Source organism: Saccostrea cucullata, unplaced genomic scaffold, assembly GCF_032062105.1.
Source record: "Saccostrea cucullata isolate Sc308-1 unplaced genomic scaffold, CSIRO_AGI_Scuc_v1 ctg232, whole genome shotgun sequence".
NCBI classification, from domain to species: Eukaryota; Metazoa; Mollusca; class Bivalvia; order Ostreida; family Ostreidae; genus Saccostrea; species Saccostrea cuccullata.
Genome location: NW_026929738.1, coordinates 377 through 70,791, shown reverse-complemented (window position 1 = coordinate 70,791; position 70,415 = coordinate 377). Strand labels below are relative to the sequence as shown.

The 70,415-nt window shown below is 34.9% G+C and overlaps 10 protein-coding genes across 11 annotated transcripts in view; 8 read left to right on the top strand and 2 right to left on the bottom strand.

Moving 5' to 3' along the window:
• Positions 1–3,667, top strand: part of LOC134282061 (uncharacterized) — a 6,749-nt gene extending 3,082 nt beyond the window's left edge. The window contains exons 9-17 of the mRNA XM_062764496.1: positions 7–173; positions 282–320; positions 452–638; positions 871–997; positions 1,138–1,624; positions 1,743–1,794; positions 2,039–2,250; positions 2,344–2,389; positions 3,306–3,667. Of these exons, the coding sequence (XP_062620480.1) occupies positions 7–173; positions 282–320; positions 452–638; positions 871–997; positions 1,138–1,624; positions 1,743–1,794; positions 2,039–2,250; positions 2,344–2,389; positions 3,306–3,664 (1,676 nt within the window). The 3' untranslated portion in view covers positions 3,665–3,667. The remainder of the gene's footprint in view (positions 1–6; positions 174–281; positions 321–451; positions 639–870; positions 998–1,137; positions 1,625–1,742; positions 1,795–2,038; positions 2,251–2,343; positions 2,390–3,305) is intronic.
• Positions 3,668–8,354: 4,687 nt separating this feature from the next.
• Positions 8,355–12,437, top strand: LOC134282060 (cytochrome P450 1A1-like). Its single transcript, XM_062764494.1, has 2 exons — positions 8,355–9,839; positions 12,357–12,437. Exons 1-2 carry the CDS (start codon positions 8,355–8,357, stop codon positions 12,435–12,437), a joined length of 1,566 nt encoding a protein of 521 aa, XP_062620478.1.
• LOC134282075 (CD109 antigen-like) lies at positions 11,755–29,153 on the top strand. Of its 2 annotated transcripts, none has more exons than XM_062764515.1 (36): positions 11,755–11,792; positions 12,526–12,655; positions 12,948–13,134; positions 13,398–13,560; positions 13,703–13,773; positions 13,881–13,935; positions 14,117–14,190; positions 14,293–14,332; positions 14,503–14,587; positions 14,778–14,928; positions 15,202–15,447; positions 15,647–15,835; positions 16,110–16,283; positions 16,642–16,833; positions 17,109–17,258; positions 17,526–17,660; positions 17,812–17,866; positions 18,262–18,390; positions 18,669–18,783; positions 20,074–20,191; positions 20,388–20,507; positions 20,933–21,049; positions 21,333–21,464; positions 22,057–22,228; positions 22,587–22,775; positions 22,912–22,990; positions 23,154–23,331; positions 23,466–23,570; positions 23,739–23,910; positions 24,393–24,661; positions 25,064–25,225; positions 25,361–25,423; positions 25,664–25,803; positions 27,092–27,269; positions 27,475–27,580; positions 27,750–29,153. In XM_062764515.1, the coding sequence occupies exons 2-36, from the start codon at positions 12,549–12,551 to the stop codon at positions 27,935–27,937; spliced, it is 4,806 nt and encodes a 1,601-aa protein (XP_062620499.1). In that variant the 5' UTR covers positions 11,755–11,792; positions 12,526–12,548; the 3' UTR covers positions 27,938–29,153. The 2 variants fall into 2 exon arrangements, with proteins under 2 accessions (XP_062620499.1, XP_062620497.1); XM_062764513.1 differs by lacking the exon at positions 11,755–11,792 and adding an exon at positions 11,874–12,000.
• A 3,367-nt stretch (positions 29,154–32,520) lies between these two features.
• On the top strand, positions 32,521–39,890 carry LOC134282066 (uncharacterized). Its single transcript, XM_062764501.1, has 3 exons — positions 32,521–32,954; positions 38,730–39,089; positions 39,337–39,890. The coding sequence occupies exons 1-3, from the start codon at positions 32,891–32,893 to the stop codon at positions 39,888–39,890; spliced, it is 978 nt and encodes a 325-aa protein (XP_062620485.1). The 5' UTR covers positions 32,521–32,890.
• Positions 39,891–43,723: 3,833 nt separating this feature from the next.
• Positions 43,724–47,075, bottom strand: LOC134282059 (uncharacterized). Its single transcript, XM_062764493.1, has 3 exons — positions 46,852–47,075; positions 46,277–46,438; positions 43,724–43,802 (listed from the first exon to the last, which is right to left on the bottom strand). The coding sequence occupies exons 1-3, from the start codon at positions 46,992–46,994 to the stop codon at positions 43,724–43,726; spliced, it is 384 nt and encodes a 127-aa protein (XP_062620477.1). The 5' UTR covers positions 46,995–47,075.
• Positions 47,076–62,020: 14,945 nt separating this feature from the next.
• LOC134282074 (histone H1-delta-like) lies at positions 62,021–62,687 on the top strand. Its single transcript, XM_062764512.1, has one exon. The coding sequence runs from the start codon at positions 62,024–62,026 to the stop codon at positions 62,624–62,626; it is 603 nt and encodes a 200-aa protein (XP_062620496.1). The 5' UTR covers positions 62,021–62,023; the 3' UTR covers positions 62,627–62,687.
• Positions 62,688–63,831: 1,144 nt separating this feature from the next.
• Positions 63,832–64,583, top strand: LOC134282073 (histone H3). Its single transcript, XM_062764511.1, has one exon. It carries the CDS (start codon positions 64,048–64,050, stop codon positions 64,456–64,458), a length of 411 nt encoding a protein of 136 aa, XP_062620495.1. The 5' UTR covers positions 63,832–64,047; the 3' UTR covers positions 64,459–64,583.
• A 1,582-nt stretch (positions 64,584–66,165) lies between these two features.
• Positions 66,166–66,625, top strand: LOC134282065 (histone H4). The gene has a single exon (XM_062764500.1). It carries the CDS (start codon positions 66,204–66,206, stop codon positions 66,513–66,515), a length of 312 nt encoding a protein of 103 aa, XP_062620484.1. The 5' UTR covers positions 66,166–66,203; the 3' UTR covers positions 66,516–66,625.
• Positions 66,626–67,706: 1,081 nt separating this feature from the next.
• LOC134282064 (histone H2B-like) lies at positions 67,707–68,238 on the bottom strand. Its single transcript, XM_062764499.1, has one exon. It carries the CDS (start codon positions 68,135–68,137, stop codon positions 67,766–67,768), a length of 372 nt encoding a protein of 123 aa, XP_062620483.1. The 5' UTR covers positions 68,138–68,238; the 3' UTR covers positions 67,707–67,765.
• Positions 68,230–68,923, top strand: LOC134282063 (histone H2A). The gene has a single exon (XM_062764498.1). It carries the CDS (start codon positions 68,420–68,422, stop codon positions 68,798–68,800), a length of 381 nt encoding a protein of 126 aa, XP_062620482.1. The 5' UTR covers positions 68,230–68,419; the 3' UTR covers positions 68,801–68,923.
• The last annotated feature ends 1,492 nt before the right edge of the window (positions 68,924–70,415 follow it).

Below are 70,415 nucleotides of genomic sequence, written 5' to 3'. Positions count from 1 at the left end.
GGATAGAAAATGAAGCATCTGGAGATGAGGAATCTGATAATCTGCCATATTGTCAAAAGGAGGCTCTTAGCAGGTGCTGGAGACAGCTGGTGAATGAACTCACAATAGAGGAACTGGTTGAAAGGATGGAAGAGTGGGGAATACGAACTAAAGTACAGCTTGGTGGAGAGCAGGTTATGATAACTGAGTAGAGCAAATGTTAAAAATTATGAAAATTGCAAAATTATAAAATTGGCGAGAGCCTTGCAAAAATTCATTCAACTACATCCCTTTATTTTCAGTCCATAGGTGTCCAGTTTTCAATCAGTCAGAAAATTGAGGTAAAGAATGTTGTGCTTTAATTCGAATTCTTTATATCTTGCTTCAAATTATTGATTAGTTCATATAAAGACAAACAAAACAACATTACCTTTTTTGATGATGAAAGCCACTTGCTAAAATCATCCTTCAGAATGAAGAAACATTGGGTGACAAGGCTCGTCTGATTCTGAAAGAGATCGAGAAGTGTACGTTAGAAGATTTTAACAGTTTTATTATTTGCCTTCGCGAGTCCAATCAACCACATCTCGCTAAACTCCTCACGGATACGGTGGAGAGAATCAGGAAAGAGCCTAAAACTGCTAGTGCTGTTAGACGAGGTAAAAATCGCCAAGAAATTGTAATAATAAGAGTTCTCATGCATGAACGTGAATTGTATTAAAAGCAAAAATCGCAGTAGAGTTTTAGAAGAAAAAACTACTAGTATTACATGTAATTAAATAAGTAAATTATGCTGGTTGAGGGAGTGAATACTTGTCTTATTTGCTCCTTCTTAATTTCAATTTACCAATAATATTTTACCATTTTATTTATTTCGCTCAATCTCTCTAGGCAAAACTAACATGAAGATTCTTGTACGTCGAGATAACGGTCCATGGGTACCCTCTAGTCCTGTGGTTATCCCCGAAAGGCCAGATGATCTCGTGGTCGTTCTACCCCCAGAAGGATGTGAATTCCAGTAAGTAGCATGAAAAAAAACAACAAGAGTTTTCGATTTATTTATTAATATAATTTAGCTTCACGTTATATCCTTTATCACTTTTTATCACATTATAAGATTAACATTTTATGACTAAAATCTATTTTTATTTGATGTAGAATAGTGGTTGTGAATCTGTCAGGTCAAATCATGAAGCGAGATCTATGCAATTTCGCCGACGACATCATTAGTAATGCTAGTGAGAGTAGTACGTCGTTGATCTGCAGACAACATTCAACTCGTCCAGAGAAAATTTCTATCCAGTGTGTTCGTGAGGAAGAGGTTGACTCCAGAATAAGACACTTAAAGGACCATGGGTACACACAGGGAATGCAGGAAGACATTCGATTTGGAATGTGTGATGGTGAAACTTTGGAAATTACCTTTGATCTCAACATAGGTCTAGTGGACATTGGTGAGGATGGGATTTTAAGACTCCACTACTTCGCTTACCTCGACACTGCTAAAATGATTGGAGATTTGTTCCTAGTGGACGAGCGGGCCCAGTCTCAGGAACCGTTGTTCTCTGGAGATCTTCATTACAATGTTGGTTCTATCAAACAACGGCCCCCAAGAACAGGGTGTGTTAGGATCACTCTTCCTAAGGTAAAGTCTTATTTTTCTTTTAAAAAAACTATCATATATTAAGTTTTGCATTTTTATAATCATCACAAAAAGCAATGTAGTAATAGGTTCTGTATAAGAAAATCTTTTTCTGTTGTAGTCAGCAGCACCATATATTGACAGAACACCTTTCCGGATGCTTCATGTTCAGGGTAATGCATAACGTACTATGTACTAGACATTTTTAAATTAACCTGACGATCGATAATCGAAAGGGTAAAACTTGAGTCTTTAAAATAAGTTATGACTTTAACAGTGCAAAACATAAAAAATTTTAATTGGTTCCACCATCCAGCTGTAGCTGATGTCCCAAATGTCGCAGACATACAAAAAATACATTACCCTCGTAAGAGGAAAACATTCATTTGTTCTATAGATGTTTATCCTCTTTTGTAGTTATCGCCCTTGCTAAATATATCGGTTTCCGGATCGGTGCTCTTGGCAGAGATAGTGTCCTCCGCTTTGTTGAATCATTGGTTCATGACGTAGATCTGCGCAGGCGCCTGTACGTTAAAGTACGTCGAGTTTGTAGAGGAAAAGACGACAGAGCACGATGTGAGATGTTTATCATCAACTGGGCTCGGCAACGCCTAAAATTCGAAGATAAAGTAAGAAATAAAGATACTTTTACATAATGATTGCTAAATATATTACAAATCATAATATATTGATATTTTTTGAATGTCATGATATATTTGAAGGTTTTTAAACCAGACATACAGTGCTCTTGTATACTGGTACGTACAGGTAGGTATTTATATTTTAAGGTTGTGTTGCTGCTTTTCATTTTCCCTTTGCCACAAAGTATCCTTGAAGGGGATTCCAGAAGGGCCACGCCCTTACTCGGGGAGATAATTGGGAATTAATGAAAATTTGGTGGCAGATTTTAAAAATCTTCTTCTCAAGGACTGTGCCAGGAAAGATGAAACTTTGCATCTTGTTTTCATTTGTTCCAAAATCAGGTAATTATATAGGAAAATTCTTTAAAAATCTTCTTCTCAAGAATGAAATTTCATAAAAATATTATTTGTATATAGTTCTTTTAAAATCTTCTTCTCAAGAACGACTCTGCCATATTCAGATGATACTTATATATGGAAGCATGCTCAGGTAGTGTAGTTTCAAGTTTGTTCAAATCATGACCCCCGGGGATAGGGCGGGGCCAAAATGGCCGACCAAAGTTTTACATAGAAATATATATGAAAATTCTTTAAAAATCTTCTTCTCAAGAATGACAAAGCCATAATTCATCATATTTATATGGAAGCATGCTCAGGTAGTGAATTCAAGTTTGTTCAAATCATGACCCCCGGGGGTAGGGCGGGGCCAAAATGGCCGAAAAGTTTTACATAGAAATATATAGGAAAATTCTTTAAACATCTTCTTCTCAAGAATGACAAAGCCATAATTTTTTTATATTTGTTACAAATTTGTTCAGCTATGCCCCCAGGTTGTTTTTTAAAGATATATATAGGAAAATTCTTTAAAAATCTTTTGTTCCATGTGTGTGTTTAAACTTTACACCATTTTCTAATTAGTGCTCATTTGGCACCTCTTGTTACATTTATGTCTTGCTTTGTAGCATCTTTTGTTTGTGTGTGTCAACAAATTGTATTTCACCGCGTTTTATTCAATCTGATATAATATTGTTTAATTGTTTTAGGCATCCTCTGTGACCATTATTTGCAAAAAATGTCGGAATTCATAGGAGAGGAATGGATAACTTTGGGAAGAAAACTCTGTATCCCTGATCGGGACCTAAATCTTCTTAGAATAGACTATAAAGACAAGGCATTGAGAAATTTCAAACTCTTGGACACTTTCAGATTTTCTCGAATCGCCATCGAACAAGGAACCAGCGTGATCCGGTTTTTGCTGCGGGCCAGTAAGAGTGCCGGGTGCAGCGCTGGCTTGATCACTTTTATTCGGTACATCGCGGGAATTTTCAGAGAACTCACCTTCATGAGGCCTCAGAGCTGGATGAGCATGAGTTCCGCTATGCCATCGGTAGAAATCACGTAAAAATAGGAGCTCTGTTCGTTCATCTTCACTAAGTTTTAATGATTAAATTGATATTTAATCCGGACAGGTTAATATAAAAGTTAAAATACAATAGGTATTATCCAACTGCCGTTAACAGTGTAAATCTCTGGGGGAATGTATGGTAGCAACTGATAGTTATGGCACGCCAAATTCACAAAAATGAGCTAAACATAGTTTTACAGTTGATAAACTAGGTTTATCGACTGTAAACTATAGTTTACAAACCGTTAACTATAGTTAACAATTCGTGAACTTTAGTTTTCATATGTAAAACTATATTTAACGATATTTAATGCTAATCTAAGTTTATCTGTCTGTAATAAAGCGTTAACAATATAAAACATAGTTCAAAACTATAATTTACAATCGTAAACTATAGTTAAGAGTTGTTGATTATCCAACTGCTATATTTATCAGTTAACAGTTAACTATAGTTAAGAGTTGTAAACTATAGTTTACAAAACGTGAAACTGTATTTATCAGATAATCTATGTTTTGCAATCGCAAATGATTGTTTTCGGTGTTAAGTATAGTTTACGGTTGTGAAACATAGATTATCGCGTTAACTATGTTTACAGATGTAAAATATAGATTAACTTAACTATAGTTTACAACCGATAAACCTGGTTTATTGATTGTGAAACTATGATTATCTCATTTTTGTGAATTTGGCGTGCCATAGATAGTAGTATCTGTTTAAAGCTTGTAACATGTAGGTTTTTTGCTCTTTGAGGCTTGATTTTCACAAGGGACAATGGAAACGTGAAATTAAGTTAATATTTGAAACGTTTCGTTGTAATGAAAATCCTTCATTTCAAGCTCATCCTACCTTTATTTCATCCGGTTTCGTGAAGAATACATCGATTAACGAAAATTAATCCATACGTTAACTGGGGTAGCGTGTCAGTAGAGCATTCCAGTACAGTTGTATAGAAAACATCAGATTACTTCTCTGTCAATGTCTCCGTACGAATGTTTAGTACAGCACACCTTTTCAACAAATTTCAAATTTACTAGACATCTAGGGCATTTTGGGATTGTTTGATGTTCACATTTGATATATGAACCTGAAATATCAGCTAGAAATATCGCCCATGTGCTCTCCAAGCAAAGAAAGCACAAGGAGGAAAGTTACAGGTCTTCGAAAGAACTTTCAGGACCCATTGAAATATCATGAAACAGACTTTATTTCAATCATCCATAACTCTAACGTGGAGAAAATAGCAATGTACTCCTAGAATATATGTATTTCACAGCTTGAAAATCAGGGGATGTTGATATTCGTACGTCTTATGTCTGGGGGAACTAATCTCTTATCCGCAACTCTAGATCTTCCTACCGTATATACCACTGCCTTTCACTAATTAACAATTCTCAATTCTCAATCAGTAGTCATCTACTCATTGACAATTGAAAATTGTTAATTAGAGAAAGACACCATTGAAAAAAATCATTATTTTGAGACTTTTAAAGAATCTTGAATTAATTGGGCAACTTCTATTTTATATTTTTAGAAGACACATATTTGGGGTTTCTCAAAGCAAAATATGAACAATACCATTCTTTCTATAATGTCGGGGTATCTGTGCCGTCACGGGGTACAGTATCTTTTTCTTGTCCACAACTATTCTCTCATCGATTAGAATTATTATTACGCAGTGCCATTTTATACCTAGATCCTATAAAATATTTTGATAGGACACATATTTTTGCTGTTCAGCAGCAAAACATAACATTTTTCAGGGGTACTGTATCATTTTTTGAGCTCATTGCTCACATTATACCTCGTTTATTATGCCCTCCTTTGAAGAAGGGAGGGCATATTGCTTTGCTGCTGTCGGTCCACCAAGTTTCCGTTAATTTTCTGCGCAGCGGTTGCACATAGTGAAATGAATTGTTATACAGATTTGTCATGAGAATATTTAGGTCAAATTCTGTTTTGGGTACGATCGCGCCATTTTTTGACAGAGTTATGCCCCTTGGTAAATTGCTAATCTCTAAACGTAAAAAAAAAGTACACTCTACTTGCACAAAAAAGTATGGCTGTCGTTTACAGGGAATTCACATATTTTGAAAGAATTTATAGGTTTTTTTTTTCTTTTTTTATTATAAGGGGTGGGGTATCAACACTTCAGGTGCCTGTCTATTTAAAAAAATAATAAAACATATTTTCAAGCAAAACTATAATCAATATTAATTATCATTTAAATGTAGATAGAAAGATTTTAAAAGTGTTAGAGTATTGAGAGTTCAGAAATCTATTTCCCCCCTCTCTCTCTCTTCCAGAAAAGAAGAATACATTAAAAGATCAATGACAGTAACTGGGCTAGTGTGTCAGTAGGGCATAAAAGTGGGGGAAACCTTGTCATTGATCTTTTAATGTATTTTTTTTCAGTTTCTAGTGTTACAGTGAAACGTACAAATTTTTAATTACGGGTATATGGTTCCCTTCGAGAAGGTTTTTCCTTTTTCATTTTTAGTGGTTATAGAAGACACTCTTAGAATCGATTAAAAGTTAGGAGGAAAAAATGGAGGGTTGTATTTTGTAGATAGTATTTATTCTTTAATAAATATTCAATTTTGAAAGTCCAACTTATGATGATAGGCAACAAAATTGTCCGTATTCCATATCTTATAAATACTCAAGAGTAAGACTGAACAAAAGATTATTTTAATTCCAATATCCCCTTATAAAGTCTAAACTCTGTGCCCTTTTTCTTTGCAACTTTCTTTACAACTTATTTATAATTTAATTCAAAAAGTCTTTAAATGAAGCTTGAAAATTAAATCTTTTCATGTAAAAATTTTCATTATATGCCTCTCAATGTGCTTCAAGGTTCTTTAAACTTCTCAGAAAGGTCTAATTAAAAGTAGAAATTTTTATCCCGAAAAAGCAATTTAGATACCAATGTTTATTAACATGATAAAAATTTTATGGAGCTTTGCAAAGAACTTGAAACACAAAAAAAATTGTTGCAAAAATATGAAATTCAAGCAATTAAATTATAAATTAAAGAGTTGCCCTTGCTGGCTGAGGGTCAGAGTCCCTTAATTAGACATTGTCTTCATATGTATTATAAATACGTTTTTTACATTTACACACACACACACACACTCTCTCTCTCTCTCTCTCTCTCTCTCTCTCTCTCTCTCTCTCTCTCTCTCTCTCTCTCTCTCTCTCTCTCTCTCTCGTGGATTTATCGGGAAGCATACTTCGTTATTATTTTTTCAAAATAATTGACAAAGTAATTTAAAGATGGTCTGGAAAGGCATTCCAAGCAAAAGAACACCAAATACATAGCCAAAAATGTAAAAAGAAGTTTATACGTGAGTGGGTGGGGGCAACATACCTAACCGTATTGTCCTTCTACCAATGAAAATTTCAATACATTTTATAATACATAGTCAAATATTATGCAGTACCCCTAAGTAAATTAAAATAGAACATTTTACTTATATTGTCAATTCATCTGCAGAAGAACATTGCACTTTTTTATGATAGTAAATTTTTTTTTATATGTACACATATCGGTAAAGAATGATTAACATAAATATTTTCTTTTTTCCCAAGCTTTTGTTTTTTTTTTTTTTGTCTTTTCTTTTCGTGGACATTTTGAGGCATTGAGCGCGAGTTTATTTTTATAATATTTGTATTTTTGTGTGCGATTCACTTTTTTAAATACTTACATTACTATTTGACCCTGTTTGTATAAAATACTCTATGTACGGAAATATCAAATTGTTATTTTTAATAACATTTAATAGATATCAAACTTATTTTTTATACTGTATTTGTGGAAATAGCAATTTTTAATGTTTAATAATACATATGAAATTAACATTCAATTAATTCTTCAATTAATTCAGCAAACTTTTTTTTCTAGATGAAATATATAATTTTTTTTTAAAAAATACCGTTTTTTAACTGCCAAATAAAAATTCAGAAACAGCTTGATAATTTCTCTCCTCGGCGAAAAACCAAACAGGTATGCATGAACTCAGATTTATGAAGCACCTGAGCAGGTGTAAGAAGATTAATACAAGTTGTGCGTTCAGGGTTAACTCTTGACAGGGGGTTGAATTTCAGTCACTCGCCGGTCATTGTGCCAAGCTGAAGTAAAAAGCAAACAAATCTTTATGTTTTGAAGATGCATAGTTTTTCAACAGAAGTTCACATGTATCAATTTTTCTGCACGTGAATCTGGTTTCGCAATTAATAGTTTATAGTAATATCCCGGTTTACTCTATTAATTAAGAGACTGGTCAGCAAAATGCCCTGTATATTTAATTTATTTATAACTGACCAAACCAAACTGGCAGCTGCCTAAACAAAATAATGATTAGCCGGAGAAAACGAATAAATATTTAGCATTTTTGGACTCTCCGCTCCTATCGCTGTTGAAGATTGGAGGCTAGCTTGGCTGTCATTCAAAATGGGTGGAAGTGCTTAAGTGTCTATAAAGAACGCCTTGACACTGTGTATCCTTTTATTCATCTGTTCTCTTCATGCGTGTAGGACATCTTCATTCCACTGTCGCCGGTGGTCATTGGACAACAACAAAATACGTTGCGCAACTGTCGGACGGCTCGACTGCGGTAACAATTTTAGCTGTCTACAAGGTGTCGCTGAGACATTGTCTTTAAAATATCTCCTTAAAACGGGAAAAAAATGTTGGGAATCACTTCTGTGCTCCCCGTTCCTTTAACAATTATTCTGGTAATAATTCTTGTTGTGTGTGCCTTTGTTCTGTTTCTTCAACATCGGGAAATAACAACCACCGCTCCGGGACCATTTGCCTGGCCCGTTTTTGGAAATTTACTTAGTCTAGGAAAAAAACCACACGAATATTTGACATCCCTACGCTCTGTTTATGGGGATGTATTCCAGATCAAAATGGGGAGCCACACGACGGTGGTGATCAATGGACTTAAGGCCATGAAACAGGCATGTATAAAACAAGCGGAGGACTTTGCAGGTAGACCGGATTTTTATTCCTTCCATTACATTGCTAACGGCAAAAGTATGGGTTTCAGTGACTATGGACCAAGATGGAAGCTTCATAGGCGTATCGCGCAAAATGCCTTGGCCAATTTCACAAATAAAAGGCATAATCCCATAGAAGAAGACATCACCCAAGAGGCCGAATTTTTGACAGCAAACTTTCTCAGTACTCCGGGTAAACCTGTGAATCCTCACAATGAGATTTATCTGTCTATTGGAAACATCATCTGTGCACTGTGTTTTGGAAAGAGATATCAGCGAGATGATCCCGACTTCATGCAGTTGGTGAAAAATAACGACGAATTCATGGCCTTCGCTGGTGCCGGAAATCCAGTGGACATTATGCCATGGATGAGACATTTTACCAAACGATCCTTCAACAAGTTTGTAAGCATCTTGGAGACCATGAATAAATTCAGTCTCAAAAAGCGCCAAGAACATCTTGACACGTATAATCCAATGCATTTGCGTGATGTCACTGACGCCCTGATTAAAATGACGGAAGACATCAGCGAAGAGGAAAAAAGTTCTGTGGGACTTACAGACGAACATATCTTAACCACCGTCCAGGAACTTATAGGGGCTGGGTTTGACACCATCGCAAGCACTTTACAATGGAGCGTATTATTCATGGCAACAAATCCGGAGTATCAGGAAATGGTACATGCTGAGATTCGGAAAGTGGTCGGAATGGATTGTTTCCCATCCATGGACGACTATCCATCACTTCCCTTCACAGAAGCGTGCATTATGGAAACCATGCGCCATTCATGTATATTCCCCTTTGCACTTCCTCACAGCACAACAAAAGACACTGAACTGGATGGCGTCTTCATCAAGGCTAAAACCCTGGTTTTCTTAAATCTTTGGTCCATTAATTACGATGAAGAAATCTTCCCTGAGCCGACAGTTTTTAATCCTTATCGGTTTTTGGACTCTGACGGTAATGTCAATCGTTCTGCCGTCGATCTGTTCATGCCGTTCGGCGCCGGAAAACGACGCTGCCCTGGAGAACAACTCGGTCGCATGGAAATTTTTTTGTTCTTCACTATCATGATGCAGAGATGCAAGTTTAGTGTCATTCGAGGGAAAGTTCCCGTTGTGGACAGTAAATATGGGTTGACTTTAAAACCGAAGGATTTTGAAGTGTATGTGTCAGCAAGAACATAAAAATAAACATTCAATGCATGTAGAACTGAAAATAATAATTATTCTTAACGTTGATATAGTCTTTCTTTCGTATTAACAGTATGGTATGTTGTGACAGGCTATTTGATAATAAATATATTCTGATTTAAATTCACAGTGTTGTCCTTTCATAATAAAAAAAAATTAATTTGAAGTTTTTTACTATTTGTAAGATCTTTATGATTGATGGTTGCAATTTCGTTCGTCACTGAATTAAAAATAAAGTTGAATTTGGAAGTTTCTGAAAAATGATATTTCCATTTCACAAAAAAGACCATAAAATTAATAAATCCAAAAAATACCATTTTTAAGCTCTGTCCAAAACCTTCGAAATATAGTTTTTCTTAAAAAGTCGAGAGAATAATAGTTATTTTAGTAGAGATCTATCAAAGTTGTTAGAATCTATTTACATTTTAAAGATTTCAATAGTAACAGCAAATCAGAAGACTGATGTAATCAAAATATGTTGTAATCCATCTTAGAAAAAATTTCTTCAATTATACATATACACATCTTGAATACAAACATCGTCGCAATTAAACCATGGCCAAAATGTTCGATCCTCTCCCATTAGGAGAGAGCTATATGCGGACTCCGGGCCGTGGATTGAGACGATGAAATACACAATGTGCAGATTTTGCTTGTGTAAAAATACTTTTAAAATATCTATATTTTAGTCCGTTTAATTTATCTAAAGTTGACGTTTGTGAAAAATTATGATACAATTTACCTTAATATTTTTTTTAATGCATGAAAATGTGACTTTGCATATCCGCACATATGATTTCAAGTGCTTCATGAGAAATAATAGACAATTAGTCATATCTCCCTTTAATTTTGTTAAAATAATTATTTATTTGATTGAGTAATTATTAATTCATAATAATGTAAATACTAGTAATAACCTTTTCAAATGTATAATACCTAAGGTACTGTATTAGCGATTGGAAACTAAACCTCGCAAGTAAGCTTTTATACTGAAAAAGAATAAAATTAAATAGCAGTAGTTAAATTATGCCGAAATAAGGGATTGACACTATTTCCTTTTAATCGTTATCTATCTTAGAGCAGAGACCTAAAGCTTCTGTTTTATGTCTATGCTTAGAGTCAAAGCATCTTTTCAAGTGAAATGAGTTTGCTTCTTAGTTGTTGTTGTTGTTTTTAATTTTAATTTAATCCAAGATAAACGAGGACCTATCATCATTCTTCGAAAAAAAAATTGTCAAGAAAATAAAAAAGGAAATTGTCAAACTCTCTCTATCATTGGTCTTCGTGTCTATGTTTACCATGCAGAGGTTGGGATCCTTGGGATTTGCTCCTGACAAGAAGATTTATTTTCTTGCCAGTTCAGCTCAGTAATACGTCTCTCCTGTGTATATGGAGCACTCGAAAAGATAGTGTAAAAAGAGAATCAACATAAAAGAATAAAGGGATGTAAAACAGTTAAAGTAAAACCTGATCTACAGTGTACTACTGTGCAATGAAAAATAAACTCATTATTATCAGAATTTATAAAGAAACTCAACTTTAAAATAAAAAGAGCAATTACAGATTGTACATCAGCATGCGTTATAAATATGATTCTTTCGATATTAAGATAGGGCTACATCAAAAGTTACTTATTTAAGATTTTGGAGATGTAAGACTGAAGGGGGGGTTAATTCAGTAGCGAATACCATGTTTAGGGTCAAGCTTATCCCTGGAATTTCAAATAAGATTACACATGTATTCATTTCCAACATCTGCCACCTTCTTGCTTCAGAATCAAATGGTCGCACTTTTTATATTAGTACTGTCTGTCTCTATCGACTATCGCACGAAAGTCTATCAATGAATTATAATCGGGTTCGGAAAACCAACAATTGATAAACATAGGAAGTAAGTGACCCTGACCTTCGTTATCGAGTCATATCTCAGGTATGTTGATATTTATAATATTACGATGTTAAAGTTGTTAACGTAATAAGTGTGGATCGCAGTGTTTAGTTTGACTCTTAGAAAAATATTTTAAGTTATATTTGTTTTTAAATTGACACCATTTAGGAGTTTAGCGTACATTGATCATTATAACACACCTTGTATTCAAATTTAAGGCCGCCATTTTTTTTTTTTTACCTGCGTAAAGGTAAGTTCAAATTTTAAAGATTTTCTGTATTGGATTTTTGTTAAGAGATTTTTATTGCATACAAAAGGTTTGGATTGCACATGTAAATTATGTATGAGATTTGTATACAATGTGCTAGCGTGGTCAGAAAAAATTGTTGAAAAAGAGTAGATGATTCACTGTACACTTCCGCTTTTTTGTTTACACTGAAAAAGTTGGAAATAATATTATTTTATTGTCAACTCTGGAATAAGTTTCGTTTACAACTAATATTATAAGCATCGACATTAAAAAAAAAAGATTTGTTTGAGGTAATGATGATATTTTTCTCCGTTTTGAGGAGAATAGTTTTGGTAGTGTTCAGTTTTGCAATTTAGGTAAAAATTGTCAAAGAGAAAGGGTCCGAAGAAAAAATGCTTTTTTTAAAGGAAGGTTATATATATTATCAACTCAGCTGATATTTTGTTTGAATTATAAAATAAGGTTAGCTATTACTTCTAAGCAATAAACGATGATTCAATCTGTAAATTATTATTTTGATTTTAGGCCACACAGATGCAGGTGTAAACATGTGGCTGTTAGCAATCACCCTTGCTGTCCTGTGGACATCTGTAGACACACAGGACAGAAAAGCTATCATAGACAACACCAGTGGTTACAAAATGGAGAGGGCACCGTATGTAGATTAATTTAATTTAGTTAGTTGTCATGAAAAGTGGATTAGATTCTTAGAAATAGATCAACAGCTGCTTGCATCCAAGATAAATCTGTTAATTTAATGGGTTGTTTTGTTTTTTTTAGTAAATATTCCCAAACTTTCACAATTTTTATTTTTGGAACACAAGTGAAAATTTTAAGAAAAAAATGACACTTACTTTTTTAAGCTTACTAAAATGTATGTAATAGCTTTTATGTCTAGAGGCATTAAGTTAACATACACTCAAAATTTTATGCAACTTCTTTTTCAGAATTTATATGGTCATCACACCAAATGTTGTAAGACCTAATGAAGTTGTTCAAATTTTTGGAACAATTCTAAGAATGAATGATTATCCATACATTGATTTAAAAGTCTCCATAGTACAAGATAAAGTAGCTTATGCAGAAATTGCCACAAAGTTTGAACGGCCTGGCAGCAGGCTTATGCAAATGAAGGTAGGTATACTGCAGTTTTGTACTTTTTTTAAACCTTTACAAGCAATAATAAATTGATAATGTATACATGTGTAATAGATAATGGAACCCTTTCCAGTTAAGAGTTATTACCAGTCATACACTGTTAGTATTATTAAACAGAATTATTAAGGAAATGCAATGGTTATGTTTGACATCTAAATGCATGAGTTTTAAGTTTTTCATAGAAAATAAAAGAAACAAAACTAAATCAGTAATAATTGATTAATAATGTTCCTTACCAGATGCCTTCAAATTCCTTGAGAGGCCATTATCGACTGAGAGTGGAGGGGAAAGCGGGAGACTCAGGAAATGTTTTCTTCAATGAAACTGACATTGGCTTTGATCCCAAACAGGCCTCTGTGTTCATACAACTGAGTAAACCCATCTACAGGCAGGGACAAAATGGTAGGTACCCAAAGCGGCAAATATTCTTTTTATTGATGAAATTAAGTGGAAACTAAATTGAAACAAAACCCTGGATTTATGGGGTTTTTTTTATGAATAAATGAATACACGACTAATGTTTTACATGTAATTTTTTTCCTAGTGTCATTTCGAGTTCTTCCCATTAAGCAGAATATGATGCCTAGATATGGAAGTATGACTATATATGTTAAGGTAGGTGTATTTTAACCTTATTAATAAAATCCTCTGTCTAATGTGTACCTTAATCATTTTAGGAAAGAGGTATATACACAAATATCCCCTTTCCTTTATTTTAATAGGACCCCACTGGATACCCCGTCAGAAGGTGGCTGGCTGTACAAACAAATGCCGGAGGTAAATATTGTGCCTGACACTTTGCTGTATATTCTATAAATAACTATTTTTCTTTATATGTACATGTTTTGCTGTTCTTTACATTGAGATTTCTGATTTACATAAAATATTGTTGAATATTATAATATCAGTACAATGAGTTACTTTTTGTCTATCTTTCAATTAAGTTTTATATTTTCAGGTATTGTCAGCCAAAGTTTCATGCTCTCAGATCAGCCAAACTATGGAAACTGGACCATTCAAGTCGACGGATATGTATGTACAAACTGTTATCTGACTGTATACAAAAAGATATCATATTTGTAAATGGTGACAGAGAGGAAGTTGCATTTCATTTATTGATTTTGTTCATTACAGGGGTTTACATATTACAAGAATTTCTTGGTAGAGGAATACTGTAAGTGTTATTTTACAAAAAGTTTTTTTTTTTGATCTGTCTAAATTTTAATTACTGAAAACTTGAAAATATTTTATGATTAAAATTTAATCTGATTCAAATTAATATTTTATTATTCAGTTCAACTTATTAACATCAACAGAAACTGAATGATTGCATAAATATTATAGGGGACCCCAGATTTGATGTCAATGTAACAGTGAAGTCATATATAATGGACAATGTGAAGACAGTGGGAGGAATCATTATGGCTAAGTATGGGAGAAATATAAATGAAATAATACTCAGATTTTTCTTTCTCATCTGTGTACAGTAATTTTTTTTTACACGAAAGAAATTAAAAATTCCACTGGAATTAGTTAACAAATTGCTTTCGTATGGATATGTTATATCTTCCTTTTTTTGCATATATTTAATAAATTTTTTTAATTTCATTTCATTTCAGCATGACAACTGGTAAACCCATAGAAGGAAATGCCTCTGTTTTATTAACAGTCAAAGAGCCTCCCCCAAAACAGGACTCGTTTGGTAACAACAACGGATTTATCAATAACTTCATCCCAAGATCCTTTACCATCCAAAGATCACTTGGATATGTAAGTGATTTCTTTTTTGTAAGAAATTTGTTTACAGTCAAAATTCAAAGTTTTTCTTTGGTTTATTGGAAGTTAAGTAATTGTGTTTTGAAGTTACAGAGCTACAAAAATATTGAAAAGATAAATAATTCCATCCCCTATTTACATACCTGGACATTTTTGTTTGTGATGGAAGTTTTTTTAAACAGATGAACACAAATATAGTATTCAGTTTGTCATTATTTCTATCAGGATTTTTGGTGTTAATGTTCTTCCACATTATTTTGATTTTAGGTTAAAGGTCCTATTAACTTTGAATTCAATATGGATGAGATCAGAACACGAGTTAGGAATGAGTTTGGATTGTACAATGGTTATGATGGAGTAGAACTACACTTCAATGCCACGGTGTATGACTGGTTCTTCAGAATGACCAGGGCAGGCTATGCCAGTACTGTGTTATATAGGTCAGGGGTCAAACTCCAGTGGGTCGGAGATAGGGTCAGGACCTTTAAACCTGAAAGTGTTTTGACTGTCCAGGTAAACTAGACTTATTCACTCATGGTTCACTGCTTAGAATTCATTTTAAAACACAGAGTTCAAAATCAAGATCAAAACAGTATAATAAGGAAGGTTTTCTTAAAGTATGACATGTTGCAAAGTGAGAATGTTAAAATACACAAGTACTCTGTGCTGAAAGATACAGACTAGATGAAAAGTGAATATATGTATGTATTAGGTTGCTGTGATGAAATATGATGGCACCCCCGTGGCCAGTAGCAGCAAGGTCAGGCTCTCTCTGAGCCCCACCTATGTCAGTGGTATGTCTGGTTCTATTCCTTATATGGCGTCGGCCAAAGCGCCCAGCGGAGGAATCGCTGAATTTAAAATCACCATGGACAATGCTCTGAGGAGTCTATTAATACAGGTAACCTTACTGTCCAACACAATCATTAAAATTTACAATGAAGCCATTTTTAAAGCTTTGTTATTTTTCCTTTTTGAAAGATTAGGTCTGCAAAGTGTTTCTATACTTTTATGACTACTGAAGTTTTTTTTAAGTCATAAGTTTGATTCAAAGTCATTACAGTGTTCCTTGTATTTTAAAGAATTTAAATACTACTGCTTAAAGACAGTTGATTAATGTAACAAAATTGAAAACATATTGATAAATGTATCTTGACTGAATTCTTACTTTCCAGGCCACTTGGGAGGGAGATACAACCACCCCCATGATAGATATGATGGCCTATCGGTTCTACTCCCCGAGTAAGAGATACATCACCTTGTCAACCTCCACCAGTAGTCCTAAAGTCAACACTTACATGTTATTCCACGTCAAGACCAGCATGTATGTTCCACGGATTTACTACCAGGTCAGGACATTTATAAATAAAGGATTTTATTTTTACTTGTTTAGTCAAGTTTAATTTAGTCCAATGTACACAAAGTTGTACACAGGCTGTGTGCAATGGTTGATAAAAATAGAAGAATCTCTCGGTTTAAAATTCTTTAAGATTGCTTCTCCTATTAAGGTTTTGATTTTATTTCAATTTTGATACAAGCTAAGAACATATCAGATTATAATTATTCCAGGAATGCTTTTTTTGTAAAATGCCAGGCAGATTGCAGCTTTCTCTATTTCCATTAAATACAATGGACTTTTAAAGCTGCAGTTAATCAGAATTCCAGTTGTGAAAAGTAATCAAGCAAATATATTACTTTCATACGCAGGTTGTTGGAGGTGGAAATATTATTGTTGGAGAGGAACTAGAAATGATTTCCAGAAGGAAGTCATTTGCCATCGCCCTCTCACGAGATATGGTGCCCACGGCTCGAGTGGTGGTGTATTATCTCGCTGGTCAACCAGAGGAAATTGTAGTTGACTCATTAACTTTCTTTGTGGATGGAACTGGTAATAATAAGGTGGGTTTTACTCCTTATCTCTTTGTTTTATTTATTAGATATACCAGCCTTAATTGAATTAAAATATAAAAATAATAAATCCTCTTTTCAAAGGTGAAAATTAAGTATGTTTAAAGTAATTCAATAGGTTATTGATGTTAATTTGCATATTGCATGGTTACTAGTTATTCTTTTCAGTTAAGCAATATGAAAAGTGTACAGGAATTCTCATTTATATTGTTGTTTTCCTTTATCAGAATGTTTAACATGTAAATTTAAATGTTTAACCATTTTAGGTTGGGGCGGTTGTGAATCGTGGTAAAGACTTCACTCGAGACACTGTGGAGATTTTGGCCACTGCTGACAAGGGGGCATATGTAGCCTTCGCAGCTATTCCTCTTGATCTGTATAAACGAGGACTTAACGACGGACTTAATCATTGGACTGTGAGTAAATTCTTTTTACTTTGGTTTCATTGCAAGAAGGAATATAAATGTAAAAATGTTTTTATTTATTTGAAGTGAGAGGTATTATCAAGTGCTTGCTATTTTCTGATAATATTTTCATTAATGAACAAAGTGAAAATTGTTCAATTGTACATGGTTACCTGGTGGCTATTCTACATCTGTTTAAAACTGTGGTAAACAGGTATTAAGATAAAAAATTTTCAAGTATTCACCTTTAAACCTTCATGTATTTCTGTTATTTTGTAGATAATTGATGAGTTAAACACCTATGATTCTGGTCGTAAGAGCTGGCAGCATTTGTGGAGAAAGAGTGAAGTGGAATATCAGTATAAGTTCTACACTGCCAGCGGCCATGGTATTGATGCCAATACAACATTTAGGGTAAGGCTACCATTGAACTGATGCCAAGTAACGCTTAACACACTTATAATGATCTCTTAATCATGAGGTACATTTGTATCTTCTAATAGCAAATTTTTAATTAACAATGTATTTAAATAATGAAATTGATTATTTTGGCTTTATTTTACAGGATGCTGGTTTGCTAGTTATGTCTGATCTTACAGTTAATAGAGTCCCCATAACAAGTAAGTATCAATTCCTTAAATAAATATGATATTGTTAACCAACTATGTAACTACTCAGAAGTATTTGCAGCATTTTTTTAAGTTTCTCGATTTTGGAATCTATCTGCGACTTCAAATTTTGCATGACCAAGGCAACATTCTACATAAATATATATATTGTATTCAAAGCAATTTGAAGTTGGTACCCAGCATAGAATTTCCTTCTAGGCTAACATGCCATTCAAAACTTTTCCTCTATATAGCAGCTTCACTCTTGTTTATAACCATGATGTCTAAAAAAATATTTCTGTTTGTGAATCCATTCAACTTGACCATATCTTTTGAATTACATGTACTTTAATTTCTGAAGTTTGTTGAAATACTGATTTTTTCTTTATACCTACTTCTTTCTTTAGGTGCTGAAATTAAGTGCTATGAAGACCCTGAATATTTACCATGTTTTACTGGAGAATCCTGTTACCATAGAAACTCCTCATGTGACAATATTAAAGATTGTCCAATGGATTGGGCTGATGAACAGAATTGTAAGTTTCCTTGGAATGGGATGCATAATTCATCCATTAAAGAAGAACTATTGCATGAAATAGAACTAGATATATGGTGATTTCTTTCAGTTAAATTATTCCCTAAATCCAAAGATGTTGAATCTTCAAATATTCAAGTTTTCAGCAAAAATATTTAACTGTTACAATAGTCTTTCTACATCTATGACATGTATGAAATCTTCTTATTTTTTTAAATATAGAATACTAAGTGTCAGTAAAAAAAAAATTGAACTCTGTATTTTTCTCTTTGTTTAAAGGTCCATTGGAGGATCCCAGAAATGACAACATGACCATCAACATGATTAACAGAGTCAGTCGTGTGTTGAGGTTCTATGAAGACAGCACATGGGCGTGGCAGGAAACCTTCACAAAGTAGGTGAATTTGTAGAAAGAATATTTACTGTACTAATTATACCCCCCGCAAACGAAGTTTGGGGGGGTATATAGGAATCACCTTGTCCGTCTGTCTGTGCAAACGTGTCCGGTCCATATCTTTCTTACGGAGGGACATTAGAATCTACTACTCCACACAAAGATTGCCCATGACCTAAGGGTGTGTCATGAGCTTGACCCAAGGTCATTTGGGGAAGTTCAAGGTCACTGTAAGAAAAAGTTCATAATTCATGTCTGGTCCATATCTTTCTTACAGATAAACTTGGTAGGTTCTCATTTCACACAAAGATTGCCCATGACCCAAGGGTGTTTCATGACCATGACCCAAGGTCATTTGGGGAAGTTCAAGGTCACTGGAAGAAAAAGTTCATAATTCGTGTTCGGTCTACATCTTTTTTATGGATAAACTTGGTAGGTTCTCATTTCATGCAAAGATTGCCCATGACCCAGGGGTGTGTCATGACCTTGACCCAAGGTCATTTGGGGAACTTCAAGGTCACTGGAAGAAAAAGTTCATAATTCGTGTCCGGTCCATATCTTTCTTATGGATAAACTTGGTAGGTTCTCATTTCACCCAAAGATTGCCCATGACCTAAGGGTGTGTCATTACCTTGACCCAAGGTCATTTGGGGAAGTTCAAGGTCACTGTAAGAAAAAGTTCATAATTCATGTCCGGTCCATATCTTTCTTACAGAAAAACTTGGTAGGTTCTCATTCTACACAAAGATTGCCCATGACCCAAGGGTGTGTCATTACCTTGACCCAAGGTCATTTGGGGAAGTTCAAAGTCACTGGAAGAAAAAGTTCATAATTCATATCCGGTCCATATCTTTCTTATTGATAAACTTGGTAGGTTCTCATTTCACACAAAGATTGCCCTTGACCCAAGGGTGTGTCGTGACCTTGATTTAAGATTATTTGGGGAACTTCAAGGTAACTGGAAGAAAAATTTCATAATTCATGTGTGATACATATCTTTATTATGGAAAAACTTACTTCTGAAAAACCCGGTGGGGGTATTTTGTCCCGTTTGGACAGTTCTAGTTGATTTTAAGTATGGCACCTTCAATCAAACTCTTAATAGGACATTATAAAAGAGTTTTTAAGTCTGCTGATATGGATATGTGTGTATGATTGGTCCAGTACAACAATATGTTACAAAGAACTTACATGTAAATTGTGCATAGTGAGATGTCTTGATATTGTTATTGCAATAAGTACAAGTATTTAAACATGTGTATATTCAATGGGTTTTTTTTTCACGCTCAGGCCTGATGGTGAGGTAGACTTTAGGATTACTGTCCCCAAATATCCCCTTACCTGGGTCATACATGGAGTGTCCATGAGTCGAAGTTCAGGCCTCGGGATCCAGCCCACACCTATACAGGTATCAGTATTATCATTAACAACTAGAAAGAATGTATTCTAAAATGATGCAGAAGCTTTTATCGGATTATATTAGAAAAGTCATTAACAAGCTGTTTGGATGTTACATATCTTTGCCAGTTTTATATTTGCAATGAGAATAATTTTTTTTAAAAAGATAAGGTAGGAACTTTAAATGTGATTGTTTCCCTTCTTAGTATGATGCCACGCGGTACATGTACATCATTGTGGAGTGTCCAGAGCACATCATCAGGGGAGAACAGGTGGGAGTCCGAGTTACCGTGTTCAACTACTGGTATGGAGACGAGTTCATAGAGGCAAGTCATTTACAACATCTACTAAACATGTAAATTCATGATAAAGAACACAATTATATTGTGTTATTAGTTGTTTTCTGTATAAAGGTACATAAACCCTCTGCTCACTCATATAAAATGTTGCTTGAACATTAATGATTTTCCAAAAGAAATGTATTTTATAAGTAAAATACATACAATTGTAGCATAGATAGTGGGGCAAAATTGGGGAAAAAAAGACACCTCAACTTGGCAAATCTATAAAGGAATAATAGATATTAATGTCATAGAGTTATCTCTCTTATCAGAGTATCAGTGAACCTTAAATAGTATGCATGAGATACTTGTCATGTTTAGTGACTTACTAGTGAATATTGTAAGCAATAATACCATTGTATATGTTATGTATGGTGACTGACTTTTGACATACACTGTATCTTCTACAGGTGCTTGTGACAATGGAGGGGTCTCCAGACTACGACTCTGTACTGGTAGGAGATGAAGGCTTTGTACAGTCCTACTCACCAAAAAGACACAGTGGGGACCACCAAACTATCGTATTCGTAAGTTATAATTATTCCCATACCTCTCAGTTGTAAAATAAGCTGCATTACATTGTCTTTATTGTGCAAAGTTGTGGCATTTTGCACTATTTACACCTACATTTCATTACTTTGCACAGATGTGAGATTGTTTTTCCCAAAAAGCTAGATAGAGATAAAAAAAAATAATAATTTAGTACAGATATTTTTTTGCAATAAAATTTTCTGTCATCTTAGGATGATCTGTTTGTGACTTTGTAAATGACTGTTTATGAGTTTTGGTTATTGTTTTTGATTTTGTCAGTTGGAGCCAGGAGAATCTAAGGACATCTTTATGCCTATTGTCCCTAACATGGTACAGGGTAACCTGACCTTCACAGTCAGTGCCTGGTGCTTCCTGGAGAGAGACACAGTCAGTAGGACCATCTACATCACGGTAAGATATTTATTGATATACTGTGAACCAACTTTTATTTGCATGCGAGAAATATTCGCAAGTTTCGCAACCTACATGTACTTTAAATCGCAAATATTAAAAGCCGCAAAGCATTTATTTTGCTTCGTTTTTGTAGAAAATGTTTCCTTATTCGTGAAAATTAATCAAAGCGATTGGTTTCAAATTGACGAATCGTGAATAAAAGATGATGCCAAGATTAGTTGGTTTACAGTATAACAATCTAAATCTTCTAGCATGCTGCTCAGTAGTTATTGTACTTTTGTTGAAATTTCATTTGTTTTAAGAAATTCTGTTTATAACATATGATTTTTTTTCTTCTCGGCAACAAGAATGAGATGATGTATTTTTTGAAAATCGGTCAACTTCGATTATCATTGAGGATAAGATTATCCAAATAACAATATGTCAAATCAGTCAGTTCATTTACAAAACATAAATACATTGGCTTTTAAAGTTGTAAATTCATAGGCTCATTGCAATAAAATTACAAGTATCATAAACTTTGAAAAGAATAGAAAAAAATATGATCCCGTAGATAATGAATCTGATGAATCTGTCTTTGTTGACACAGTCTGATGGAGTGGAGAACATGTACCACACCCCGTACTTGATAGACATGATCACCTCAGGCTCCATGATTATTCCGGATCTGAAGGTCAACGTCTCGGATCAGTTCATCGTTCCCGAGCAGCGTTACCACCAGTTTGTCCCTGGGTCTCCCAAAGGACATATCACTGTGTTTGGTAAGGATTTCAATAAATCTTATCAGTACCTAATAAAGAGTATAAAAGACTAAGGCTGAAAAATAGATTTGAATTATGCTTAGTAAAGCTAAAATTTAGAATGAGTTTTGTTGACAAAGCAGTTTGCTTTAGAAATGTTGAAATTACTAGTAATTTATTTATTATTTTGCTTTTTCATTTAAGTTCATAACATTGATTTACATGGAAAATAGTTTTGAGTATGTTTCTTATATACCATATATTGTATTAAATAGTTTGCTGGTTTACTAACATGTCTAAAATTTCAAGGTATTTACAATTTGTATGCATATTACCTGCTTTAAAATGGCTCTAACTTAAGATTATTTGTTCTGATTAGGTGATGTTGTGACCCCTGGTTTCTTCCGGGAATTCCCCACAGCTGAGGACATTTTATACAGACCGTATGGATCAGGAGAAATGAACATGTTTAATTTTGCCTACAATCTTCTAACCCTCCGATTTAAAAAGGCCAACCAACAGCTCAGCAATGATGTACTCCAGAGAACACTTAAATACATGAATATAGGTAAAATCAAACTTATAATTTCATTCTCTATTTACAATGTATGTGTTGATGGCTCTTTTAGGCGTACTGTAAAGTTATTATTTTATCAGCTAAAGTTAAACAGTTTTTGAAACTCATCTAATCTCTTTGTTTACAGCCTTACAAAGACAGATGGGATACATGAACGAGGACGGATCTTTCCGCATGTTCAGAGATGACCCCAAACCCAGTGTATGGTAAGTTACAAAAATATGCGATTTCAATCTTAAAATTAGCTTAAAATATAATTATTTCTTCATATACAGCATCTCTTAATGTTTGTAAATGGGTAGCAAGCAACAAGTGTTCTAGTCTTGCCTACTAGTTAGACCATGTATTATTTCTGATATACTATTTTAGGTTGACTGCTTTTGTGGCTAAGACATTGTTTCAAGCTAAGTTTGGTGAGTGGGAGAAGGAATTTTTCATCCCCCTGGAGCTTATTAATAAGATGGTCCTTTGGCTGTGTAGTCAGCAACATAACGTGACAGGAGAATTTAACGAACTTCCTGGCGTTCCTGTGTATGACAGGAATTTTGTGAGTAGTCTAGATAATTATTAATTGGAAAAAGTAATTTCATCTTCCAAGAAATCTTTAAAAAATCTTACAAACATTCAGTACAATTGTTGTTGTCTTTACTGAAGTGAAAAGTTTTAATTTTATCATTACAGGGATCTCTGAAAGAAGCGATTGAGAATGATACATTACGAGCACATCCTGTGCCATTGACGGCCTATGTTCTTGTTGCCTTGTACAAAATCAAGGACACCTCTATGGTAAGCTTTATATCTTATGTGGATTTAAATTCTTAAAGAATTTATTCTTACTTTATTGGAGAATTATAATTTTTTTTTATGAGATAATCTGTCAAATGATTATTATAATCATATTTCCAGTTAAGATACATGTATATATGCATTTACAAGGTCCCATTTCTTTGACAGGAGTCTCAGAGCTGTATGGAGAAGGCTAAACAGCGAGCTTCAGAGTACCTGTCTCAGCAGTGGCCCAGTATTACAGAAGTGTTCCACCTCGCCATAACCTCGTACGCCCTGTCTCTCAGTAGTGTCCGCAGCAGAGATGTGTTTGATAAACTGTGGTCACATGTTTACACAAGTAGGTTTCAAATACAGTATTTCAAACACTAGAATCAGGCCAAAATAAAATTATTGTTTGTTTGGAATTGCCTCCCGCCTCATTGAAATGCCCCCTCCTCAAAAAATTTTATTGACCAAGAGTAGGAAGATTTTTTTTTTTAATTTTTTTTGCGCGTTACCACATGCACAATACAGAACACTGAAATGTAGAGTCAGATCTATGCAAAATTCAGTTTCTTTGTTGATGGTAGATAATTTGTTAAAAAGTCAGAAAATGTGTGTGCTAAGATTTGTATAAAAAATTTATCTTCAATTTAAAAAAAAATAATTTCCCTCCCTCCTTCCTGTGTCTGAAACCCTCCAGACGGCAATTCCAAACAAACAATTTTTTAAGGATGGCCTCAGAATAAATTTCTTCAGATTTATTTTGTACACAATGAAGTGAATATTTGACAATGGTTTAACATTATGGGTACAAAAAAATAACTGTTTTCATTGCAGAGCCAGAACATTATTTTTCGGACTCGCCAATCAGAGAAAACCCCTCGGAGTACGTGAACACTGTCCTGTACATGTTACCCAGACTGCCCCTGGTCAATGATGGCTACGCTGTACAGTCTACAGCCTACGCCTTGCTGGCTCACATCAACCACTTTGGGGCGGCCACCAGCTCTGACAGTACCAGTGGTCTCATCAAAGAACAGAGGGACTCCATGATGAAATGGTTACAGACAATGAGGAACACATTCGCAGCTTTTGCGTCCACTCAGGTACATATAGTCAGATCTTATAGACTTACAATCCACTCAAGTGGATATACAGTGGACCATCAGATATCCGGACGCTTCAGTATCCGGATGATTTTTCATCGGAACGGAATTTTTTAACGTTATTTTGTCGTAATTCAGGTATCCAAACGCTTCACATATCTGGACAAATTGACTAGGAAACAAAGCATGTGGATAAATGAGGCTCCACTGTACTAAAATATTTCACATCTTATATGCTTATACCTTTACAATTGCAATGTAATCAGTAGAAATATTAAAGAAGCATAAAAACAGGAGACATAGAATCTTAGAGTCATAGATGGAATGTAGATGCAATGTCATCTGGTTACCAGATATCTAAGTCAGAGAACACCAGCTTGACATGCCTGATTTGTTTTTTAGGACACATTAGCTGCCATGGAGGCCCTGTTTGAGTTCACCCTGGTTGACCCCAACAGGAACGTGTTCAGCATGAACCTGAAGCTGGAGTCCTCCGCCTCCCCTAACTGGATGAACGAGTTCATGATGACCAAAGACAATTATACAGAAATGCAGGAAGATTGGGTAAGTTTCCTAAAGCTGTATATCCTGTATAATCCAAACAAAAGTGAATTGTTACTGCCAATGATTTTGCAAAATTGTTTTCAGAGTTAAAACTTGATAATTGACTCTTTCAAAATTGATTTTTGATAATTTCAGCTGCCCAAAGTATTCGGTCAAGTTCGAGTAGCAGTAAAGGGAACCGGAAGAACACTTATTCAGGTTAAGTTTTAAATTTACAGGTAGAACATATAATGTCTTAATCAATTGACTGTATCATATTTTTAATAATTATAATACTTATTCATTGTACAAGTCATGTAGATTTTAAAATTTAAGATAACATTGTACCATTTTAAATACAAAAAAGTTAATTATTCATATATGAAATACATGTATTAGAATATATTTAATTTTAAACTTTAACCACTGTAGTTTATAATGTGTTATTACATTTATTAGCTGACTACAACAGTGAATGTGGAGTATGTGTGGCAAGTCCGGAATCCAGTGGATACAATCCAGTTCTTCCTGTTAGATAACTACAACATCGAGTTCAGCGGGAGAAACTTCTCCACAATCAGAATGACACCTTGTGTCAGGTGAGTAAATATAAAAAATCATTTTCATGTCACTTCAATTTACATATTTTTTTTATATCCCCCGCAAACGAAGTTTAGGGGGGGTATATTGGAATCACCATGTCCGTCTGTCCGTCTGTCCGTCCGTCCGTCTGTCCGTCTGTCTGTAGACGAGACTTTGTCCGGACCATTACTCAGAAACTATTGGAAGGATTTGTCTGAAAATTTGTACACATATTATTCACCATTTGAAGTTGTGCACCTGATATTTTTCATCTTGATTGGATTATTATTTTGAATTTTACAGGTGTTTTTTCATTTTTATTTTGGGGTTTTGTTTGGACCGTTTCTCAGAAACTATTGCAAGGATTAATCTGAAAATTTGTACAATTATTATTCACCATATGAAGTTGTGCACCTGGAATTTTCAACTCTTTTTGTTCATTTTTCTGCATTTTACAGGTTTTTTAAAATTTTAATTGACTTGTTCATTTTGGGCTCATGTATAAGGTTTGAGACATAGAATCTAGAATATCTGTACAAAAACGTGAACTACAGCTTAAAACTACTCATAAAAACTTAAAAAAAAGAAACATCAAGTGTTAAAAACAGTTTTTACATTGCACAGAAGATAATGTAATTTCATTTGTCTCTTGGGAATAAAGACTGGACATGCATCCAGTTAAAGATAAATTAATGAGTTTGGTGTTGGAAGTTGTTTAGGCATATCTCTTATCAAGTGTGTGTGTGTTATCAAATCTTCAGGGAATAAGGCACAAGAATTAAAGATCTCTCTTCTCTTATTCTCTTAATTGTAATTTATTGTCTGTCAAAACACTTCATTACTGGATGACCAGTTCTTTATTTTCAAAATGCATTTCAAATTGATATATCAAGATTAATTTGATTTTGTATAATGTTTTTTTTTTCAACAATCAGTTTGCAGAGTGACATAACACATAATTGCAATATATTTTTTTAATGCAGTATAAATGAAGAAAAATTAAATGAAAAAAAAAATGTTACAATGGAATTACAATGTATTATTATTGATGTTTCATTTGGTTGCACCTTCGTTTCATTCATTAAGAAACATGATGAGCAATTATATTTCACTGCAAATTTTTTTTAAGTAAATTGTGTATTTTTGAATTGGCACCTTCTCTGAAAAACCCAGCAGGGGGTATTTGTCCCTATTGGACAGTTCTAGTTTATTTTGTCATAATTATAGTACACTGTATTTAGAATATGAACATTGAATATATATGAAATACTGTAGCACTTTATAAATTTATTTTTACGATTTCAGCTGGGTGTATGAAGCTCGCAGTAAACAGTCCGGTTTGACGGTGCTGGAAATTGACATTCCCTCGGGTTATGTGATAATGAACGACACTTTACGAGCCCTCGTTAATAACCCTACCTCACCCGCAAATCTCAAGAGAGCTGAATTCTATGGAAGAAAAGCAGTGTTTTACTTTGAATATGTAAGTCAAGTCTTATCTTGAAAATTTTATCTTATATTTCAGTAAAGACATGTATTTCTTGAAATATTAAGGTTAGCATAAGTAATTATTTAAGGCTGATGGTTGACACAGAAGACAGATAGATATTGAATGATGGAAATTGTTTCATGATATTTAAATTTGATATAATTAAAATATTGATTTTTATTGTTTATGTATTGTAAAGCTTGATCAGCGGCAGACCTGTGTAGACATAGAGGCCCACAGATGGTACCCTATTGCTAACATGACCATTCAACACAAAATCAGGGTCTATGATTACTATGAACCAGGTAAAAAACATCATTCAAATATGTGGCACTTTCTGTGCAAGGAAAGATAACTCTTCGTTTTGCACTAAATACCCCAAAACAGCTTTGAAGGAATGTTTTATTTATATTTAAATTTTTTAAATGCTTTCATTAAATTACAAATTAAATGGAATTTTTTTTTTTCTTACAGGTATGCACAACACAACACTGTATTCCACATACAGCTTGTTCAATCTGAATGTGTGTTATGTGTGTGGGTCGTATCAATGTCCATACTGTCCCTTCTTCAATGTCGGTGTGGTGATAAAAGCCAGCTTTACACTAATAACTCTCATTATTGGATTTATTCTACAGAGATATATGTTACGGAACTCTTAGCAGTGAAGCTCTCGTGAGACATGACTCAAATCCTTCCAAAGTACCGCAAATGATTTTTGTCATTCCGAATTAAAAAGTGCACAATTTCTCAAGTAGAATCAAGAGAAAATTCACATATCAGTTACCATGTATGATGAAATCAACATTTCTGTTCTATAGAATCTGTTTTGACTATCTTATTCCAGGTTGGTACAGCATATTTTTTTAGACTATATAAAAAAAGGGTTGTGTATTTAAATGTGATTCATATATAGATCATTGGCATTTAAAATCAAAATATTTGCAGTTATTCACTTTTGAACAAAAGTTTTATGCTGAATATTGATACTTGACATTTTTCAGAGTGCCATAATAGTAGAAGCAATAAATAATGTTGCATGCTACACAAATACTTCAAATTTTTCAACAGTCAAGTATATTAGTGCTTAAAATACAATTTTTGAAAGTTCTCATACAGAAAGACTGATCTTAAAATGAAAAGCAAGAAGCATTCCAATTTATAATTTTTTTTTCTTGTCATTCCAAAGCAAGGAGATGAAATGAAAAGGCTATTAAGTATTTAAAAAAAAAACATGAAAGCAGATCTCTGACCTTTGTGATTCATACAAGGCACAGTTTTTTTTTTCACACTCCACAAAAGTGATTGATGAATAAAATTTATATATTAGATATTCTATGATTTTTAAACATTTCATTTTTGTATTAATCTAGAATGGTTGATTTTATTACTTTTACAAATGTTACATATCAATTTTGTTAAATGGTTTTTTATACTCTGGAGTATGAAATACTAGTGTTGTGAGAGAGGAAATGTGATTACAATTTACATTTATTACATTCCATATTATTACATATCATAATGCAATAGTCAAGTTGTCCAAAAAGTAGAAGTGTGGGAATTTATGACTGTTGCATATATTTACCATTTGCATATGTGGAGCTCTTTTTCATAGAATATGTGTAATAATCATTTTATGATGAATATTTTTTATGGAATATATGTGACATATCTTGAATGAATGTGTATATATCTATTTTTATGAAATAAAATATTTTCTACAAGGGACTTGAAAACATTCCTATCCATCATTGTAAATACCATTTATCAAGTAACTCGTGTATAAATTTATAAACTTTGTAAATTAGAATCTTTTTTGTAACTATATACAAGCATTTTTGTACAGAAATGCCACTTTTTATATGCAGTAAAAAAAATAAAACTATTAACTATTATGATATGTATTTTTAGTTTGTTCATACGTGGTCATCAGCAGATGAACTGGGAATGCTGTTTTTCTTTTTGGGCACATTTGCCACTGTCCTTTTAGGATCACCACCCATTAAAATAAATAAAATTACATATGATAAACAAGGACAATTGCATCACTAAATAATTCCTTTCATTAGACTATAGTATAGCTGCAGAACTGTTGCGTTTGACCATATGGTCAAAGACTAAATTATAAAACCATATAATTAGTCTTTGATGATATTGTAAAAGACTAAAATATAAAACCACAAACTGAAAAGCTACAGTTCTGCAGCTATATTATAGTAAAAGTCCATCTAAAATTTTTGAAATGAAGTATATACTCGATGCCATTTTTTCATCCTTAAAAAGCCAGTCTTTTTCCAAATAATTAGCCTGCCTATGTACACAGTACACAGGCACTTGTTTCGGAAATAAAATTTTAACCTATAGTATAATAATAACACAAGGTATCTAACTCCGAATTACACGGAATACCCCCCTCCTCAGAAACGCACTCATTTACAATTTCAGAGGAGACGCAATTGCAATATGTTTATTACCATTGTCTTCTTCGATAATTTATGTGCACAACCATATGCGGCATGCATGTCTTTGTTTTTGTTTATCTCCGTAAACAGCATCAAGACCCTGCTCGCCGCGCCGAGTGGAAAAGTCGAACTAAACCATGAAAATGTATGTGCTAATCCCGCACGAAGATTTTGATTGGCTAAAATTCTGCTTCTCAAATTGCATCGAAAATATGTGGTAGTGTTTCACGGAAAATGAGACATAATCAAATTTTATTTATTCAATGCAATATTTAAAATCTGGAATTGAATTTAAATTATTTTTTAACTCACTCATTTTTTAATTTTCGTGTTTGTCCGAGATTAGCACATACCATTTTATGGTTTAGTTCGAAAATGCTGTTTATAAACGAAAACCATAATGGTTTTGTAGATAAACAGTTCTTTTTATTGCGAGGGTATAATTTCAGTATATTTTTGGTGGAATTTCAGAGGTAAAAGCGTAATCAATCATGTTTAACTATTTTGTTGTTCTTACTACATGTATAATACTTTATTTTCTTTCAAAACAACTGAAATTGTGCATTACTAAACACAGCTGGCATAGCCTTTCCTTTTTCTAATCATTTATTGGCAAGAAAGTGTTGTAAAATACCAGTATCCTAGCTACATCAAACTCAGTTAAACCGTACACCCTTAATGAAGCATTTGGTCAATTTGTATTAGATCACTTAATTGAAGGCTTGCGTTTGCATGTTTACAAATCGTATATTATAACGTACTTTATCTTTTTAACACTCACATTTCTCTATCTTGTTCTAAGCAATTGTAAAAGTAAACTAAATTGAGCATAGAAATGGCTGTACTTATTGCAATATCATTTAATAGTTAATGTATGTAGTGCCTTCTCCTCTTCTTTTGAATCTTCGCCATACCAGTTTACATGTAACTACCCGGTATATTACTTGTACGTTATCGAACCGGTCCTTTATGAATTACTTTTATTAGAACTTCATTTCATTTCACACGTCGTAATTTAACTCTATTTATTTAGTCGTTCATGAAGGATTTTAAACCAAAATATCAAAAGCGTAAAATTAAGGTAGTCCGATCCTCAGGTTTACAAAATTAGCAGTTAAGTAATCAAAAATACTCATAAAAGTATCTCTGAATCCACAAAGTTATGTAAATTTATATTTTTGTTAAAGATGTTAATCATATTATATTGAAAATTTTCCAATATTTTTGCAGAAAAAGCGAATTGGAATATCAGCAATGCATTTTCTAACTGCAAATTGATCAACAAAAATATTTTATGTTAAAAAAAGATAGGTATCCAGGCATTCAGAGAAATTGTCATGATTTTTGTACTTATTTGGTATTTTTTGTCTTCTATTTCTGTCATGTTTTCTATAATGCATAGCGTAAAAGGCTTTTGCTATCATTGCAAGACACCACAAATCTCTTCTTATTTCATATCATGCTAATAAGCTTTGGTATCTAAGGCTGGATTCAAGAAAATCTTATTTCTCTAAAACTATGTTAATTTTTGCCTTAAAATTTTATAAAACCTTTTCTAAGACTTTTTTTAAAAGATAAATAAAATGAAAATTGTTGCATGAAAAAAAATAATTTCCAAGCATAATTTTGATGCATTACAGATTAAATTTTAATTTTTGGAGTTATCCTTCCTGGCTGAGGATCGGATATCCTTTATATAAGTGGCGTAATACCGTAATTTAGTGGTAAAAAGCGGAAGAATTACGCCAAAAGCGGAAGGGTAGGCAGGTCTGAGATAAATTATCGTAGAAGACAATGATAATATACATATTGCCATTGCATTTCCTCTGAAATTTTAAATGAGTGCGTTTCTGAGGAGGGGGATATTCCGTGAAATCTGGAGTTAGATACCTTGTGTTATTATACTATGGGTTAAAATTTTATTTCCGAAACAAGTGCCTGTGACACAGTAATATTTGTATCTGCGCTGTATAATTGGTAGTTTGATCAGATTGCAGGAAAAGTAGGTCTTTGTGCAAAGTTGAACGTGTATTAGCTACTGAAAACTATCCGGTAATGCATGTAGGTTACCGAAAAAAGTTTTGAAAGCTTGAAATATGCTTTCAAAAACGTTAATTGTATTTGAGTATTTTAATTAACAGGGTTGTAGATTAAGATAATATTTTTCATAAAATTACGATTTTTTTTAAATCGTGCATTAAGTCCTTTAAAATTGATACAGGAATGGCGAGGAGTATACCCAATAACATTTGTTTTTCTGAAGAACTCAAAGCGAAAGAGAACGTGCCAAAATCAAACTAGGACAAATGATTGATTGTCGAAAAGCGCTATCAAATTAGCATGATACATGTTAGGTAGACTTTAAAACTATTAAAAAAGGTATTATCATTTCATGATCTATGTAAAGGACAAAAATAAAGGTATGTTATCACCCTTCATATCTATCGGTGCTTGAGCTCCGTTTTATATAAAATCTTGGCTCAATTATTGCAACCATTAGGCATAAAATATGACATCACTTGATTATGAAAATACTCGGTTTTTGTATCGAACCGTTCTTGGATAAAAACAATTTTTATTTTAGTCCCAGTATTTGGACAGCATACGCCTAAAAATTGAACTTTATGAGAATAATTAGGCAGTCATTGTATTGAGAAAATGTATTAACTTTATCTCATTGAACGTGCTAGAATGAATTTTTCACGGATTTCATTTACGCTGCATTAATTGCAAGTATTAAAACACCTTTTTATACAATGCACTTTGAGGTAAACGCCCCTTGCTTAAACCAAGTCATCCGTGGAAAATGGGGGCATCTATAAAGATGTAAATTTGTCCGAATAAAACAATCCATTGGCAAAAATATTTATTAAGAATTGCCAACTTAGGCCCAAGAACAAAAACGTAAGACAATACCCGTTTGCTACGACGCGATCTAAAGATACATTTCTTTTCTTTAAAGTTCCGTCTTTGTTCCAAATACACGCACAGTTTGTTGATCCCCGCGAGTGGAACTTGGAGGTTTTCGGTTGATTTGAATTGGTGATTTTTTGTGTATCGAAAAGGCAATGCCTTAACTTGGAAGAAATTCTGGGCAAAATCTTCATAATTTTTGAAGATGGCAGGACTTGCTTCCTTTAAATTCTTTTGGAAATGAATTTTTTCTGCGTTTCAATTTTGTTCAAGAGTGCAGTTTGGGTTGGATTTCTGGTATCAGGTAATGTATATAAATTCTTTGTGGGGATGATTTCTTTTGACAGGTAATTAACTTGATACAGATCTATAGATAAATGAGATCTGAATCTCTCCCGCCAAGTAATTCCTCATTAACAAGTCATAAACTTCAAATCCTATAAAATTTAAAGATCATTTATTTCGATTTTAAAATGACCTTCCAAAAGACACCATTTCAGGAAATTAAAAAAATATCCCTTCTTTTTTTTCTTCATTGAAATGGGGAAAAATTCGTGCGTTTACAAACAATGTCAACAAAACTTTCGTTTTTAAGAGTGTCTGTGCATTCTACTACGATATATTGAAAGTAAACACTCGATGTTCAGAATATTTGTGTATCTATTCAATCGTAGCTCATTGATCAGAAGACCATACACCGCATATGGTCATATTTTAAAATATTTTAAATATCTCTCTCCCTCCATCTCTCTCTCTCTTATTCTGTTCCTTAGATAGTGAACTCGAACTTACACACACTCAAAAAATAAAAAATAAAGCTATAAAACTTAATCTAAAATTTAGTGTTTCAAATTTTACAATATAAATAATATTTTCCAATGTCATTTATCTTAAATTGTTGGGTAAGAGTTCTCACATGCCAAGTCTGTGTACACTGCGATTAGAATATAAATTACAACCTTGATACATTGGAAGGTTGGGGGCTATAAAAGAACATTTCAAGTGTCACCAATGCGTTATTTATTTCATGCAAAATACCTGTACGTTAACATACACGGCTATCAACAGCAACTAATCCTCACAAAACTTATGGAATATTCAATCTTTCGAATAAATAAAAAGGGCGGCCCAAAGTTTCCTCACAGCTTTATATGTATATCAATATCATTTTATGGTGTCTAGGATTTGAACTATAAATGTCCATAATCCTTTGACTTGCTTTGATATTATATTTTCTACAGCGCTTTTTTATCAGGGGATAGGAGGACGATTGCCCTGTATAAATCTCTTTCCTTATAGAAAAACACAATTTTAACAAAATATCTTAGGAGTAGGACAAAATTTTCACATTCTCGTTAAAATTACGACTAAGACAATTTTTTTCATTCTACTTAAGATTTCTAAGCGAGAATATTTTACAACTTTTCTGCAGGGGTTTCGGCATCTACTGTAATCAGTAAAAATATGTACCGATGAATGATACTGTACAGATTAAGATTTGTAAATACACTTACAAATCTTATAAAAGTATTGGACTAGTCTATTTGTGTACCATGTATCACTGCATTCAGATCAACAAGAGGCCCATGGGCCACATCGCTCACCTGAGCACTGTGGCTAGGAAAAAGCAGAATTGGTTTATACTTGAAAAGCTTAAATCCAAAAGTAGTCCCATGACCAATCATGGCTTTGCTATTCTTGAGAAGAAGATTTTTTAAAGAATTTTCCTATACATTTCTATGTAAAACTTTGGTCGGCCATTTTGGCCCCGCCCTACCACCGGGGGTCATGATTTGAACAAATTTGAATGTACACTACCTGAGGATGTTTGCCCATAAGTTTCATCTTTCCTGGCACAGTGGTTCTTGAGAAGAAGATTTTTAAAACATGCTACCAAATTTTCATTAATTTCCAATTATCTCCCCTTGAATGAGGGCGTGGCCCTTCATTTGAACAAACTTGAATCCCCTTTACCCAAGGATACTTTGTGGCAAGTTTGGTCGTGAAATTGGCCAAGCGGTTCTTGAGAAGAAGTCGAAAATGTGAAAAGTTTACAGACAGACGGACAGACAGACAGACGGACAGACGGACGCCGGACAAAATGTGATCAGAAAAGCTCACTTGAGCCTTCGGCTCAGGTGAGCTAAAAAGTGATAGAAAAAGTATTTTGAAACAATGTTTTGAAACCATTTTGTATAAACTTTAAAAACAGTAAATAGCCATTTAAAACCAATGAGAAGGGGTAGTGCAATGTGGCAATCGGACCCCTTCTGAAAACCATACCATGTCATTTTTGAAATAAAATGAATTTATTTTATCATTTACAGTAAATAACTTTTGTATGACGATACAGTGTTTTGGTGTAGTTTCCTTGTGTAAGAGGATACTGAGTCCTAGTGTAGACTACTTGTGTATGAGGATACTGACTTCTAGTGTACTCTACTTGTGTATGAGGATACTGACTTCTAGTGTACTCTACTTGTGTATGAGGATACTGACTTCTAGTGTAGTCTATTTGTGTATGAGGATACTGAGTTTAAGTGTAGCCTATTTGTGTATGAGGATACTGAGTCCTAGTGTAGACTACTTGTGTATGAGGATACTGAGTCCTAGTGTAGTCTACTTGTGTGTAAGAATACTGAGTCCTAGTGTAGTCTACTTGTGTATGAGGATACTGAGTCCTAGTGTAGTCTACTTGTGTATGAGGATACTGAGTCCTAGTGTAGTCTACTTGTGTATGAGGATACTGAGTCCTAGTGTAGTCTACTTGTGTGTAAGAATACTGAGTCATAGTGTAGTCTACTATGTGTATGAGGATACTGAGTCCTAGTGTAGTCTACTTGTGTATGAGGATACTAAGACCTAGTGTAGTCTACTTCTGTATGAGGATACTAAGACCTAGTGTAGTCTACTTGTGTATGAGGATACTGACTTCTAGTGTAGTCTACTTGTGTATGAGGATACTGAGTCCTAGTGTAGTCTACTTGTGTATGAGGATACTGAGTCCTAGTGTAGTCTACTTGTGTATGACGATACTGACTTCTAGTGTAGTCTACTTGTGTATGAGGATACTGAGTGTTAGTGTAGTCTACTTGTGTATGAGGATACTGAGTCCTAGTGTAGTCTTCTTGTGTATGAGGATACTGAGTGTTAGTGTAGTCTACTTGTGTATAAGGATACTGAGACCTAGTGTAGTCTTCTTGTGTATGAGGATACTGAATGTTAGTGTAGTCTACTTGTGAATGAGGATACTGAGTTCTAGTGTAGTCTACTTGTGTATGACGATACTTAGTTGTAGTGTAGTCTACTTGTGTATGAGGATACTGAGTCCTAGTGTAGTCTATTTGTGTATGAGGATACTGAGTTCTAGTGTAGTCTACTTGTGTATGAGGATACTGAGTTCTAATGTAGTCTACTTGTGCATGAGGATACTGACTTCTAGTGTAGTCTAATTGTGTATGAGGATACTGAGTGCTAGTGTAGTCTACTTGTGTATGAGGATACTAAGACCTAGTGTAGTCTACTTGTGTAAGAGGATACTGAGTTGTAGTGTAGTGTACTTGTGTATAAGGATACTGAGTTTAAGTGTAGTCTACTTGTGTATGAGGATACTGAGTTGTAGTGTAGTCTACTTGTGTATGAGGATACTGAGTGTTAGTGTAGTCTACTTGTGTATGAGGATACTGAGTCCTAGTGTAGCCTACTTGTGTGTAAGAATGCTGAGTTCTAGTGTAGTCTACTTGTGTATGAGGATACTGAGACCTTGTGTAGTCTATTTCTATATGAGGATACTGAGACTAAGTGTAGTCTACTTGTGTATGAGGAAACTGAGTTTAAGTGTAGTCTATTTGTGTATGAGGATACTGAGACCTAGTGTAGTCTACTTGTGTATGACGATACTGAGTCCTAGTGTAGTCTACTTGTATATGAGGATACTAAGACCTAGTGTAGTCTACTTGTGTATGACGATACTGACTTCTAGTGTAGTCTACTTGTGTATGAGGATACTGAGTCCTAGTGTAGTCTACTTGTGTATGAGGATACTGAGACCTAGTGTAGTCTACCTGTGTATGACGATACTGACTTCTAGTGTAGTCTACTTGTGTATGAGGATACTGACTTCTAGTGTAGTCTACTTGTGTATGAGGATACTGACTTCTAGTGTAATCTATTTGTGTATGAGGATACTGAGACCTAGTGTAGTCTACTTGTGTATGAGGATACTGAGACCTAGTGGAGTCTATTTGTGTATGAGAATACTGACTTCTAGTGTAGTCTATTTGTGTATGAGGATACTGAGTCCTAGTGTAGTCTACTTGTGTATGAGGATACTGAGACCTAGTGTAGTCTACCTGTGTATGACGATACTGACTTCTAGTGTAGTCTACTTGTGTATGAGGATACTGACTTGTAGTGGAGTTTACTTGTGTATGAGGATACTGATTTCTAGTGTAGTGTAATTGTGTATGAGGATACTGCGTTTAAGTGTAGCCTATTTGTGTATGACGATACTGAGTCCTAGTGTAGTCTACTTGTGTATGAGGATACTGACTTCTAGTGTAGTGTAATTGTGTATGAGGATACTGCGTTTAAGTGTAGCCTATTTGTGTATGACGATACTGAGTCCTAGTGTAGTCTACTTGTGTATGAGGATACTGACTTCTAGTGTAGTCTAATTGTGTATGAGGATACTGCGTTTGAGTGTAGTCTATTTGTGTATGACGATACTGAGTCCTAGTGTAGTCTACTTGTGTATGACGATACTGACTTCTAGTGTAGTCTACTTGTGTATGAGAATACTGAGTACTAGTGTAGTCTACTTGTGTATGACGATACTGACTTCTAGTGTAGTCTACTTGTGTATGAGGATACTGAGACCTAGTGTAGTATACTTGTGAATGAGGATACTGATTTCTAGCGTAATCTACTTGTGTATGAGGATACTGAGTTTAAGTGTAGTCTATTTGTGTATGAGGATACTGAGTCCTAGTGTAGTCTACTTGTGTATGAGGATACTGACTTCTAGTGTAGTGTAATTGTGTATGAGGATACTGCGTTTAAGTGTAGCCTATTTGTGTATGACGATACTGAGTCCTAGTGTAGTCTACTTGTGTATGAGGATACTGACTTCTAGTGTAGTCTAATTGTGTATGAGGATACTGCGTTTGAGTGTAGTCTATTTGTGTATGACGATACTGAGTCCTAGTGTAGTCTACTTGTGTATGACGATACTGACTTCTAGTGTAGTCTACTTGTGTATGAGAATACTGAGTACTAGTGTAGTCTACTTGTGTATGACGATACTGACTTCTAGTGTAGTCTACTTGTGTATGAGGATACTGAGACCTAGTGTAGTCTACTTGTGAATGAGGATACTGATTTCTAGCGTAATCTACTTGTGTATGAGGATACTGAGTTTAAGTGTAGTCTATTTGTGTATGAGGATACTGAGTCCTAGTGTAGTCTACTTGTGTATGAGGATACTGAGACCTAGTGTAGTCTACTTGTATATGACGATACTGAGTCCTAGTGTAGTCTATTTGTGTATGGGATACAGAGTTCTAGTGTAGTCTACTTGTGTATGAGGATAGTGACTTCTAGTGTAGTCTACTTGTGTATGACGATACTGCGTTCTAGTGTAGTCTACTTGTGTATGAGGATACTGAGTCCTAGTGTAGTCTACTTCTGTATAAGGATACTGAGACCTAGTGTAGTCTATTTGTGTATAAGGATACTGAGACCTAGTGTAGCCTACTTGTTTATGAGGATACTGACTTCTAGTGTAGTCTACTTGTGTATGAGGATACTGAGTTGTAGTGTAGTCTACTTGTGTATGAGGATACTGAATCCTAGTGTAGTTTACTTGTGTATGACCGTACTGAGTTCTAGTGTAGTGTACTTGTGTATAGTGTATGACGGTACAAAGAACTTTTGTTCAATAGAACATGAGATTTCACCAATAACAATTCGCAAAATTAGTTTTCTTCGCCTCGGACTGACAGATAGATGTCTGTCTGATGAAGCTTGTTGTCAATTTTGACTATATCAGATATTCATACCATATTTTTATCTTTTTTAGTTTGTAATGGCGGGGATACGTGTACTGCGACATTCAAGGGATCAATCGTAGTAACTAAATACTGTGACATAGGAGGATGCTGCATTCCGAGCACAGGAAACGAAAAAACCGACCCGGACGAACTATGTTGCATGACAACTCTGACGTTTATTCTAATCTTGTCTTTCACGGGTGGACCTGCATTTCTTTTAACCTTGATTTGCGCCGGATTGTGTCTTAAACGTTATTGTGAAAAAAAGAAAAACGATGATAGAATCCGGAGAGCGGAGTCTGCGCGACAGGAGAGACGCCGTGAGCGCAGGCGCCAACGGCAACAACAGGAACAGGAAGAGGAAGCGGTCCGGATCAGGAGATACTACGGTAAAATTTAATGGAAGGGGGATGGGCCAAATGAGGAAATAGTACATAAAAATTTATACACTTAGAACTACAGTTTTCAGTGTTGTTTTTAAAAATATATATTTGTTAGATTGGTGGACGGCAGCAATCCAGACTTCTGCTTACTAGTATATCATATTTATTTGTCAGGAATATCAGTGTCTTTTGTGCAACTGTTTTGGATATTACATATATATATGTATATAATCTACACCTATTACAATTGTAGAACCCAATCCCGAGGACGGTCCTTTAAGGCCTCCAGCGTATGACGAAGGTCCCCCAGGATCGGTCCCTAACCGGACGGCTCTACCAATGTCCCCTCCACCAGCTTATGAAGCGATAGTACAGGAAGCCACATTACCAAATCACAACCAAATCCCCGTCAGTTATAATGAAAGAATCAGAGTAGACAGAACTGAGAACAACGAGGACAGAAACGAACGCATTGACGTCACAATTCGTGCACCCACCATCGGGGGCAGACGACCAAATAAAAGAGTAAACGAGACAAAACCAAGCAACGTTACTGTGAGAAATGGAATAACAATCTCTGAAACAGAAAGAAATGGAATCACTCGACCAGAGACTGTGCATAAAAACCAGGTTTCTCCGAGTAACAGTTTTAGAACGGTACCGAGTCCAACCAGAAGTCCCAGCACATTATCTAATGACAGCGTAAACTCTGAACACAACAATGTGCGCCCTAAACAGTTTTCAAGACCTCTCCAAATTGTTATTGATGCCCCTATCGACGAGCCCGCCGATTTACTTTATATTTAAGTTGAGGGTTCGATAAAGTTTTTTATTTTTAACTGGATTAACTAATCATAAATCAAAAAGAAAAACTTGAAGTTATTAATTTATCAAGTGTAAGGTCATTTTAAAATATGGGACAAGTTTAAATTTTTTAAGAAGCACCCTTGATCATCATAACTACCGGGATATGGACGTTTTTATCTGCTCAACTCAATTCTAAGGAGAAGTCAGGGATTTTTAACAGAATTAATGCGTTTTTTTATGGAGAGCAAATCATAGATTTTCATAGGGTTAAGTAAGTTTTTAATACCCAGGAGAAGAGAAAAATTTTCAAAGAAAATTATTTTACTACATGATCGTATATAACCCCGCTCTAGTACCAGAGACCCAAGGGCCAAGAAATTCACAATTTTGGAAGAAGCTTTCTCGCTCTCGCTCTGTCATAGCAATGATCTCATTTTGTTCACAATACATTTGTAATCAATAGAGCCCACAACCGGAACCTCTGATCAAGTGACAATGAAATTCAAAATTTTAGAGGAGGAATCCTAATCATCACAACTATATTTTTACGAGTAGTTCGTTTATTTATAACATACAGGAGTAGAAAAGAAGATTTTCTGAGGAATTTTGCTTTTTCATTATATCATCTATATAGCCCCGCCCTAGAACCAGATCCCCTGACATCAGGCCATGAATTTCACAATTCTGTTAGAGGGCTCAATGCTTATTTCAATCATTCCAACAGTTTGAATGTTTGATGTCGCGAAATAACGTTTGCATTAATTTTGGTGGTTTTCGCCCCACCCCTTGGAGGTTTTTTTTGGGGGGGGTGAAATTCACGAATTTTGTAACCCTTTGGCTTCCTGTCCAAATTGGTTGAAACTGGTTCAGCAGAACAAGAGAAAAAGTTGAAAAAGATAAAATGATAACACCCAACGGACGACGACGGACAAAAGCGGAGAGGTCACCTGAATGACTCGGGTGATTTAAATACATGTACTAGAAGGCTTTCACTTGACAGGTATTTTGGAGCTCCGTTGAAAGTCTAATTGCTGAGGGGGTCAAAATAGGGGTATACAACATTTTAAGCTCCCCTGACACGAATAGCATTAAGGAGACCAGCTTCATACAAAGTGAATATAAACAGACTTTCAAACCTCATTGGAAAAAAATCAAGTCACATGAATTCAGAGTTACTGATAAGATCATATGCATATGCGCAAGGTCAGACGAAACTTTCTCATTATTGTATGGGTTTATCCCAAGAGTTTGACATTGAAGCATTCCTACTTCTACCAGTTTCAAAAGTTGGACAAATCCTGTCAACCGTATTTCTTTATAATGATATAAAGCCGACAAGAATCAACCATTTAACCGAACAATTTACCGAAAATATTTTTAAAAGATGTTCTTATATGTGTTGCAACGTGCAAAAAAAATCATTTGTTGGATAATGTATAACTTGAAGACTCAAAACTAGATTCGACATAAGGCATCATCCCTATAAAATACCCCTCAAAGAGGGACGTGCAAATAATATATTTGTAAAGTATTAAAGCTCTAAAATGTATATTCATAATATTTATTGATTTATTCTGACTTATTTTTGAATCTTCTTTATTGTAAGTTACATGTATTTAATGAAGACATTGGGTATACTTGAGATAATTGGTTTACTTGAGTAAAATCTACTGACATCTTGCAAAATACTATCAAGTTCTTTCAAATACATAATGCTTACCAAAAATTCATCTTACAGGAACAAAGTGTATGAAACTTAAAAAGACAAAACTCACGATTGTTTTAAATGCCATAATGACAACACGGTTTATCGAAAGCAGAACCGGTACTGTAAATTTTCGACTAAAATTTTAAGGTGCCTGAAAATCTAGCAATCCCTGTCCTATCATATAAGGTCATTAAGTTTACAAGGAAAATCTGAATAGTACACAAATAAGAAAGATGTAATGAAGAAGGAATTATTTGTACTTAAGTTTGCAATTGGAGTATCAAATGAAATCCACCAAATGTTTTATACAGTTAGACATTCATATCATTTAACATACGTAATTGCGTGTGAATATTTCGCGATTGTTCGCATAATTTAAAAAAAGAGAGAAGAAAACAGCAAATAACACCAAACCTTGATTCTAGCTACGTTGGTATACCAAGTTGTTATGAACGCACATGTATGAAGGTCCCACATGATCGAATACCTTCCAGAAAGGATGACCAAACCCGGGCTTTGTGAATCCATCTGGAAAGACCTATCCTTTCCTGTTAAGGGCATGATGTTTTCTAGGAAGTGGTTTTGGAATTTTCATTTACAAGTTGTGGGGCAAATCGGGGTCAAAGAGCGCTTCTCCATATGCAGGAAAACCTGGTTCCCAGAACTCCTTTCAAAAAACATGAAGTGACCAAATTATCTTTAAGATCTTGATTGGTAGTTATCTTTGAGTTGATCTATAAGACTTTGAATTTTTTGTTTCAAACTTGGGGTCGTAAAACGACTTTTTTGGACACAATATATGTCCCTTTAGATAATAACTTTTTTTGTCCCCCGCTTTCCCGAAAGCGAGGGGACATTAAATCTCATTCGTCTGTCAGTCTGTCCGTCCGTCACAAAAACTTAAACCATGCCCATAACTTTTGATATAGTGGAGCTATGACTTTCATATTTCATATGTGTATTTCTTGTGACAAGACCTTTCTTTGGGTATCACCAAATTTGACCTTTTGACCTTGACCTTGGAGTTTGACCCACTTTTACACAAAAATTCCAAACTTTTACTTTGGCCATAACTTTTGAATGGTATCTACTAGGACTTTCATATTTCACATATGTATTCTTTGTAGCAAGACCTTTTATTGGATACCAACAACCTTGACCTTTTGACCTTGACCTTGGAGATTAACTTTGACCATAACGTTTGAATGGTAAGGGCTAGGGCTTTCATACTTCACATATGTAATCCTTCTGAGAAAACTTTTCATTGGATACCAAGAACGTTAACCCTTTGACCTTGACCTTGGAGTTCAGTGATAATTTCTAAATAGATGACTTATGATAGGGCGTTCATATTAGACACAAAATGTCATAAAAAAATGACATCTCACCCAAAAAGACACCGAAAGCGGGGGACCACAATTCTTTGAATTTGCTTGTTCTTATTTACATTAACCTAGAACTCTCTTTATCTAATCAAGTGTTGAAGCCCAGAGTGCAGGGGTGGGGCTGCTCCGTAAACCATTTTAAAAGATATCTGAACAAGGATGGAGATCTTCACTGCTTTAAAATTGGAGCAGTTGTTGAACGAGGAAATGGACTCTTTGGCATTTTTCCGTACAGAATAATCGGATTGGGCTGATCTCATGCACGTGCCTACAAAATGGTCGATGCATATCTGAAACCGTGAAATGGGGCGGGAGATATCCATGGAGACATTTGACTAATTACCTACTCAACGTATCTGTAAATTCAAATATTTTCTTGGGGTCAAATTTTCGTGGTTTCGTGAAAAAAAAGTAGGTTCATGGGAATTTCATTTCGTGGACGCAGATTTGAGGAGTAATAAAAATGTGAAAAGTAACATTTTAGTTTACATAAATCTCTTTATTTAAAACAACGAAAATTAACCCCCATAAAAATTAATGTATTTTAAAATACGTATTATATATTGGAACACATTACATATATAGACATGCATTTTTTGCATTAATATGATCAATCATTTTATTTGGACAACAGAAGAATCTCCCTTCACATCATCCATTTTCAATATCGGGTTCCTGTTTTATACACATTTGTGGAACTTGCTGGAAGTTTTGGGTATTTGTGTTCTCCGGACACCTGTTCACACCTGCCACTGTTTGTGTACCACTACGTCCTTGTAAAGACTTCCTCCTCTTCTCGCACTGCTTGCACGATAGACACTATAATGTATTTTTTAAAAATAAAAATCATTATGACATCTCAAGGAAGCACTGTCTAGTTAAAAGAGTATACCAGGGCATCAATGATAGTTGCAATCGTGGGATAATTTGCATAACGGGCGAAACGTATTATGCATAAATTATCCCACGTTTTGATGTCCCTGGCATATTCTACTACCTAGTCAGTGAAATAAAATTGTAAATTCAGATTTTAAAAATATAGACTACATGTATTGGATTTAAATTCCACGCGGCCTCGAATGTCAGTTCCCGCCCACTGAGTCAAACATAAAGACAGACGCACGAGATTTACATGCATTTTTTGGCCTCCTTAGCATCAGCCACAAAGACAGCTGCACGAAATTTACATGCATATCAGGCCTCCTTAGCTATCGCTTGGCGAAGTTTACCAGGGGCGTAGTATCAGGGGGGGCCAGGCCCCCCCCACTTTTTCTCCCGACATTACCTTTACTATGGAAAATGTTTACTGAAAGGAAGGTTGGCACCCCCACATTTCAGCAAAGGGTAGTGTTATAAAGAAAATTTACCTCAAAAAGTTTGAATTGAAAGATAGTTGGTCTCGAAAAAAGTTAGCCAGTACCCCCCCCCCCCCCCCCCCCCCCCCCCCCCCCCCCCCACGAAATAGGATTTTCGACTTCGGGCAACTTTTAATTATTTTAATTTTTCGTTTTTTTTTTTTTTTTTTTTCTTGTCAACTTTTTAAGGTAAGTAAAAAAAAATTTCTCAGGTTGGCCCCCCCACTTCCAAAAACGATGCTACGCGCCTGTTTACATACTGGTGTTGTAGAGTAGGACTTCCCCCACAGCCAGATCCCCCCCCCCCCCGAAATCGTACTCTAGAGTAGGATCCCCCCCCCGGAGGAGAAATCTCACACCAGAGCCAAAATTCCTTTCTTTCTTTCTCAGAGTAGGACCCCCCTCCCTCCCTGTTCTAGAAAGTAAACGACAGATTTTCAAATGGTAAATGAGTGTTTTTCGATTTATACGTATAGTAAGAATTTTCTAAGCAAAATATTAAAGTTGTTTCATTAAAGATATATCACTTTTTAATTGAGAGAGAGGCAAATATAATTTAGCAAAGAAATCTGAATTTTGAAGAAAAAAGTGTGCATTAATCCTTGAGTATTTTCAATGCTTGTTCCCTACCGGCAAGTGAAATCTAGCAACAAATTGAGAATGTCAATATTCCGTAAATATTCATTGAAGTAAAACGAAATGCAAACTTGAAATTCACATACCAAAAATTAGCTCAATATCTTCATTCCTTTAAAAAAAAAACATTGCGGAAAACCCTTAAAAATTGAAAAGCCAAAATGTAATTCCGAAGAAAAAACTGAAGCGGAATAAAATGCAAACTTGAACTCATTAAGATACACTCCCATACCACAAAGCAGCCCCATACCTTCAAACGTTTAGAAAAAAAGTACGGTAAAACTTTGGGGACAGACAGATGGATGACTAAACAGACGGTCGGACGGGCAGACGCAGAGTAAACCGGTTTGACCGATTTGTTTGATCTAAAAATAAGTGATTTGACAGTTGCTTGGAATAATGAGATTTCACCCTTCGTATACATATGTTCAATACATCTTGTCACTATTATAGAGAAAGGACACTTAACCTTGTTGCAATATACCGCCCCTCTCCCCTTCAAAACATAAGTACGGCAATGATATTTTATTGGGGGAAAATTGGCTCTGGGGAAAATCGCACTCTATAACTATTACATTTAGTAGGACCCCCCCCCCCGGAAAATTGACTAGTGTGTGATTTCTTTAGGGGAAATCCTGCTCTAGAGCCAGTTTTCCCTAGTGGAAATCCTACACTAGAGTAAATTTTCCGGGAGGAAATCGTACCCTAAAGCCTGTTTTTCGGCGGGACTTTTTTAGTGGAGAGCCTACTCTAAAGATGGATGGAATGATAAAAAATCAACTTAACCAACTTTCAAAGAGTTATCACAGAGAAAACAAATAGAAATGGAAATATATGGAAATATAGACTGTTTCTCTTTCATTGAAATTCAATTTACCATTTTTCTAAAACTTGAGTTGAATATTGAATTAGGTAGCTTCACAAGTGATACAGGATTTGTTCGTCTTTCACTCATGCTTTAAATTTTGAAGAAAAAAATATCCTGACCGACTCATGAAATAAAGTTCATATCCAATGACAAAATATAAATGCTATTTAGAAAACCTGAAAGAAAATTTGTGTGTGTGTGTGTGTGTGTGTGTGTGTGTGTGTGACTGTCATGTTTAATCTATAGAAGAAAAAGAAATTATGCTTAAAAAACAAAAATTAATACTCGTGCTAATGGCAGAATTAAAAAAAAAATAAGATCTTTTGCAGGCAATGAATTTTTAAAATGTGGTCAGAAAAGAAAATGTTCAATGTATATAAAAAAAACCCTGTATTCAATATGAGTTGCAATGTAGAAAATAAATACATACATACCGGTAGTTTCTGACGAACACGGTCCATTCCGGCCAGTAGTAACGACTGCCCACAAGTTTTAGAACCGCTACAACTCCTCTATGTTCGTTATTGTCGTGATATTCTTCTAGAATTTTGAACTTTTCTTTCTCATCCTTGATGAACAATGTCTTGCTTATATCTCTGTTAAATTTAAATTACAATTATCTGCAAATCAACATGATCAACCTGCATATATAAATAATATTTTAGAGTTTGTGTTGATAATATATTAAATTCAATAAATTGATTAAAATTTGATTTTAATAATTATGATAATGAGGTACATGCACTACAACGCTTCCAGTCTGCTGTTCATGAAGCAATAAGGTGTGAGGCATCGTGCTCATACCTAATCAATATTGAATCGGAATCATGCAGCTGTTTATGGTATATTTTATTCAAAGTGTTATGATAGGAAACACAAATACTGGAAACGAAATCGAAATTACTCAATTAAAGCATCCCAAAACATAAATGTACAACTTTTCTTTGATAAAATAAAACAATGACACACGTTATATCTGCTCATAAATATCAATATTACAAGTACTCACCCTAGTTTTGATTTTTTGTATCGATATAATTTGCCATCCTCAATGATGAAAGACTTCGCCAGTTTTCTTATTCGTCTTTTCTCGTTTTCAGGCGTTGAAGGCGGGTACTTTCCTGACTTAATGTAGGTAATTACACCTTCCATGACTAAAAGTTCAATAATAAAGAAAAGCCGGAACTAAAATTATAATAAAACCCGGAACTAAAATTATGATAAAACCCGGAACCCGAATTATGTTATCGTCATCCCGGAAAGCATACTATACAACACATTGGCGTCGGAAGCAAATTGAAAAGGGGGCTTAGGGCTTTTTTTATGACCGTAAAAAAAACCCGAAAAGCTAATAAAAGAGGGGGGTATAACCATATACCAAACGCAAAAACATAACCACTGACCAAACGCGAAAATCCTATTTCGTAGGAGGAGGGGGGGGGGGGGGGGGGGGGTAGGTTCGAAATTCTTTCAGTACCAAATCTTTTCCCAAATATTACTACTTTCTCCATTTTTAACCTATACTGCAACGTGTGGAAAGTGCGTGTGTTTAGGGGGGGGGGGGCTAAACCTACACTGCAATGTTCAACGCCTATACTAAGTCTATCTTGCCAAAAAAAGTGTGGTGAAGGGGTAACCCCCCCCCCCCCCCGGTTCCGACGCCCATGCAACACTAATGTGTGACAAATACATGTATTAAGATACTAACACATGATGCGAATGGAATGGAATTAATTTAAGAAATAACTATGGAGCTTTAAATTTGAGGATTTGGTAGGAATCGGGACGCACTTGAAAACACGTTCTTCTAACGTCGTGGTCATTTCTCCTCGATTTTAAGATCCACATTTTAACTTAAAAAATAATCATTTGTAAATTATGGAGAAAATATCCAGTAACTGTATAAATGTTTTCCTAAGAAAGATCATATTGAGTAAAACATTTTCTACACTGAGCAATGTTTGACACACATTGTACGTTACCTGTTCAAGAATATGCAGAATCAATTTGTTTCAACCACTCTTGTCTTGTTTATTTTCTTATTAAATCAGAAGCAAATATTTGGACCCACTAAAACTTTGATACATCTGCATTTAATATGCATAACTGCATATGCATAATTATTTATATAATACTGTTGTGTTTTGCGTGCACTATGTCTAAATAGTAGTCAGGGTTTGACACACAGTGCACGTGACGTCAAAATAAAGTAGACGAATGTAACAGGTGATGAAGCATTGGGAATGGAGAAAATATCGCAAAACACAACGCTATCATATAACTAGTGCAAGGGCTTTCATACTTCACTTGTATATTTTTTTAATTTTTTTTTTTTTGGGACGCCTTTTTGGAAACCACCAAATTTGACCTTTAGACCTTGACCTTAACCTACTCAAAAAACCTTGACCATAACATTTGAACAGTTAGTACTGGGCTTTCATATTTCACAGGAGTATTATTTATCATAAGGGCTTTCATATTGTCCCCCACTTTCGCAAAAGCTAGGGGGGCATTAAATCGTCTGTCAGTCTGTCCGTCCGTCCGTCCGTCACAAAAACCCTAACCTTGGTCATGTCTTTTAAATGAAAGATAATGAAAGACATTCATATAACCTTTTTAAATACACTATGAGCTTTGACGCTGCGATCTTGGCCTTGTTGTTTGACCTACTTAAAAAAAAAATAAACATTACATGTACTTTGAATTGGTCATAACTTTTGAATGAGAAGAGATAAGGCTTTCATATCAAACATGTTTCAAACCTGTGACAAGATCTCTCTGAATACACTGTGATTTTTTACCTCTTGACCTTGAAGTTTGACCTATTTTTTTAAAAACTTGAACCTTGGTCATATCTTTTGATCGAGAAGAGATACATCATCTCAAGCCACGGTTCGGAGTCCGCATATAGCTGCTTGATCACAAGAAGTGTCGTAATCTTGAATATTTACGCCTCTCTATTGTGATGTCAATTCAGCCAATGTTAGTATTTGTTTTTATCGCAATTGAAATCAACAAATGACACCAATAGTATACAAGATATATTTCGTAAACTGCGATTGGGTATTGAAAGGTCGCGTCAAATTCACTTTCCGACTAGGCTTTGTTCGCATTGGTCAATATTTTAATGACCTACGAAAATTTTTCTTCTCATTCAACCACGGGCAGAACTGGAGAGGGTCATAAATTTTGCCCGTGGTTTGCGACGATGGAAGAGATAAGGCTTTTTAGATTATACATGCATATTACTTGTGACAAGACCTTTCTAAATACACTACGATTTTTGACGCCGCAACATTGAGCTTGAAGTTTGACCTACTTTTTTGAAAAAAATAAACATTACTTTCCATTGGCCATAGCTTTTGAATGAGAAGAGAAAGGGCTTTTAAATTGAACGTGTATTACCTGTGAGAAGATCTTTCAGAATACACTGTGATTTTTGACCTCGTGACTTTGACCTTTTTTAACAAAAAATTAACTTTGGTCATATCTTTTGAATGAGAAGAGATAAGGCTTTCATATTATACATGCATATTACCTGTGAAAAGGCCTTTTTAAAGAAACTATGATTTTTTATGCCGCGACTTTGACCTTGACGTTTTACCTAATTTCAAAAAAATGAACATTACTTTGAATTAGCCATAACTTTTGAATGAGAAGAGATAGGACTTTCATATTATATATGTGTATTACCTGTGACAGGAAATTTTGAAATTCACTCTGATTTTTACCTCGTGACCCTGACCTGGAAGTTTGACCTACTTTTCCAAAACTTTAATCTTGCTCATGACTTCTGAATGAGAAGAGATAGAGCTTTTATATTTAACCTGTATATTGATTTTGAACAAGATCTTTTAAATACACTCTGATTTTTGATCTTGTTACCTCGATCTGGAAGTTTGACCTACTTTTAAAAAATGTTTATTTTTTCTTAGAACTTTTGATTAAGAGATAGGGCTTTCATATTTGACAGGTGCATTACCTGTGACAAGATATTTCCAAGCATAATATCATTTCTGACCCCTTGACCTTGACCTTCAGGACTGACAAATTTTCATAAAAATCAACTTAGGTGATAACTTCTACATGACATATGATTTTTCGTTCATATTTGACACAATATATTCTAAAAAGCCACCTGTAGAGAATTAAGAGTTAAAAGTGGGTCAAACTCCAAGGTCAAGGCTAAGAGATCAAATTTTGTGGAACCCAAAAACAGGTCTTGTCACAAGGAAAAAACTTGTAAAATATGAAATCAAAGCCACAGGCACATCCAATAGAAATTAAAGTTTTTTTTCACATAGAAAGACATAGGATGGACAGGACAAAAACTAATTGCCCAAAATATTAGTATACTGGGGCATAAAAAACAAATTTAATAGATAAATAGATAAGTTTATAAGTGAAATTCTCAAAATAGAATATATTCTATACATATATTGAATGAAATCATCAAATAAAAAAAAATCTTTTTATTTCTAAAACTGATGTCATTATAAACTAATTTGAATTTATATTCTTAAATTATTACTAATAATAGGTCTTTACTCACGTGACCTTTTACTAGACATTATATCTTCCTCTATTGTTGTGTGTGAGTTAACATTTGAACATTTGAAGTTTCTTCTCTGAAACCACTCAACCAATTTCAACAGATTTTGGCATATATAGTTTATATGAGTAACAAAATGTGTTTGCGAAATACTGATGCCTCTGTATGGCAACATTTAAATGCATATTTGATATACTCAGTATTGGTACCAAAAGCAGGCTATTCTATTAAAAAATTTTAAAAGTAGGTCAAACTTCAAGGTCAAAGGTCTTGCTATCAAATGACAGGTCTTTTCCCAAGAACTAAATACGTAAAGTATGAAAGCACTAGCCCTAACCCTTGAAAACTTCAAGGTCAAGGTCAAGGTCAAAGTGTCAAAGATGTTGGTATCCAATGGTTTCCTCACAAAGATAACATAAGTGAAGTATGAGATCACAAGCCCTTAGCGTTCAAAAGTTATGGCCAAGGTTAAATTTCTTTTTCATAAGTACAAATATCTCCAAGGTCAAGGTCAAAAGGTCAAGGTAATTGGCATCCAATGATAGGTCCTGCCACATAGAATACATATGTAAGGTATGGAAGCCCTAGCCCTAACCATTCAGAAGTTATGGCTAAGGTTAAAAATGTCTAAAAGTAACTGCAAGGTCAAGATCAAAGGGTCAAAGGTCTTGCTATCAAATGAAAGGTCTTGTCATAAGGATTAAATATGTAAAGTATGAAAGCACTAGTCCTAACCCTTTAAAAGTGATGGTCAAGGTATGCTTTTTAAAAGTCATCAAACTCCAAGGTCAAAGTCAAAGGGTCAAAGTTCTTGATATCCAATGAAGGATCTTTTTACAAGGATTACATATACAGTAAAACTCAGTTATAACAAAGTCACCAGGACCTATGAAATTACTTCGCTATATCCGTAATTTGATATATATCTGTATAAGAAATTTGTTACATTTATATTACTGTGGATCCAAGATAACTTCACTATATCCGTGAATTTGCAATATCCATGTTTGTACTAAGTAAGTTTTACTGTATGAAGTATGGAAGCCCTATCCCTTACTGTTCCAAAGTTAAGGCTAAGGTTAAATTTTTTTCCCAAGTACGACAATCTCCAAGGTCAAGGTCAAAAGGTCAAGGTTGTTGGTATCCAATGAAAGGTCTTTTAACAAAGAATACATAATGAAGTATAAATGTCCTGGTATCTACTGTTCAAAGTATCCAAAGTAAAAGTTTGTAATTTTGTGTAAAAGTGGGTCAAACTCCAAGGTCAAAAGGTCAAATTTGGTGGTACCCAAAGAAAGGTCTTGTTACAAGGAATATACATGTGAAATATGAAAGTCATAGCTCAACCAAATCAAAAGTTATGGGCAAGGTTAAAGTTTTTGCAGACAAACAGATAGACAGACAGACAGACAGGTAAACAGACAGACGGATGGACATGACAAAAACTATATCCCCCAAACACTTTGTTTACGGGGGCATAAAAAGGGAATAAGAAATCATGAATTTCATGACCTCCCTTTTTTTGAGTAGGTAGTGGAAAACCTACCTAAGCATTGCCCCCTCTTCCAAAATTGTGAATTGCGAATTCTGGAGCTAGTGCAGGGCTCTGTTGAATATATACACAATTTAGTGAAATGCATTATTTCTTTTCTGCTCCTGGGTAATAAGGCAATGAACTAAGTATAGTTATGATGGAGAAGGGTGCCTCTTCCAAAATTGTAAATTTCCCGGCCCCTGGGTCAGGGTTTCTGGTTTTAAGCATGAATGAATGCATGAATTCTTTAGGTCACCTGATTAAACTCGGGTGACCTATTGCTATCTGTTTTTGTCTGTCTCCGTGCAGTGTACGTTGTGTATTGTGGTTAACATTTGAACATTTTCAGCTTCTTCTCTGCAACCGCTGAACCAGTTTCAACCAATTTTGGCACAAAGCATTTATGGGTAAAGAGGAACAAAAAGTGTGAATTTCATGGTCCCTGCCCCCCTGGGGCCTGAAGGGTGGGGCCAAATACCACTAAAATTAGTGCAATCTTTAAAAATCTTCTTCTTTACTCCTGGACATCAAGCAGTCAAACTGTTGGCATGATTGTAATTAGCACTGTATAAATGTTTTTATTTATTTAAAAGATTTTGTACATGCAATGTTCCTGGAAATGTCGTGAAGGCTAAATTGCTTTGCTAGACTTCAGTTTACAAATATTGATTAAATAAGTAGTGCTGTTTTTAATTCCTGCAGTCATTAAGCATTAGATATGAATCTATTATTTTTTCTGAGCAGTAAGGATAAGAAGCTAGAATCCATAGATTGGTCACCACTACTGACCCAATTACTGCAAGATGTCATGATGGTTCGAGGTCAAAATAAGTAATGGTAAATAAATACTTCTTTTCTTTCTGAGTAATTTATCTCTTTGACAAGTCTTAGAGACATCCTTTATGCTAAAAGTTTTAAAATATCCTCCTGCAATGTTAGTTATTTTTTTCTGTGTAGAGGGACACCTTCCTGTAAAAGAATTTAGATAAATCTCCATCAATAGAAAGTCATTCCCCTTGATTGGTAAAGTGATGCCTCCATGTAGAGGGTCCTCCATCTTAAATTTTAGAGTGATGACTCTTACTAAAGTGGCATATTCTCCTTAAAAATCTATAGAGTGAGCTCTGTGAGTAGAGGGTCAACACCCTTAAATGTTAAGTTGTCTGTAGAAATTAATCCAAACACAAACTTTAAAATATGTTTGTTAGTAAATATTTGTGTTGGAACCATATGATTCTTACAGGAAATACTAACTCCTTAACACCATTGATTGTGGTACTATTCAAGATCTGAATGTTTGGGTTTTTTTATGTTTGTTTGTTTGTTTGTTTAATGCCCCTCTTGAGAATCTTTCACTTATTTGGAGATGCCACCACTTGCCAGTTGAGAACATCAAATTTTCTCTTATACTACTTGGCACTTTGAGCCACTGAGCAGTGAGGGATCTTTTTCATTCTAGCACCTACTGTACTGCAACAAGGGATCTCAGTTTAAACGATCTAATCAAAGGGACCGGTCTCCACGTCCCACAGTGGGATTTGAACCTGCAGCATAAGGATCAACTCCTTACTCCGCAACTCTAGAGCAGATGCTCTAACCACTGCACCACACAGGGACACTCTGAATGTTCAGATATATTAAAAAGAAAGCAAGATTTATGAAATTATTAAGCTAGTAAAGAAATATGATAACTGTTACTTGATGTTTACTATTGTTTGCAGCTAACTGTAAAGTTTCACGTTTCGTCATGATCTTTTTCGTCAGATGCATCCAGCGTAAACAATTCACGTGACTGGTCAACTCAAATTATCAACATTGATATGGAAATAGTCTGTTGCACGAGCAACCAATCAGGGATAAGAAGAAAGTTCCAGTCGTATGGCTTGCGGTTAGGAGGCGTGTACAATTTACCTTGAGTGCAGCTGTCAACTAGATTGTGACGTAACGTGAAACTTTACAGTCAGCTGCAAACAATAGTAATTGCATTGATGTCATTGATACAAATTTGAATATGAAGTGGATGGATTTTGGATTCCTTATAGGGTGAATAGTTTAACAGAAAAGTAATATAAAAAGGAGGAGTTGGTAGCTTTGAAACCTTTTAATCTGCCTGAGCATGAAACATATAGAGATAATAAAGAGTATTCATGATTAAAAGTCCATAAAACAATACAAATTAGGAGCAGAGCAAACACGGACCTCCAAAACATCAGAGGTGGGATCAGGTGCCACGAAGGAATGAGCATCCCCTGCCGACCGGTCACACCTGCCGTGTGCTCCTTGTCATGATTGGGAAAAAAACGGAAAAATATGTCGTCAAATCAGTGTATAAATAATGGACAAACTACTAGTATGAAAAACGTCAGTCAGCATTTGACTCAATGATGTGAATTTACCTCCAAGTGATGGTTATAGTTGTATGACATGTGTAATGGCTGTTTCTTAAAAAACACTATATTCCAAGAATTAGATAATTCCAAATTCAAATAATACACTGTTTTATCCAAGAATGACTCTGAATCATTGAAATTCCAAGCTCAAATCTGACATTGTGAAGAGGTCTGCAATCTACATAATGGTAACAGTAATGACAAAGGAATCAAGCTCTGTTTTTGGACTGTAGTACCAATACTCCTTTGTTATCATCAAGCATACCTCTATTAATTACAATTGATATTAAAAATTACATGTACACTATTTCAGTAAGCAAGAAAAAGCAATAGAGTGAAGGCATATACTTTTTTAACATCATATTGTAAACCCAGATTGCTATGGCTGAGGTTTGTTCCAATAATAACCATTTTTTCCCAATTGTTATGATTTCAGTGTCATAGATGATTAAAGAAGACAGCATTTATTCATAAAAAAAATATAGGTAATGCAAGAGGGCCAGTGCATGGGCCACATTGCTCACCTGAGAATACGGACTAGGGAAAAAAAAACAAATTATTAAAAGATCATTATATTACTTGAGGAAGAGACTTGAAATTTAAACTACTAATGATGCCTCTTTATCAATAGAGTATATAACTTTGCTGTTCTTGAGAAGAAGATTTTTAAAGATATTTTCCTACATATTACTCTGTAGAAAATTACCTTTCATCGTGGTCCCTCCAGCCCCCCATTTGGGGGGGGGGGGGGGGGGTCATGTTTTGAACAAATTTGAATCTTGGTTTATATGTCAATATGACAAAACATAGCTTTTTCGTTATTGTTGAGAAGATGTTTTTCCTAGTACATATCTTTATGTAAAACTTTGATCTCTCATTGTGGTCACACCCTACCCCAGGGGCCATGATTTGAACAAATCTGAACCTAAACCATCTGCATGACAAAGCTTCCCTTATTTCCATATAAAAATCACTAATCTTGGTTTGCCATTCTGCATATGATTTTTTTTAAAGATATTTTCGTTATATTTCTATGTAAAACTTTGATCCCACATTGTGACCCAACCCTATCCCCAGGAGTTACTGTATGTTTTGAACAAACTTGAATCTAACTTGCATATAAATATCTCCAGTTAATATGGCTATGCTGTTTTTGAGAAGCAAATGCTTGTCAATATTTTTCCTATACAGTATATGTTTTTTGTGAAACTTTGATTGCCCATGATGGTCCCATGGGTTCATGATATGTTAAAACTTAAATCTATGTTATGTCATAAAGCTTTCCTATATAACTTTCATCTTTTCTAGGCCACTGGTTTGCGGGAAGATTTTTAGATACACCCACCCAATTCTCAATATTTCTTAGTTATAATCTCCCCCTGGTAAAGGGTGTGGTTCTTCATATGAAGAAACTTGAATTCCCTTTATTTAGGAATACTGTGTGCCAACTTCCAAGTTTGGTTAAAATTGCGCCATGGTTCTTGAGAAGAAGATAAAAATGTGAAAAATTAACAACAATGACAAAAGTCAAAGGACAAAGCTCACTCTAGCCTTAGGCTCAGTTGAGCTAAGAACTTTGTTTTACAATTGTGTATAATGTTGGTTTTAATTGTGCATATGTAATATAGTCATGATTTGTCAAAATATGACTTTATAAATTGGTTAGGCTAAATTCTTTAACAAGAGTTGGTATTATAGACAAACAATATTTTAGAAATGGATTTTATTAAAAGCATGCATTGTATTTTTCAGCTCACCCCAAAGAAGTGGGAGTGTCAGTGTTCAATTCTCAAGATTTCATAGATTTGATGAATTTTTTTTAGCTCACCTCACCCAATGAAACTGAAGTGTTGACATCCCAGTTTAAGACTTTGGAGCAGATTTCTATTGAATTTCTTGCATTCCCTGAACAGTGACCATAAGCATTGGCCATGTACTAGTATGTTTCTGTACAACTAAAGACACTGCAAAAAAAGAATAATAACAGTTATTATTCACATAATTCTGTTGTATGTAAATTTGTTAACAAGAATTTGAAGATTGAAAAAAATCTTCAGAAAATGATCCCTGGAAAATGGCCCTTTAAAGAGAGAACTCAGAATTATATAATTTCAAAGATAGACCCAAAAGAAGAAGATATATTTTTAACTCACTTATTATATATCTATACTCCATTATTTACCACCTTGTAGAGAAACTAAATAAACTACATACTCATGTACCATGTCCCCAAAAGGGGTTAATCATAAGATGTTCCTGTCAACATTGCATTAATTGTATATTATCTGAGAGACCTTTACATACCACTATAATAATAAAGGTCTCTGGTTGTCAAGTCGATCTTCATCATCGGCTTCTTCTTCAAACTGTATATAACCTGAAGCGTTTGTTAAATAGTATGTGCAGCTTCTACATTGTATATTATAACCCTCCTGCTGAGGCCTACTCAAAAGCGAGCGCTTGCGAACATTTGTGCTGGGTTATAAGTAATTGTAACGATCGCGAACGTTCGCTCTGTTGAACAGGACTGAGGAAAGCGGGATGCTGTACATAATTGTTCGAAAGGTTGCTGTAAAAGGGGCGTTTCAGAGTGCATTAGTAATAAAGAAGTTATAAAGTTTGTTTGAAAGTAATTTAAGTGCAAAAATGAAAAGAGTCAAGATGGATGGAATAGATATAATTAAGAGGGGAGAACTCAAAGGCATAGTGGGGAAAAAAACATGCATTATCAGTTTTTGTAATGATCTCCATCTTCGGGTCAGTCCATTTATTCAATCGCTGAAAAAGAACAAATTGATTGGATTTATTGTAAGCAAAAATATGTTTATCTTTTTTTTTTGAAAAAAAAAGGATAATCATATTTCTATCAGAATGAAGCAGGTGAGAGTATAAGGTTAATATTACAGGATACAGCATCAGAAAGAATACATTTAATATATAAAAGTTAAGATGGAATGCCACATGTGTAGGGCCAAAATAAAAAATACCTTTGTTTCCCCTAACGCGACCGACCCAATTAAATCGCGCCGACTGAAAAGATTTTTTAAATAAGATGATTCAAAATTTTTTTTTATTGTCAACCAAGTTTTATATAATACAATTTCATCAAAATAAGTTTTTTAACAGAACGGGCGACATTGTTCTACTGTGATTTTCAAGCATTTGTTGGGAAAAAATTGCGTCTAGAATTCTTCACTATTGAAACAATTTGAAAATAAAGTTTACCATGACTAATTTAGTCTTTCGGGGGTGTGTTGGCGTCTCCATGTGAGTGAATAAATTTTCGAAAGGGACGATAAACAACGAACAAACAAACCTGTCTGTTGAATTTAAGGTGCGTAATACATGGAAAGGCCAGCCTCATGAGCAGATAAGGGGCCCACCTAGTGAACACATCATTCAATGTCACTGCATTTTATTTAATTTGAGTTTTGATCCAATAACCAGTTCATGTATGTTCCTATGTTTATGCCATTATGGAATCATAGTTGTTGTTGTAAATATGTCTGCATATTCATCCTGATAAATATAATTCAGTTGTCCTTTTTCATGCCTTTATTTACGGGTTTAACTTTGTGACTATGACATTCTTTATAGCATTTTTATCATTTGTAGATTCGGTTTGGTTCATTTAAATATTGTTTACATACTCGTTTCAAATAGTTTTGAAATCATAATTAAGCTTCCTGAGACGTCCAGAGTATTTTTTTTTTAATTAGGTCCTTGAAGATTGGTTGTTCTTTTGCTTTTAATCCCTTCGAGATTTGTTGGGACGACATTTGAACATTTCCTCATTGCAGTGGGGGAATCTTTTTTGAGCCAGCATCTTCTGCAACACTGGACATAGGTTTTTATGGTCCCTTTTGAAGGACCGTTTTTCCTCATTGAGATTTGAACCTGCGACTTAAAATTGGCCACTCACGTCTTAACTCTGAAGCAAAATGCTCTAGAACCACTTCAAATCTCATGGCCTTCAAAAAAGTACATTGACTGTCTATAAGCACTGAAGGCTGATTGAAGGTTTGAAAAAATATACTCTGATGTGCAGTCTTTGCGTATTTAAGAATCTTGTGTTTTTTATACGATTTAAATAAATGTACTCTGGAGTGAGATATTTCACAATTTCAACTAAATTACAGTTGTGAATTATTTAATCATGAATTTTGCTTTTAAACGGCATATGTGTGATTCTTAAGTAGCATTTTGTTCACAAATCAATTTCTTTTGTGCTTTTATTATTTATATATGTAATTTTCCAATAAATTTTAGAATGTATTTTCAAAGCTGCTGTCAGAAAATAAAATTGTTTACCTACCTACCGACCCAACTTGAGAATTTGGGATCGGGTTAGGGGAAACAAAGATATTTTTAATTCCGGCCTAGTAGTCGGGTTTTTTTTTTTCGGAACCTTGTGGTTTATAAATTAATGTATATATACATATTTACTCTTGCAATAGTGGACACGCGCGACCCCCCCCCCCCCTTTCTCTCGTTCCTCTAGGCTTCTGAATATATGGGCACTCCTTGTGCAATTCTGTAAATAATCAAAAATAAGTTTATTCCTCTTTACTATGAAATCAACAAGACTTTATAGATACTTGTCTTTTCTGATTTAAAGAATTACATCTGTATGGAATATTCTTGTGAAATATAGCGTGTATTAAAGTTTTATGTGAAGAATCTCTGAGGACTTACCCCGGGGAATCTAATATTTGTAGATCCCAACTACCGGTACATTTATAAACCTATGATTTTCTATTCATTTGAATAGGAAAACATTTGTTTTTATCTCCAACTTTTAAAAGAATTATAAATATCAAATAGTTTTAACGTAATTTTTTAAAGACGATCTATAATTTCTTCAACATTATTTTGTTTTTCTGGGTCACAAAGCTGTCCAATTTTTTTTATTAACCTTCACAGGTACAAGAAAATATTTTCAAGTTCATTCTGAAGCTCCCGACAATAGGGTCTTTAGTTCTAATTTTACCCTATGTCACTGACAAGGTACTAATTTTACCCCTATTTCATTGACCACGCAAGTAGTTCCATTTTAAAAATATAATGTTCTACCTAAAACTCCGAAAGATATATTGATAGGTTGAAATAAATTCATTTACCACGTAATAGGAAATTAGCAGGTCTGTAAGAATTTTTGAAGTAAATATCAAAGGAATTTTTTATTTTAAACGCGCAATGAGAAAGGCGTAAAAAGGCACATGTATTTATGAGTAATGATTTTCCCTGGAGTGAGAGGGAGAGAAAGAAATTAATTTTAGTTTTTGTGAAATCTAAGATGAGTCGAGGTGATGTGTTCTTTTAATTGTTAATAAATGTCTGGAAAATTGTGAACATTATAATTCTTATTTTCATATTTATTCCATATGTACATGTGGAAGCCCCCCCCCCTCGAGTACTTTTTTTTTAGACATTTATTCAAAAATTATTTATTTTAAATCTATTTATCATGTGTTCATGTAAACCATGGGAGAAATTATGCAAAACACAAAATAATGGTTCAATATATATTTTTTTTAATCGAATTTAATATTATGAGAAACGTGTATTAAGAATTGAAAGAAACGATTATTTAGCTTTTCACTGGTTTTTCCTATGGTTTACAATTAGTTGGATTACTAGCTGCAGGTCTGTAGCGTTGTGGTTTTATAAATTTGTCTTTGTTATGGTCAAAGACAAATATATAAAACCATAACGCTACAGATCTTCAGCTATTGGATTGCGTGCCCCACCCCGACCCCAAAATGAATTATTTTCCTTCCGGCCCAAAGACAGTGTACCTCCCTCTCTTCGTATCCCAGAAGACTGCGTGTTTAAATAGGGTGGCGAAGGGTGTTTAGAGTTATTCCCACCCCGTCATCTGCAGCTGGCCATCCGCAACGACGAGGAATTGAACAAACTCCTGTCCGGCGTGACCATCGCCCAGGGTGGTGTCCTGCCCAACATCCAGGCCGTGCTGCTCCCCAAGAAGACCCAGAAGTCAGCCAGCAAGTAAAAAGTCTGTGTACGACTTGTATATACCAAACGGCCGTTTTCACGGCCACCCAATTTTTTCGAAAAGATGCCTCTAAGATCAGACGCCAAGAAACGAAACTTGAATAATTTTATTATAATAGTAAACACACAATACATGCCATCACATAATGGAATTAAAATTCTATATATGAGTTTAATCTCATGAATGGACTACTATTGTTTAAGAAAACACACTTTACATACAAACGAGAAGAACTTCTGATAATTGCCAACAATTCTATTAAGTTCCCTATCCTAATAAGTACACAGTTTAACAGGTGTACATCAATTTTACATCATTACATCAATCCGTTGCCCTTGAAAAATAATTGAAATTGTCCAGTGTAATTTTTAAGGGAATAATTGGGCACAGAATTTAAGTAATTATTACGCCCTTTCCCTACATTCTTAAAACAAAGATAAAATGGGGTCACAGTTGAATATTTAACGTCGGCAAAATCTGCAAATCAATGAGTTTTGAATTTCTGAGTTTTAAACAATTAAATACAAATTAATCAATGTTTATACGTTTGTGTATATAAATACATGTATTTAAAGTAACATGTAAATCTTTCAGAATTATTGAACAATAGAGAGAAAAGACGTCCATCCTCATAAACTAAATCAGACGCACACGTATATCTACCATGTGAATTTTGTTTAATAATAGTAATAATTATAAAAATAAATAAAAGTGACGAAAATCTTTTCTGACTACACTATAATTTGGACCGATATACCCCAGGTTATACCCCAGGTGAAAAGAAAAAAAAATCGTGTCATATATTTTGCTGCTTTCTAAATATATTGTCTTTGTGTTTTTTTAAGGCCAAAATGATTATTAAATAAAATGATATTAAACAAAACAAGACATTTGCATGCATGTATGCTGTAAGTTAGTTATAGAATATCATCTGCTCACGGAGAACAGCTTTCCGTTTTCCGTTTAAGACTGGGACAATTCAATTTTAAAGTCGGACCTTTTATTAAATGTAAATCATCTCGTTAATTTATTTTCCTGTCTTTTCCTTTTGTTAATTTTTGTTCCCCTTTCCTTATATTGTTGCCTTCTGCACTGAAATATGAATCAGAAAAACCACGACAAAAATAAGGCTTTTGAATGAATCTCGATGTCATTATATATATTTCCATGCGTCTACTGTCTCACGTTTGGCACACTTTCTGTGTTGATTTCTCACAGTTTGAGGGCGAATTGATAATATCTGCAAGACTTGAAGATTCAAAGGGCATTTTTAAAGTTATCTCTTGAAATTTTTCACTTAAATCGTAACTGATAATCGTCGTTTCAAGCACATTTTTCAACTTTTATCGTACCACGAAGTTCCGAGACAAAGGTTCAGATGCCCATTTTCCTGAATTTGAGCACAGTATTAAGAAAGAATTTAAGAATGTAAATAGATAACATGTTAAAGAGATGACTGCAGGTTAGGACTCTGCCTATATTTTGCGATCAAATCCATCTGCCGAGTTGCAGCGCGGATGCAAATACCCTTCTTGAAACACACGATACATGAACGTACATCGACCTCGGCGAACTGGATGTTTTCTCGAGGGTCCGCGCTCGGTGTAAACAAAAGCAGCAAGTGCGAGTGACCGAGCCATTTTCATTCCCAGCTGTTCCCGAGAAGTAAACCATTATCCCGAAGTAGCCATGGCAGATTCCGTTGCTCCAGCCAAATCTCCAGCTAAGAAGAAGGCCACAAAGCCTAAAGTGCCTGCTGCACACCCCAAGTACATAGACATGATCAGCGCCGCCGTTTCAGCCCTGAAGGAACGCGGGGGCTCATCCAGACAGGCCATTCTCAAGTACATCATGGCCAACTACAAAGTGGGCAACGATGCTAATTTCGTCAACGCTCACCTGAAAATGGCCCTGAAGAATGGTGTTAAGAAGGGTGCTCTCAAGCAGGCTAAGGGTACAGGCGCCAGTGGCTCCTTCAAGCTTGGAGAAAAACCCAAGACCGAGAAGAAGCCTAAAGCCAAAAAGGTTGCCAAACCCAAGGCAGCTAAACCTAAGAAGACCGCTGCTAAGCCCAAGACACCCGCCGGTGAGAAGAAGGCCAAGACTCCTAAGAAGAAGGCAGCAGCAGCAGCCAAGAAACCAGCCGGACCCAAGAAAGCCAAATCTCCCAAGAAGAAGGCGACACCCAAGTCCCCAAAGAAGGCTGCAACCAAACCCAAGAAGGCCAAAACTCCTAAGAAAACAGCAGCCAAGAAAACCAAGACACCCAAGAAGGCAGCAGCAAAGAAATAAGCAGTCTGAGCATCCCTGTCAGTCTGCATCCAAGCTTATAGAAAAGAAAAAGCCCTTTTCAGGGCTACCAAAATTTTCAGAAAAGATACCTCAGTTACGGTCGTTAGAAAATGTTTCAACATGTATCTCTATCTCAAATTCTATATTTTGTTAAACAATTTCAAATGCAGCATGCCCTCTTGAACAACAACAAAATAAAAGTATTTGAATGTGTATATTCCTGTAAAAAGAGAGAGAGAGAGAGAGGGGGAAGAGAGAGAGAGAGATTTGATAATTATAATATTTAGAAACAGAGAGCATGATTTCCTATATCAATGCATTAAATGCAGATATGATTTTATTTTTATCATACATGTAGACATGATAGCAATGTAATTCCATTCCAAATTCCACATTCATTGTATGATTTCTACTCATTTTTTTTTTTATTCTTTTTCTTTCTTTTTTTTCTTTTTCTTCCCCCCCCCCCCCCATTTCCTTTATTCAAAGCTAGCTCTTTTATCAATTTGAAAATGAAATGATGACTTGTTCAAGGACTCTTAAGATTTATTTTTGAAATGCAATGCATTTAATGCATCTGTCGGACACCCTGTACATTATCACAAGCCTCGTGCGTTGTAGATATAACACATGAAACACAAGAAGCTGCTTACAAAATTCCTTTCCCCTAAACAGGTTCTTATAAGTGCAGGATATGATTATATCTTTAAAAGTCGTGGAAGAAAAGAAAGAAGACGCACACACACACACAAAGTGAAACCTAGTTCATTAAATATTCAAATTAATACATATACAGTCTGTCTAACCTCTTTTTATAAAACACTGATTCTTGGATAAAGGATAGAAAATAATAATTAATATTAATGAATAAAATCCTTTTTGATAAGCATTAATTTTATTAAAATAGAAAGGTTTGTGTTTGTTGATACATTAAATGAGACATTTTTAGGATGAAAACTACTGCTCTGTGGGGAAAAGCAGGTAATCCAACAACAAAATGATAATTATAAAATAATTATAAAATATAATAAAATGATAAATTAAACAAAAATAAATAAATAAAAAACCACGGAAGAGTATATCTTTTATTTCAATCATTTGAATTATCATTTGATATCTTAGCTGCACACCTTGTCCAATAAGTCATAAAAACATTGAACTGTCATAATACCGTGATTTTTAAAAAGAAGCACAAAATTCTTTGCAAAATGTGGATCGAAATGATTTCAGCAAAGACCAATCGAAACACGCTGTGCTTAGCTAATCATAAGGTGCCTTGTATAACACAGGGACCAATTAAAAACATTCTTACTACACGCGCGGTGATTTCAATGTAAGATCGGATCCGCAGGTCACAGAACAGTATAAAATTATACCTGACACGGCGTACCAATCATTCATTTGATCTGAACACAGAGAAGATGGCACGTACCAAGCAGACCGCAAGAAAATCTACTGGAGGCAAGGCCCCACGAAAACAGCTGGCTACCAAGGCAGCCCGCAAGAGTGCACCGGCCACCGGTGGGGTGAAGAAACCACACAGATACAGGCCAGGAACTGTCGCTCTCCGTGAGATCAGGAGGTACCAAAAGAGCACTGAGTTACTCATCAGGAAACTCCCATTCCAGCGCTTAGTGCGTGAAATTGCCCAGGATTTCAAGACCGATCTGCGTTTCCAGAGTTCCGCCGTCATGGCCCTTCAGGAAGCCAGTGAGGCCTACCTTGTCGGACTCTTCGAGGACACCAACTTGTGTGCTATCCATGCCAAGAGAGTGACCATCATGCCCAAGGACATTCAGCTTGCTAGACGTATCCGCGGCGAACGAGCTTAAACACCCTAATCTTGTCTAAGACAAACAAAAACGGCCGTTTTCACGGCCACCAAAACTCCTTAGAAAAGATACCTTCATAATACATCACACCAGAAACGTATATTCTTTATACACAATATAATTCACTTGCAAAAATACACATTCATAGACACGCCAGTTAAAAACTTATTATCGATATGATTCTATATTTAACCTACAACCTTATTGATCATATAATCCAATATTTCAATGACTGGCCTATCATCAAGAAAAAGTTCAGTTTTTCTGTGTTTAAATGTATAAATCTATGTGTTCGGGGGGACTAACTTATGATATTGTTCGATACGATATATCTATATTCTTACATTCAATGGAATCATCAATTAAAATGTTATATCGAAAAAATGAGGCGTTTACATTACATACATGTATTGCCACAAAAGTATGATAACGGTTTATAAACATTGATCAACAGATGTTACAGAGGGGCTTTGTAACACAATTTTTAAAACATTCAAACACAGAGTTTTTAAAGTAGGTTTTTTTTAACCGCAATGAAGTAGATCAATAAATTTTACCATAATAGGCCTTGCATAAAAATAGAAACATATATATATTTTTCTCTTAACTCAACATTAAAAAATACACATTAGAACAAAATGACATTCATTTTTTGATGTCGTTCCAAATACAAAATAAGCATTTTCGTTCATTTGTGGAACCAGAATCGATGCGCAAACAATGTGAAGATAATCTGAGTCTACTCAGTGCTGTTCAGTGTTTTGCATGATATATGTATACAAGTGTGATATTCAGCCTGGTCTGGTGCATAGTCGGGTGTAGATATTTAAGCAGTTTTAAAGGATGAACATTTTCTGCATTTACTCTGAGTTTAATATAGGTGGGGACAACCAAACAATCCAAAAAGAAAAAAAAAAAAATGTTTACAGAAGGAATATCATTGAATCTCCTAACTGTATTTGTGGTCAAAACGAGGATGTTTATCATATTTTTCTTTGTTTGTAAAAGATATATAAGAGCAAGAAATAAGCTTTTTTGACCTACTTTTAAGGCTGGACGAATCGATTTAAATAGACACACATCTGCTGTTATGGGGTACTGACACTTTATATATCTTATGATATGAACTGTCTTATATTTTCAGCAGTTCACAAATTTATCAATGAATCTGGAAGATTTAATTAACATTTTAATTTATTAATCTTACATGTAAATATTATGTACTTAAATCTGTTATTATTATGACAATTGTACTAAGTGTGTCAACTTTACTAACACCAGGGGAAGAACTTGTACGTTGTAATAACTTGTTTCTGTTCCTTTTGCGTTAACAATAAAATATGTTCAAATCAAATCAAGAAAGAAAAACAACGGAACTATCGGCTTTCGGCATTGTTTAAAATATAAAACATTAAAATAATAATAATAATAATAAATGGACTTTTCATTAACTGACTCGGAAAAGAGAAAAGAAAAAAAAAAAAAAAGATTATGATAATATAGAACGAACTTAAACTGTCTGTAATTATGCAAATCAAGGCTTAACAACAGCTGGAAATGAGTGAATGAATGCAGAGCGAGAACCAATCATTACGAGGCTAACTGACTGCCTTCGGGACGTGAAAATTGCACTACCGAACTTTTCAAGATACCTTGTTTTCTAGCGCGTCGTTAATTGGCGCTATATATACCGCGTTCTCGGCGATTCACAGCATTTCAGCAGATTATCTACTGAGTGTATAACAATGTCTGGTCGTGGAAAAGGAGGAAAGGGGCTTGGAAAAGGGGGCGCTAAGCGTCACAGAAAAGTCTTGAGAGACAACATCCAGGGCATAACCAAACCAGCTATCCGCCGTCTTGCACGCAGAGGTGGAGTCAAACGTATCTCTGGACTCATCTATGAAGAGACCCGTGGTGTCCTGAAAGTTTTCCTTGAGAACGTCATTCGCGATGCTGTCACTTACACGGAGCATGCCAAGAGAAAGACCGTCACCGCCATGGACGTTGTCTATGCCCTGAAAAGACAAGGACGTACTCTCTACGGATTCGGTGGTTAGACATCCCTGCCATCTTGAGCTTAGCAGCACAACAACAAACGGCCGTTTTCACGGCCACCAATATCTTTAGAAAAGATGCCTCTCAACAGACGTAAAAATGAAATAAATAATAATAAAAAAAACAACAACAAATTTTACAATTATAATATTGCACAGGGTGAGCGAACTGAATGCAAAATTCGCATCAACAACCTTTCATTCATTCATTCAAAAACTAAACACAATATATATACATATGCTATATTTTCCATTTTGTTTGTTATCAATAACCATGCAGAGATGCATATCCTTGGCTAAATAAACAAACATGATTGATTTTTAAGAAATCACCGTCTAGTTTTGCATAAATTATCCCATGTTTTACCACTTTGGTTGATGTCCCTGACATATTATTCTGACTAGACAGTGATTCCTTACATTTGCATTTCGTTGTGAAATGAAATTGTAGACTTAGATCTTAAAAATGTAAACATAGATTCAAATTACTCCCATGCCAGTTTTAATAGTCCTCGCCCACTGCCGTCAAACACACAGGCAGCCGCCGCACGAGATTTACATGCATATTTGGCCTCCTTAGCGTCAGACACAGAGATGTGCAGATGCGCACGAGATTTGCATGCATATTAAGATTTCAACTCCGCTAGCTTTCAAAGAGTTATCACAGAGCAAAAAAAAAAAAAAAAAAAAAAAAAAAAAATTATGGAAACTTTTCGTGTAATACTTAATGTATGTTCAGTAATAAGGTAAGCAAAGATAATGTTCGTAATCCAGTATTTTTGGAAGTTTGAGTGTCAGATTGCTCATCATATTAGATTTTTAAAGCCTTATTTTAAGGCCGTTTTTAATAGACATCTATTACAAATATGTTTTATGTATTATCCCCTCTCTTCTGAAGATAGGTGAAGCAACATATTTCCTTACTTTATTGTGTACATTGCCGTTTTAATTAAAAAAGCAAATTTGCCATTTAAATGAAACATTTCAAGTAAAGGTTGTATCTAATACTAATTAAAAAAATAAAACACTTCTAGATTCCCAATGTTTCTGGGTTTCCTGATAACAGCACAGAATTTGCACTCTTAGAGAAAATAAAATCTATGTATTTATTAAGTCGAGTTTTCATTAAAAATATAATACATTTCTGTAAACAACCATATTGTTTCTCAACACTGTAGAGAAGGAATCTTTTCGAAAAATTTGTGTGGCCCTGATAAGGGCCGTTTTGTTTGAGTGGACTGCAAGTGTGCAGTTTATTTACTGCTTGTGTACTTGGTGACGGCCTTGGTTCCCTCAGATACAGCGTGCTTGGCCAATTCTCCGGGTAGAAGGAGACGGACAGCTGTCTGGACCTCTCTGCTGGTGATGGTAGATCGCTTGTTGTAGTGAGCCAGACGGGAGGCCTCTGCAGCGATTCTTTCAAAGATGTCATTGACGAAAGAGTTCATAATGCTCATGGCCTTGCTGGAAACACCGGTGTCTGGGTGGACCTGTTTTAGCACCTTGTAGATGTAAATGGCGTAGGATTCCCTCCTCTTCCTGCGCTTTTTCTTATCCCCAGTTCTCTGGGTCTTGGCCTTGGTGACTGCTTTCTTAGCTCCTTTAGATCCGACTTTGGGTGGCATGTTTACAGGTTAGAATAAATCAACCGAAAACTATGAGTCTCAATATTCGCCTCGCGGCTTATATATCACGACAGCGGATAACCGTGGCTAAGTGCTTTACGGACCCTCGAGAAAACATCTATTCTTCGGCGAGCGACAAAGTGTGTAAAATACGATTGCGATGATTGGCTGGACAGTTCAATCCGCCTGCGTGTTTAAATAGGGTGGCGAAGGGTGTTTAGAGTTATTCGTTGATTTGAAATTTTGAGCTTGAACTACTCTTAATACTAAAACAGATCAAAGATGTCAGGACGTGGTAAAGGAGGCAAAGTGAAGGGAAAGGCCAAGAGCCGATCATCCCGTGCGGGACTGCAGTTTCCCGTGGGTCGTATCCACCGTCTGTTGAGGAAGGGCAACTACGCCGAGAGAGTGGGAGCCGGCGCCCCTGTGTATCTGGCCGCCGTTCTTGAATACTTGGCCGCCGAAGTCTTGGAGCTGGCAGGCAACGCCGCCCGCGACAACAAAAAGACCAGAATCATCCCCCGTCATCTGCAGCTGGCCATCCGCAACGACGAGGAATTGAACAAACTCCTGTCCGGCGTGACCATCGCCCAGGGTGGTGTCCTGCCCAACATCCAGGCCGTGCTGCTCCCCAAGAAGACCCAGAAGTCAGCCAGCAAGTAAAAAGTCTGTGTACGACTTGTATATACCAAACGGCCGTTTTCACGGCCACCCAATTTTTTCGAAAAGATGCCTCTAAGATCAGACGCCAAGAAACGAAACTTGAATAATTTTATTATAATAGTAAACACACAATACATGCCATCACATAATGGAATTAAAATTCTATATATGAGTTTAATCTCATGAATGGACTACTATTGTTTAAGAAAACACACTTTACATACAAACGAGAAGAACTTCTGATAATTGCCAACAATTCTATTAAGTTCCCTATCCTAATAAGTACACAGTTTAACAGGTGTACATCAATTTTACATCATTACATCAATCCGTTGCCCTTGAAAAATAATTGAAATTGTCCAGTGTAATTTTTAAGGGAATAATTGGGCACAGAATTTAAGTAATTATTACGCCCTTTCCCTACATTCTTAAAACAAAGATAAAATGGGGTCACAGTTGAATATTTAACGTCGGCAAAATCTGCAAATCAATGAGTTTTGAATTTCTGAGTTTTAAACAATTAAATACAAATTAATCAATGTTTATACGTTTGTGTATATAAATACATGTATTTAAAGTAACATGTAAATCTTTCAGAATTATTGAACAATAGAGAGAAAAGACGTCCATCCTCATAAACTAAATCAGACGCACACGTATATCTACCATGTGAATTTTGTTTAATAATAGTAATAATTATAAAAATAAATAAAAGTGACGAAAATCTTTTCTGACTACACTATAATTTGGACCGATATACCCCAGGTTATACCCCAGGTGAAAAGAAAAAAAAATCGTGTCATATATTTTGCTGCTTTCTAAATATATTGTCTTTGTGTTTTTTTAAGGCCAAAATGATTATTAAATAAAATGATATTAAACAAAACAAGACATTTGCATGCATGTATGCTGTAAGTTAGTTATAGAATATCATCTGCTCACGGAGAACAGCTTTCCGTTTTCCGTTTAAGACTGGGACAATTCAATTTTAAAGTCGGACCTTTTATTAAATGTAAATCATCTCGTTAATTTATTTTCCTGTCTTTTCCTTTTGTTAATTTTTGTTCCCCTTTCCTTATATTGTTGCCTTCTGCACTGAAATATGAATCAGAAAAACCACGACAAAAATAAGGCTTTTGAATGAATCTCGATGTCATTATATATATTTCCATGCGTCTACTGTCTCACGTTTGGCACACTTTCTGTGTTGATTTCTCACAGTTTGAGGGCGAATTGATAATATCTGCAAGACTTGAAGATTCAAAGGGCATTTTTAAAGTTATCTCTTGAAATTTTTCACTTAAATCGTAACTGATAATCGTCGTTTCAAGCACATTTTTCAACTTTTATCGTACCACGAAGTTCCGAGACAAAGGTTCAGATGCCCATTTTCCTGAATTTGAGCACAGTATTAAGAAAGAATTTAAGAATGTAAATAGATAACATGTTAAAGAGATGACTGCAGGTTAGGACTCTGCCTATATTTTGCGATCAAATCCATCTGCCGAGTTGCAGCGCGGATGCAAATACCCTTCTTGAAACACACGATACATGAACGTACATCGACCTCGGCGAACTGGATGTTTTCTCGAGGGTCCGCGCTCGGTGTAAACAA

What these genes read in the sequence shown, in the direction of transcription:
- LOC134282059 (XM_062764493.1), bottom strand. Translation starts at nt 46,994, where the DNA reads ATGGAAGGTGTAATTACCTACATTAAGTCAGGAAAGTACCCGCCTTCA. An exon ending in TACAAAAAATCAAAACTAGG is followed by an intron (nt 46,439 to 46,851) that starts GTGAGTACTTGT and finishes TAAATTTAACAG; the next exon opens with AGATATAAGCAAGACATTGT. An exon ending in GTGTTCGTCAGAAACTACCG is followed by an intron (nt 43,803 to 46,276) that starts GTATGTATGTAT and finishes AATACATTATAG; the next exon opens with TGTCTATCGTGCAAGCAGTG.
- LOC134282066 (XM_062764501.1), top strand. Translation starts at nt 32,891, where the DNA reads ATGAATTTTTTCTGCGTTTCAATTTTGTTCAAGAGTGCAGTTTGGGTT. An exon ending in GGTTGGATTTCTGGTATCAG is followed by an intron (nt 32,955 to 38,729) that starts GTAATGTATATA and finishes TATCTTTTTTAG; the next exon opens with TTTGTAATGGCGGGGATACG. An exon ending in CCGGATCAGGAGATACTACG is followed by an intron (nt 39,090 to 39,336) that starts GTAAAATTTAAT and finishes TTACAATTGTAG; the next exon opens with AACCCAATCCCGAGGACGGT.
- LOC134282074 (XM_062764512.1), top strand. Translation starts at nt 62,024, where the DNA reads ATGGCAGATTCCGTTGCTCCAGCCAAATCTCCAGCTAAGAAGAAGGCC.
- LOC134282063 (XM_062764498.1), top strand. Translation starts at nt 68,420, where the DNA reads ATGTCAGGACGTGGTAAAGGAGGCAAAGTGAAGGGAAAGGCCAAGAGC.
- LOC134282060 (XM_062764494.1), top strand. Translation starts at nt 8,355, where the DNA reads ATGTTGGGAATCACTTCTGTGCTCCCCGTTCCTTTAACAATTATTCTG. An exon ending in CGAAGGATTTTGAAGTGTAT is followed by an intron (nt 9,840 to 12,356) that starts GTGTCAGCAAGA and finishes TTTGCAATTTAG; the next exon opens with GTAAAAATTGTCAAAGAGAA.
- LOC134282065 (XM_062764500.1), top strand. Translation starts at nt 66,204, where the DNA reads ATGTCTGGTCGTGGAAAAGGAGGAAAGGGGCTTGGAAAAGGGGGCGCT.
- LOC134282073 (XM_062764511.1), top strand. Translation starts at nt 64,048, where the DNA reads ATGGCACGTACCAAGCAGACCGCAAGAAAATCTACTGGAGGCAAGGCC.
- LOC134282075 (XM_062764515.1), top strand. Translation starts at nt 12,549, where the DNA reads ATGTGGCTGTTAGCAATCACCCTTGCTGTCCTGTGGACATCTGTAGAC. An exon ending in TTTCTTGGTAGAGGAATACT is followed by an intron (nt 14,333 to 14,502) that starts GTAAGTGTTATT and finishes TAAATATTATAG; the next exon opens with GGGACCCCAGATTTGATGTC. An exon ending in ACTTAAATACATGAATATAG is followed by an intron (nt 22,776 to 22,911) that starts GTAAAATCAAAC and finishes CTTTGTTTACAG; the next exon opens with CCTTACAAAGACAGATGGGA.
- LOC134282064 (XM_062764499.1), bottom strand. Translation starts at nt 68,137, where the DNA reads ATGCCACCCAAAGTCGGATCTAAAGGAGCTAAGAAAGCAGTCACCAAG.